Consider the following 65,382-nt stretch of genomic DNA (forward strand, 5'->3'; position numbering starts at 1 on the left):
CCATATGCTTGTTTGGAAGAAAGCAAGGACAAAAACAATGAGCATGTACAAAGTTAAAAATCACACAACACCAGGTTATAGTTCAACAGGCTTAATTGGAAGCACACTAGCTTTCAGAGCGTCGCTCCTTCATCAGGTGATAGTCACCTGATGAAGGAGCGACGCTCCGAAAGCTAGCGTGCTTCCAATTAAACCTGTTGGACTATAACCTGGAGTTGTGTGATTTTTAACTTTGTACACCCCAGTCCAACACCAGCATCTCCAAATAATGAGAATGTAGACTTGCTTGCCACTGCCAATGTTATCCTTCTGATTCAGTTTGTCCAGTTATTCTTGCAAACGTTAGTATAAGTTTGTAGTGCTGGGTGGTTATAGTCATCAGTATGACGCTGACTGCAACTAAAATAACCTGCTGTTCTCCATCATTTGTGTTATTTTATTGGGATTGAATACAATATATAGCACAAAAACAGGCCGTTTGGCCTAACTAGTCTGTAATGGTGGATTAGTGGTGCTGGAAGAGCACAGCAGTTCAGGCAGCATCCAAGGAGCAGCGAAATCGACGTTTCGGGCAAAAGCCCATCATCAGGAATGAAGGGCTTTTGCCCGAAACATCGATTTCGCTGCTCCTTGGATGCTGCCTGAACTGCTGTGCTCTTCTAGCACCACTAATCCAGTATTTGGTTTTCAGCATCTGCAGTTATTGTTTTTACCTAGTCTGTAATGGTATTTATTTATATCCTAGATTTTCCTCCTGTCCCATCCAGCTCATCTCAGTCTTTCTAGATAATGTTCCTTTTCACCTCATGTGGTTGTCTAGTTTCCTTCTGAAAGCATTTAAACTATTTGCGTCAGCCACTTCCAATGCCAGTGTCACAGAGTTACACAGCACGGAAATAGACCCTTCGGTCTAATGCGTCCATGCTGACCAATTTCCTGAACTGATCTAGTCCCATTTGCCAGCATCCCTCTAAACTCTTCCTATTCATGTACCCATCCAGATGCCTTTTAAATGTCGTAATTGTACCAGCCTCCACCACCTCATCTGGCAGCTCATCCCATTCACACACCACCACGTGTGAAAATGTTACCCCTCAGGTCCCTTTAATATCTTTCCCTTCTCACTTTAAATCTTATCTAGCTTTAGACTTCCTTACCCTGGGAAAAAGACCTTGATTATGCACCCTATCCATGTCCCTCATGATTTTATGAACAGCTATAGGGTCACCCCTTAGCCACCGATGCTCCAGAGAAAATGGTCTCAGACAATTTAATCTCTCTGTATAGCACAACCCTTCAAATCCCAGCAATATCCCTGTTAATCTCTTTTGAACCCTTTCAGGTTTAACATCTTTCCCATAGCGGAGGTTGCAATGTCCATATTATAATCACTAAATTCTTTGAGAAAAGGAATTTGTCATTGTACTCATTGGATTTATTAGAAATTATATTTATGGCCACTTTTGTTGGACTGTTCCATAAGTGAAAATATTCTTTTCATGTCTATCCTGTCACTAATAATTTCAAAAGGCCAGAATTTAATGCCGTTCACCCTGTTGAGTCTGTTGGATTGGGAAGCATCTACCCAGATAAGTAGATGGTAGAGAGACCCCACCAGCCTTCTGCCCCACCTTCATACGTTCCACGACGGTAAGGCTTTCCCAGCCCTCTGCCCCTAAATGGGAAATTAATGTTCAGTTAAGAAGTTTAACCCATCATCACAGGCATTAATCCAGCAGTGGAGGAAAGGCTTACCATGCAAGGGGACATGACAAGCAAACCTGTGCACAGCTGGTTGTTGCTTATGGGCTCTCAAGTTGGTCCTGATTGAGGAACCTGGCATTAAGGAGGAGGGGCCCAATAAGAGCTACTGTTCTTATTGCCCCTACCCCCTGTAGCATCCTGACCATGACAACCTTTTGCTATTAATATCTTATATGACCCAATGGTTAACCTAGGCCTCACTGGGGATTATACCACAGAGCTCCTGGCTTTCCAATGGTGATGTTTAATAGAGCTGTGATTGGCTGACAGCTCTTCATGAATGGGATTCTTGATCTGAGGAAGACTTGCTGCTGGCCAGTTAACTGTCTTACTAGAACTTGGTGCAGTAGGGCTTCCCCCCCACCCCTCCCCCCCCAAAAAAAAGCTTCTCTCAGGCTTTCCAGCTGAAAGCGGAGATGCCTGTCATAGTCATTAAATCTTCTCTTTATGACAAACAATCACCCAACCTGCTGAACCTTTTCAGACAGCTGCAATCTCGGAGTCCTGGTTCCAGTTTTGGAATTATTTTTGTACAGTTCCAATAATGGAGACCAAGAACAAAAAATGTGGCCTCACCAGGGGTCTGTACAAAATTAACATCACTTCACTACTTTTAATTCTATACCTCAAGACATAAATACCAGTGATTTATTAGCATGGCTGTTTACCTGCAGTGCTGCTTTTAATATATTTTTCACTTTTTAAATTTTTAATATATCCCTAAATCCGTTTGCTGTTTTACCCAGTTTCTTATTTGCTAGATGCAAATTATGTACGAAATATTCTCTTACATTTTCTAGCTTCGTCAGTTATTTGCTCACTTTCTATCCCAACTCTGATAATAGTTTTTAAGCCCATCCTTTAGAGGCTTGTCTGATGAATTAGTTACTCAATACTTCTGCCATTTCTCACTTGTGTCTGCTGATTTCATGTTATCTATCCTTTGGTGGTCCTATCCTATCCTAGTTTGTCTTCTGTTACCTATGTCTCAACATATTTATACACCTTGATAACAAGGAGTTTAATTTTTTTCCTTATCAAATTACTAAAAGTGTAATCGTACCATGTTAAAGTTTTCTATTACCTTAGTAAAAAGAAAGGTTTTTTTTTTTAAAAACAGCATTTTAATGACCACCAGAAAAGTCAAGGTGCTTTACAACCAGTGAAGTCCTATTTTGAAATGTAGTCACTTATGTGGGAAATAATGACATTTTAAAAGAACATGCATAAGATCAATCTTAATTGGATGTGAGAGAAGCGCAGATTGAACAACAGTTTCAGGTAAAGCTAAAAGTTGCCATAGTCCTTGCAGGCTGTACAGTTGCTCTCCCAGAGAGATGACTGGTGGTGGTTTCACCATGCCTCAAGCAGGGGAAAGGTTAAGGCAGCTGGTAACCTCAGCTAATGTGGGAGCTGGATACATGCTGTCAGTGTTACTCTGCAATGCAACCTTCTAGCCAACTGAGCTAACCAAGCCCAGTTACATTTGGTTTCATGACCGATACAGTGAGGGCATGGTTTTCCTTCAGGGGCTGAGAATTTGGTATTGGATTGGTTTCTGTATCCTGAGTGCACAATGGGTTGTCAGGGGGTGGATGGGGTGAATGGTCACAGCCTGCAATATTTGAGGAGAGCAGTCAATTCATTCACAGAAACATCCAACATTGTTATCAGTTATGGGATCAGTTGGCCCTGAATCTCATTATTCTGGCTTCAAATCTCACTCCAAAGGTTTAAGCACAACAGTGAAGGCTGACATTTTAGTACAGAATGCTGGACATGCCATCTATTGGATGAGACCTGAAACCAAAGCTGTCATCTGCCTGCTTGGGTAGATGTAAAACATTCCATGACAATATTTCAAAGAGCCCAAAAGTTATCCTGGCTATTACACCAAAAAAAAAACAGGCAAATTACCTGGTCATTGCCATTGTTGCTTATGGGAGCTTACAGAGTACAACAATGTGGCAACTAATTTGCAATGTGACTACACTCCAAAATAGGTCTTAATTACTTGCAAAGTATTACATAAAACCAAATCTTTAATTGATTGCATGTTTAAAATAAACGTGCTAGATGGAGAAGCACAGAATGAACATTAGTTTATAATGGAAAGACTTCAGAGTTCATCTTGTTTAAAAGTTTTTAGAAAGAGTTCACTTATTGTACAGCTTGCTCCTCTGCAATAATGGCAACAGTGATTCAGCTGCTACACTTTATATAAACATCCCCTTCAAGGCATGAGCCAAGAAACACAGGAAAAGTACATGGAAAGCTAACTGGGAAAAAACTTAAAAATTAAAACCATTAAACACTACCTAAAAGCATATTACAAAGCTTTACAGCCAACTAATTACTTCTGAAGTCACTTTTATAGCAAAACTTGCAGTCAATTCAAATACAGTGAGGTCCCACAAAACAATGGTGATATGAATGGTGGGTTTTTGGGATGATCCTCAAGACAAAAAACAAGACCAAGACAATTTAAAGCACCTAAAATAAATACAGCTGCAAAAACTCAGCAGCATCCATGAAGGGGAAGCAGCAGAATGAGGCTTTAGATTGTTAGTCTGATTCTGATGAAAGATCATTGAAATATTGATTCTCTTGGAATTTGTTTTTTCAATTTTCTACATCCACATTTACTTCAATATACCCTGCTTTAAAAGAGGCCATAATTATACAGTACCACATGTGGTCTCTGTACAATTACAGAGACATTCTTGCACTTGTAATGCCCTGCCTGCAAACATTAACAATTTATATTTGTAACTACCTGCTGCAGTTGAATGTTGACCGTTGTGTTGAAAGACATGCAAATCCACCTCAACAGCATTTAACAGTTCACCATTTCCCCCCCTCTATCAAAAGATAAATTACTTTTCCGGCCCACTTTCACCGTCTTATATCCTTTTGCAGACTTGCTGGTTCCTCAGCTGATTCTCACCCAGGCCCAAGCACTGATCCTTAGCATCCCATTTAGAAAAAAAATCATTTATTCTTCATTTTCTATCCTTTAACCAATCCTGTATCCATTACCCTCAACCCCTATGAGCTCTTATGTAGCAAAATTACATAATGCCTTTAAATGTCTAACATGCACTTCATATGTTGGGATGTGTGTCATGGTTACATTGAAATAATTTTAATTTCAAGTCTGTTTGCTCAGTACTGAATCAACCTGACATGTGAAGAGGCCAGGTGACTTGCTGCATGTCAATTATCTACTTTTGTATCTTTAATGTTAGCAGAAACAGCCAAATCTAGTAGTTGATCATTGACTTTTCAAAATTCCATTCATTTGGTGAGGGTGGTGTAGTTGTCAGGTCACTGGACTAGTAAATCCAGAACGAGAGATAAATTTGAATTAGAAATTTGGAATAGGTTGGCCCAATGGCAACTAGTCACTGTCAATTGTTGCAAAAATCCATCTGGTCCACTATCATTCAGAGAAGGAAATCTGCCATGCTTACCTGGTCTGGCCGACATGCAAGTCCAAACCCACAGCAATTAGAGATGGGTAATAAGATGTGTAACTGGCTAGGCCAGCATTTAAGTGAAGAAAATTCATACAAATGTGTACACAGGGCACTGATTGCCTAAATGTCAGCGTACAACTGCTGGCCCAGACATGTGCAGTCATTTTCAAATCTAGAAAACAGACTTCCCACAAACTAAGATGCACTGAAGGGTTTAACCTGGACAGAGGATGAAATACCTGCAAATCAACTTTCCAGTTCAGTGCCCATACCCACAACTAACAAAAGACTTCCCAAGAGCTAAGCATAAGGTTCTGCTTAGAACGCAGAAACAAAATGTTTATAACATCAATATGCACTAGGCAAGTCTACAGTAGTCTATGAAATTCATACCTTCCTTGGCCCCCAATGAGTGTTCAAATTTACAAATGACCAATAGCAAAACTTTGTCTTAAGTTCAGTGTTATCAAATAAGTGATTATCTACTTAAAGTAAAAGATGACAAGTTGCACAGTTAAAGTACTGCAAGTTTAAAAGGTCAAAACAGCATGGAAACAGATCTGTCAGTCCAACTAACCCACTGTTCCAAATAAACTAGTTCCATCTGCCTGTGTTTGGCCCATACCCCTGAAACTTTGCTATTCATGTACTTAACTAAATGCCTTTTAAACATTTAGAATATACCTGCATTCACCACTTCCTCTGGCAGTTCATTCCACTGACTAACCAATGGGAAAAAAGTTGCCCCTCAAGTCTTGTTAAATCTCTCCTCACCTTAAAATATGCACCCGAGTTTTGAATTGTCCACATTAGGAAGACCTTCGCTATTCACTTTACTATACCCCCGATTTTATAAACTTCAATAAAAGTAATCCCTTAACCCCCACTCCTGCAAACAAATACTCAAACCCTCCATTCTAGCAACATCCTGGTAAATATCTTCCAACCCTCTCCAATGTAACATCTTTCCTATAAGAGGATGCCCAGAACTGCAAATAGTACTCAATAGACCTTACCAGAATACAACCTCAACATAATAGCCAACTCCTCTACTCAAAAGGAGTGAGCAATGAAAGTTGAAAATGTGTTGCTGGAAAAGCACAGGTCAGGCAGCATCCAAGGAACAGGAGAATAGACGTTCCGGGCATCAGCCTTTTTTCAGGAATGAGGAAAGTGTCCTCATTCCTGAAGGGCTGATGCCCGAAATGTCGATTCTCCTGTTTCTTGGATGCTGCCTGACCTGCTGTGCTTTTCCAGCAACATTTTCAGCTCTGATCTCCAGCATCTGCAGTCCTCACTTTCTCCCTCAGCAATGAAAGTGTGCTAGACACTAACCAGTCTTCCTGAGATGCAAATTTTAAAGAATTATGTATCTGAACCCATAGGGGTCTGTTCTATAACACTGCCTAGGGCCCTACCATTAATTGTACAAGGCCTGTCCTTGTTTATAAAATTGCAATACCCTTACATTTATTTGAAGGTTGGTTTTTAATAAATGCAGTTTTGGAGAGAGAGAAGCTCCAAGCAAAAAAAGTTGCAAACTCCAAGTCAGAAGGCAGCAACATTCAGCTACAGAAACTAATGCAGCTGGCTGGAGCAGGTTTGCTGAGCAGAACGGGTTCTGGAGGCGACAGTGCCCTTATTTTGCTTTGACTGCAGGCATAGCCCTTGGCAAAGCTGGTTTAGAACAGTTATATTTTTACTGCATTTTGCAGCTGTTGAGAACTGTCTGAGTTCATCTATTGTTCAAACTGATGCCTGACTCTTATTTCTCAAATATCTAAAATGTTAGAGACTGCAGCTAGCATTCATTTTGCCAGCTTACCTACACATCTGAAGATGTGTCATACTGTTTCAACACAAATAAAGCAACCTATAGGATATAGGTATCTACATTGTTTTAGCAATTCCAAATCTTAGCCAGTTACACTCAATGACTACAGCTACGATAAATTCCAGCAACTTCTGAAACGGTTTAACAGCAGTTGTTTCCCTCATTAAGAGGGTTATATTTTACATCTTCCCATCAATTGGAAACAGTTCTAATGAAATTGAAAGATATGAAAACTGTCAGTTTTAGAACAATTATAGCAGATTAGTAGGTTTAATCTCATTAATTTTCCACTTCAGACAATCTGCTAAGTTTTGTTTGTGTACCTTCTGTGAAAAGAACATATTTGCATTTACTTTTGGTCACTTATGCAGAGTGATAAGTGCGAAGGAAACATGGAGTCACTGGTCAAAATCACATTTATTGCTGCCAATAATTGCCCTGTAATGAGCTGTCTTCCTGAACTGTTGCAGTCTATTTGCTGTATGTCAACCCACATTACCACAGGGAAGGAGTTTCAGGATTTTTACTGAGCTGATTTTACAAAATTCTTAGAAGACTCCACAGGTAGATGCAGAAAGATTGTTTCCCCAACAAGGAGAAACTAGGACCAGATAACAACGTTAGAATAAGAGGTCACATTTAAAGACATATGGGAAATTCCTAGAGTAGCGAATCTATGGGATTCTGCAGCAAAGGATGTTGTCAAGGCTGAGAGACAGATTTTTCATCAGCAAGGGAAATCAAGGGTTATGGAAAATGCAGGAAATGAAATGAAGTGGAGGATTATCAGATCAGCCATGATCTTATTGAGAGAATGAGAATGACATACTTCTGGTCATGTCTTTTAGACACATCAAGAGCAAAAAGTGAGTTTACAATCACAGAACTAAAAGAATTAATTTGTGGCTGCAATTAAAGGGGAACCCTGATTCACCCACACAAACTACAACTGCAATCACATTATGTTTTATTTGTAGAAGCTGGAGAGATGTCAGGTAGCCATTAGTGGGATTTGATTAACAAAGAATAGTTTGTTGCTTAAAATGAGGTTCAGCTGTTGCATTTTTCACTGCAGGTAGACAGAGGACCTCAAACATGCATTTGAAATAAAGGAAAATCAGTGATTGATTAAAACTAAATGGGAAAGACTAGAAGTCAATCAGCATCTATGAAAAAGGAGACTGCATCTGCAACATCAGAAGTTGAATGAACATTAGATTTTCTGCAATGATCTGAGCTTTGCACAGACATTGACTCAATGCTTTGACATGACTTTAGAATGCAAACCTAATCAAAAACTAATTTGGAATAGAAAATAGACTTCAAAAGCTTGAATAAACTATTCAAGTTTATTGAAAAATTAAGATTAGTGTATAAAATTTTAAGAGTTGTTTATATACAACTTAAAAAGTTTATGTACAGAAACAATACCAAAGTGATAAAAATCTCCCATTCAACATGCAAATAATTCTGAATTTGTAATCGATGGTTAAGGATTACAATAATGCAAATTTGCTAAACATTCTTCCTTCAGAAAGGATGGTTTAAACACATTTACAAAACAGTTTTCAAACTGAAAGGCTGGTTCCTTTGAGTGAAACTTCCCTTTTGCATACTTGTCCAAAGCAGCAAATGCTTTATCGAATGCCATGATGCAGCACACTGGATTGATTGGTCAGCTTTTTCTTTTTTGTTGGGTCCACAGCAAAGCACTTCCAGATTCTGATTGTTTCATCTGCAGCCACAGAACATACCGTAGTTCCATCTGGACTTAGAGCAAGATCCAGCACACGAGCTTGATGACCTGCATGAGAAATAAAAATCAACCAGCATTGCATTATTTGATCTGAAATAGAAAATACAAGTTACATTATGAAACCATACAAGAATTTTAGCTTTCAAGTGAAATGATAAGTGTGAAGATTGGTCTTCACTCAACATGTTCAATTGCTGAACACTCCATATTAATCAGATGCTATTTTGGTTGCCCAAGGGCAATAATCTAAACATTAGGCTTAAAAACAAACTTCAATAAAGTAATTTTATTAAAAACCCATAACTCAATGATAACTAGAGTACAGTCAATACCAGATAGCCACAAGACAGTTGTCCAGGTAGAAAAGTCTAGAAAGGCTGGCACAAATTGTCCAGAGAGATTTAAACTTCTCCTAGAGCTTACATAACATTTTTACAGCATTGAAATTTCACCTTTGAGCTCAGCTACTTTGGACAGGTTTGGGTACTTCCAGATTACCAGTTGATTTTGAGAGAATCCATGACCAGACACCAATTCTTTGTATTCTGTTGACCAGACTATGGAACAGACCTAAAACGAAAAATACCAAAATGAGGGGCAAGGTTAGATTTGAAAAAAAAAGTGTCAAAGGGGGAAAAAAAAAATCAATTGCCAAGTGGCCAGATCAACTTATTCAATAGAAGTACTACTAGGAACTTCAAGAAATCTCAATGTCCAGGATCGACCTCATGAATCTCCCCTGCATTGCCTCCAAAGACTGTACATTTTCTTTGCATAAGCAGACCAAAACTATTCTAGGTGAGGTTTAAATACAGTGACTTCAACTTGAGCAAGGTGTTCCTATTTTTCATTTTATTCTTATTACTATCATCACATTCCCTTCTCTTCCATAAAGAACCTTTTTCTACTTTATGCACAAGGTCTTGCCATAAAATTCAGTTGCCCTATTCTTCATAGAAAAGTGCATAACATCCTATTTTCCTTCTGCCCATTCAACTGTGTTCCTACCACTTATCTTTCCACCTTTGTCAACTACAAATTGGGAATAACTTAAGTTATATATTGTAAAATAATTATGACTCCATTTCACTACTTCCAGATTGGCTAATGGTTTTCAATCATCTATTCATGATAGTGTACACTTGATCATCAGCTCTATGCAGCCTCACTTTCAAACTTTCTGGAATACCAAGTTACACTATCGGATCCCCATTATCCATATAGCCAATCACCTCAAAACAAATCCTAAAGGTGGTAGACATTTCTTTATGAAATGATGTTGACTGTTTGATTATGTCACATTTCAAATTCTGCTATTCATCCTTTTAATTGACTAGCCTCTTCCCCCAATGACAGATTTTAAGCTAAAAAAGGCCGACACTTTGTCTAATGCCTATATTCAAAGGTATGCAGAGTTTTCCAGTCTAACCAACTTTCCTCTCAATTGAAATGAGATATTTAAACACCATTGACTGAAAATGTGGATCAGATACAATACTAAGTTCACCATTTTGTTCCAAGGGATTTTTCTGACATTACACAAGATTCAGAGTAGCTTGATCCTTGATTCGATCTAAAACAAATGGTTCAGAGAGTCACAAATACATTGAATTCTGACTACCTCTGCTAATTTGATTATCCCCACAATGTAAAAGATTGTGATCACCCATGATTAATATACTGCCTCATCTTGGTTTTTGTCCTGTTTTTGTTATAGCTACTGGTGGGGGCCTATACACTATTTCAACCAGATTTCTTAACTTCAACCATGTGATTTGAAAATTTTCAATCCAAAGTATGATAATGACAAATTACTTATTTCCTTGTACTAAAAACTGTACAGTTATCACCACCTTTTCCCTTCTATCCTTTCAAAGAAATAACAGAATATTTTAAGTCTCAGATTTGATTTCCTTGTAAGCATCTTACTTCAACCTAAATAATAAATCCATTCAATATTTTAAATCAAAAAAGGTACAATTCTTGGAGAGTGTGCATGAAGTTTCTCACTAATACTTTGCAACTGACCAATTCCTAATACTGGGAATTCCACTGCCCTGATCATTTAAAACAATATCCATTGTTTTATTTTTTGGATACTTTTACTGCTTGACTATTAAAACCAAATCACTTATTTTGCCAACTTCTTGATCACCCCAAGATATGACTACCATTACAGATATCAAAACTAAGTGTTAGAAATTACATTTGGAGCAGACATCACCCCACTAATTATAGCGGTTTTTAGTCATTCCATATTCCCATACCACAAATATCCCTGGAAAGTTTCTTTTGACACCTTAATCCTTTTAGTTCAATTAGCCTTGCATTTGTGCAAGTCTTTTCTTTTGAAGATTAGTTGCAAGCACTGGCAGCTCTTTATCAGCAACACTTCAGATGTATATGAAGGACATTCAACTTTGGATGTTAAACAGGGTTTATGTTCAATGTTCAAAAAAAATGATTGACTGGTGCAGTTACATTGTAACACTAGCTTCAACTCTGATCCAGCATTACATTTCATTATCTTGTAGTTACACAAACCTGTGATCGCGTATCTACAGAATTCAAACAAGATCCAGTGTTAGCATTCCAGAGACGAATGAATCGATCGCTGGTACCACCACCACTTGCAAGAATACTTGCTTGCCAAGGACACCAGGCAACTGCCTAAAAGAAACCAAATGAAACAATTATGGTCAACTGAGCACATTGCAAACTCTGTCTTAAACAGTGGAATAGTCAAAGTTTAAGAATTTGTCTATTGAAATCAGCACATTGCAATTGTATGAATACAAATAGGTCAGAATCTCCTTAAACTTAAAATGGAGGAACAAGCAAATTAAAGATTAATGAAATGAAAGATGACTAGACAATGCAAGAAATACTGGAATTAATCAATTTTAGCAGCTAAAATTCCTTTTCTAGCTCGAGGGTTAAAATGTTGCTTCAATACCAACCACATAGCAAAATTCCAACTCAACCAACAAAACTAAGGTTAACACTAAGAACCTATGGAAAGAAAAAAGGACAAAGAATCCAACAGTATCTCAGGAGGAAGGTTATGTATCCAGCTTATTCAGCTGATAGAGATCAGAATTCCCACTGCAACTGATCACTACAGCTAGCATTTTCTAAGTGTGTTTTATAAATTGAACCTTAAGATCAAACTGCAAGCTTAAAGCTTTCACCTAGTTGAGAAGATAGATTTACCTTAACAGCACCCTGGTGCTGTGTGAATGTGTGCAATGGTGAGCACTCTGCATCATTCCCAGGGACACTAGGCCAGATATTCAGAATGTTGTCATTCCCACCACTAGCAAGATACCTCCCATCTGGTGACCACTTTAAGCCACAGACCTCCTGAGTGTGTCCAGTCAGAGTAGATACATGATGTTCTGCCACACGAACATCATGATGGTGAATATGACCTGTTCTGGAGCCACTGAAAGTTGAGAAATGCAGAAAGTTAAGTTTGTATTTCTATATTGTAATTTTAGACAAAACCAAGCAATTAATAGAACTTAAACAGTTTTGCACAAGATTTTACTGAAATGTTTATTTTACCTGGATAGAATATAACTGCTCCAACTGAGTGCTCCTACTCGTACAGTGTGACTCACCATATTTCTTAGGCGTTTCTGGCGCTCAACATCCCAAACCTTAAATCAAAGGTGTTCACAGTAGAATTGGGATCAGAAATTGTACAACTTTGGGTCCAAAAAACAGACAACTACACCAGCAAACTAGTAACATACACAAAGTGATCCCTAAAATGAATGCCCACAGCGTTAGTGTAAAACCACGTGACAGCAGAAGTGTGGTTTAACATGTTAACTTTGCCTCAGTTAAAAATTGCAATTGTTTTTCATTAGTGGAATAAAATGGATTTGAAAAGTGTTTATTGCTGAAAATACACAAGATTTATCTTGCATTCATTAGAACAAAATCAAACACCAACTAAGGGAAAATTAGCATTTATACTGTAAGAGGACAATGTGGATTGGCTTCCAAGCAGATTGATTGGTAGAGGCATTATGAAAAACACCAAGACAGACAACATCCAAGCTTTTAAAATTTCAAGTCTGGTTGCTTCAAGACAATGCCCTGAGGCAGAGAATGTCACCTATTCTAAGTGGAGGCTTGCTTACAACATTTAGCGAATACCTGAGCATGTAGTTTAATCTTATTTGCTAAATAAAAAATTATGCTGACAATTTGCATTGACAGCATGACATTCCCTGCATACTGGTAACTACACATCAACGCACAGGGCTCCATTTTTCACAGATGAAGTGCTCTTAACTGAACACTGCCCTCCCCAAGCCAGCTGTGGTAATTTTACAATCACCTGTAAATCACTAGTTTTCCAATTGATTAACTTACATGCAAAGCCCATTAAGATAGGTCCTATTCAAGTTCTTTTTAAACTTTTAAAGTGATCACTATTTACTGAAATTAGATATCTCTGGAGGTGAGACTAACACCTTCCTACCCAGGGTAGGGACGCTATCACTGCTGCAAGACAGCCCAAAGGCACACCTTAGTTGTACACACTTGTTAGGGAATTAAATGCCCCAGGTTACAGGTAATGATACTAATGACTGTACTAACAAGGAACTACTGCTTTTAACTACATGCACTGCAGCTGTTTCAACTTAAAAACAGGAGTACCATATCTGATTCATTACCCTGGGCCTGCAGCACTGCCCTCAGTTTAAGTATCTTCACTGAATTGATGCTGCTATTGCAAGAGAAAAATCAAAACCTCATCAGCAAAATTCAATATCAATTCTACCAAATGACAAATAGAGTTTCTTAAATAGCAAATAATAGCAGTCTGTGCAACCTTGACAAGCTATAATAGAAGGGAACCATATGCTTGTAGGGAGATTTGCTTACACCACTGAGTTTAAAGTATGACAGGGAGGAGAAACCAGAGTAGGTCAGATTAGATTCCATACAGTAATGGAAACAGGCTCCTTGGCCCAACAAGTCTACACTAACCCTCCAAAGAGCAACCCACCTAGACCCATTCCTCTAACCTATATTTACCCCTGACTAATGCACCTAACACTATGGACAATTTAGCATGGCCAATCCATCTGATCTGCACATCTTTGTATTGTGGGAGGAAACCTGAACCCCAGGAGGAAACCCACAGACACTGAGAATGTCTGAGGAGTCTGCAGTCACCAGAGGCAGGAATTGAACCTGGGTGTCTGGAGCTCTGAGGCAGTGCTAACCACTGTGCTGCCCATAGATTGTGCAATGATTGACAAGTCCAATAGAAATACAGGCAGGACCAGGTTAGCAAACAGTGGAGTTAGCAGTCTTAAGTGTATTATTTTAATGCAAGGTGTATAACAGGCAAGGCAGAGGAGTTTAGAGCCGGGATTAGAACATGGGACTATGATGTGGTAGCCTTTTCTGGTTGAGAGAAGGACAGGACTGGCAGCTCAATGTTCCAGGGTTTAGATGATTCAGGAGAGATGTAAAAATGCAGAGGAATTGCACTACTAAGCAAGGATAATATCACAGCTGTACCAAAGACATCTTGAAGGTTCACCTAGATTCTACCCATACAGCCTTCCCGGAAATTGCATTTTCTTACTCCAAGGATGGAGTTTATACTAAAGGCCTCCCACATGCAGGAGACAGGAATAAATATGTAAGGACATGGAAATGTAAAAAAGGTGGTTGTAGTGGGTGACAACTTCAACTATTGAGTGGTATATCCTTAGCACCAGGTGTTTAGATGGGAAAGAATTTTAGGTGCATGCAAGCATGGTATGTGGTTTTCATTGTCTTTTTAAAAAAGGTACACAAGACCCCAGGGCCTGATGGAATCTCTGGATACTGGAGACAAGGGAAGAAATTGCTGGGGCTTTGACAGATCTTGTATCATCTTCAGCCACAGGAAAATCCCAGAGGACTTCAGAACAGTTGATGTTGTTCCCTTAAAAGGCCATTGAGCCTCATGTTAGGGAAATTACTGGACATTATTCTTAGACAAGATTTGTTTTGTACTAGAAGAATGGACTTTGTCAGTGTGGCTTTATGCTGGGAGTCTTCTCAAATTTGATCCCCTTCCCCAAAACAACTGATTAATTAGGGTAAGGCAGTGAATGTTGTCTAAATAGCCATTAAGCATTTGAAGGTCCCTCATGTTAGCCTGGTCCAAATAAAGAGTGTTTGGAATCCACGGAGAGTTGGCAATTAGATACAAAATTGGCTTGGTTAGAGAAGACAGTTAGTAGAGGAGTACTTTTACCCCAACAGGGAGACTGATCAATAGTGTTGTGCAAGAATCAGTTGGGACCTCTGGATATAGGATATCAAGAAGTTGCAAAGTTGAATAGAGAAATGGCAGATGGTATTTAATCCAGACAAGTGCAAGGAAGCCAAATGCAAAAGGAAGTATACAGTAAATGGCAGAAACTTTAGGGACATTGATATACAAAGTGACCTTGGGGTCCAGGTCCCAAGCTCCCCGAAAGGGCAACACAAATGGATATGGTTATAAGGCAGTATACTACATGCTTTCCTGCATGAAAGTTGGCAAGTCATGTTGCAACTGTACAAGACCACATTTGGACTATTGTGCTGTTTTAGCCACGACACTATACAATGTTGTGGCTTTGGAGGGGATACAAAGGAGCTTACTAGATTGTTGCCTGGACTGGTGTATAATAGCTACAAGGGGCAGCTAGATAAACTTGGATGGATGATTGCTACAAGTGTATAAAATTATGAAAGACAGCTATTGGAGTCTTTTTCCCCCCTGAGATGGAAGTGTCAAATTTAAGTAGAGAAGGCATGTTTAAAAGAGGTGACAGCATTTAAGGGTAGTAAATGCCCCGAGGTGTGGTGGAGGGTGCTTGTTAAAGCAGATGTTAGCAAGTTTAAGGTGCATTGAGATGGACACAAACAAGCAGGGGCAGGGAAAGAAACCATTTACAGGCAGTTGGGATTAGTTTTTAATAGAAGCATGGTCAGCACAGACATGGTGGGAAAAGGGTTTGTTCTTGTGCTGTACTTTTATATAACAGTAATTTAATTTTGGCTGGCAGACAAAAATGTTAAACAAGGCAAGAGGGTGAAGACAAATCAGTAGAGTCAACAGGAAATAAAGAGGGACATTTCTTGCACGTACAAGACACTTTCTCTGTTCAGACAGAGATGCTGCTTGTTAAAGAGATATAAATTCTGGAAATCTGGAATCCAGCTCGCACTGCTACTTACCAGATGTGCCCAACCTGAGGTTTTCCAGCATATGCTATTAAAATCTGAAAAGCTGAGAGCATAGCTTAGAAATTGATGGGTAGTTTTCTAGCAGTGGCTCAACTAAACAGGGCAATTGGTTGAGTTGAAAAGGAACTCTGGAAAACTACAAGAGGACAGTCATACCATAAGTGAGGATAGTTGGCTGATACATGCTGGTGTGAAATTTACATGTGAAAGCTGTTACTGATCAGATTTCTGATGTAGCCTGCATGAGTAAAAAGCAACATATTGTGGAATTGTGTAGTTTTGCAAGCTGGTGCTGGTGAGTTGTTAAAGTATATTTTAAGTGTAAGCCTCAAGGTGCACTTTAATTTGCTTTAGTTATAATTTTAATTAAAATAAAAGCTACAAAAGCAAATTGTCAGCATTTCCTTGTGGGAGTTCATTCAGTAAATCTGACTGTGTTGGTTTACATATCTCCATAAGCACCAGAACAGTGTTATCAGCTGTTTGTGCTGGCTAGAAACCAAATGCATCTCCTACGAAGCAGATTGTAGAAAGCATGCCATCTCATGCTTTAATTATAATTGATGTTAAAATTGGTGATCCATTAATTTTTCTGGCTAGAATGAAACAAATCTAACTTCAGGGCAAGATGTGTTGAGAAAGGTATATACAAACTTGATTAAAACTTAAACAATTCAGATGCATTTTTACAAATTTCACCATCAGCTTAGTCTACCAAGTAGAACCAATCTGCCTACCTGAACCTCTCCATTCCTCGTTCCAACTGCCAGATAGTTGCCTTCTTTTATCCATGATACAGAAGCAACGTAATCCTCCTGACCTTCCAGCTGCACAAGCAGTAGGATTTGACCAGTTTCAGCATGCCAGAGATACACGTTATTCCCAAGGCCCACAGCCAAGTAGTTCAGTGAGCTCCAGTCAATTAGATTTAAGTCTGAAATTTGGAGTAGGGGACAAGTGTTAGAAAAAAGGGAAAAAAAAAAAAGAGGGAAAGCAAAGAAAACCAACCTAATGAAGGAAAAGAATTGCAAGTCTTTGCAGGTTTATCATATCAATTAAAAAGAAATTAGGCATTATTGAAGCCAGGAATTGTCACCACTGTCAGAATAAATTTATACTTAACTTACAGTAATCATTTCTGATCTCTGGAGCATCCAAGATTCTCTCTGGCATTGAGGGAATGTACCGAGTGGTCTTCTTGGTGGAACTTGGTGTCATTGACTGACTGTACAGAACTTTCAGATTATTCTGGTAACCTAGAAAACAAGGAGAGACTAAAACCACAGGACATGAGTGGAGGGCCTCCCTACCCAGTGGATGGGACTCCAGCTGAAAACCACAGAACAGAAGGATTCTCGGAATAGCTAATCAGCAGTACCTTTAGTAAAAACATCCAATTACAAAACAGAACTATTTAATCCTCTGCACTGTTATTTTGCAGTATTGGGCAAGTTCAGCCCTAACATGTACCCTCACCCACCCACCCCATTTTACATTATCTACATATGCAAAACACTGCAATTAAACTCCTAACTATGTTGAAATTACCCAAGGACATTGAGCACAACCAGAGATGAATTTGTCTCCCCACCAAATTAAGCGTGACCCAGAGTACACCATAATTAAATGCAATTATTTTGCGTAAATCAGAAAGAGCATTGAGAAATTCTGAAGACTAGTTGGGAAGGTCCTTACAAGAACAGCTTCCAGTATATTTAACCTTGAACTAATTCAATTCAAACTTGTTATGTTTATTACCTGCAGCATTCTTGCTTCATTATCAAAATACCAATTACTCACTCAGTATTTATATTGTCTATTTTAAACAGTTTCACAAATGTCCCATCAGAAACTTGATACAAGGGTTAAAATGTTAGAACTACCATAACAAAGTTATTAACAATTTTTTGGTATAGAGAAAGAAACATTACAGACTTGGATCTGGAGGAATACCCAAAACAAGCAAGTGTTTGATGAGAGAAGTGGTTTATGACAACAAAACAGTATCAGCCATTTGTGTTAAAAAGCACTCAGGACAAGAATGGATTTAAAATATCCAGAACAGTAGGCACTCAGACTGACATCTACTTTAAACCAGTGTTCTAGGAAAAACACTGGTTCAAGACACTATTCATCATCCCACTCAAAGTCCCACTTATGGACTAAGCCCTGCTCTTCCCTCATCCTTTCCCAATTAGAAATGTTTCAGGCTCAAGTCATTTTCAATTCCAGTATTAACAATGTCAATTCTACACAAATACTTCATTTGGCCAATTGCATACATTCCTAGTGCCCAGCTAGTTTTTAAAGGTGTTTCACTCCAGTCTTACCACTGAAATACAAAGGTAGCCTGATACCTGGTAAGGCCAACGATCTGCAAATTGAAAGCTTGGAAAGTGTAGCCAGCTATGGACATGGAATGCACGTAGCCAGTATTTTAAGTCACAGCAATCTGGCATTTGGAAAGATAGGTATTGGTTCAATTTCATTGAGATTTAAAATCCTTGCTCTTAATTGACTAACAGCACCCACTTCAAATACTAACAAGACCAAGAATGTATTACTCCAGATGAAAATTCCAGCTGTGAAATGTAGACATTACGAGGTGACAATTACCTGGATACAAGATTGAGTCCTTAACCCATGTACACCACTATCCCACATCAAATCTGCCTAAAGAGGTCACCCCTCATTTCCTAATATGCTAAGCTCAAACCTCCCTCAATCCAATTTCTATTCCACGACATTTAATTGCAAATGGAATCATGACAAAAGATTCATCACCACATCAACAGTCTTTGCCACCTGACAACATTTGCTTTTACAATGCTCTGTTCAGCTGGGGATGAACTGCACTTGCCAGATTCTTCACATGAATTTCAATTTTTATCTACTGCATCCTTCCCAGACTGACTCCAGGGCCACATCATTAAGAATGGCTTTGCTCATAATGACACCCAATCCAATTTTACATCTTGGAATTGTTAGGCTGACACTCACCACTGGATGACCAGATATTATGACCCGAGTCAGGAGCTTCAATTTCAATCTCAAACTATTGTGGCCAACTAGATCATCCTCACCCACACTGCTCAGAAGTCCCACGTCACCAGCAAGAATTCCATTTGCAACTCTACAGCAACAGGTGCCTGAAGCCAGAAAATGCTAGGACCATCCATGGCCAAGATCTAGAAATCTCAAGCCCCTCTTTCCTCCTTCAATAAATTCTTATTAAAGCTTAAAAACTTTGTTTTAGTGCTCTTGTGAATGCATTCAGATTTATTTTGCATTAGAGGTGCTACAAAATTGTAAGCTATTAAAGTTCAGCACTAAAGTTGCATTGTGAAAACAATTGATAATTGAACACCAGAGTGACTAGTTTAGCAACAAAAGGAAACATTCTACAATTTTAAATCTTCTAGCAGTGTAATTTTCTTCAGCCACATGAACATAACTTTAGATACCATTCTAATACTTTAAAATCCTGTAAGAGGGTGTTTTACTATTGTATTCTATTTTTGGAAGAATGTCTGATATATACTTGGGCACTATACTGGCACTTCTGTTTGTTATTCTCAACTGAAGAATCCTTATTCTCAACATCATGTTTCTAAGAATTCAATTGTGCCCACTATCATGCATTTCTATTCCCATACATTGTCTGCACAACCAGAATCACTAATGTTTCACTTTTCTTGTCCTTCTATACCACAAGCTCCATTCAAAATTTAATCCATCTTTTGCTCGTTAACCTCTGGAGATAGCACTCAACATTTTTCCCTTCTCATGGCTGCACCTTCAGCAGTGGTGTGCTATCACCCACCACCAGTCCCCTATCATGCCAATATTCCACACAAGTACAGATCTTACTTCATTCTCCTTCCTCAAAAGCTTTAAATCTCAGATGAAATCACAACACTTTTACATAATTCAGCAACCTGTATTCTTCGAGATTATACAACTTTTGTAGAGCCCTGTCAATTTATATGATGGAACTTTGCTACCTAATCATTACATCCATTACTAGATAACTTCATTCAGTTCTGATAAGGCCAGACCTTAATTCTCTCTAGAAGAGCCAGATCCCTGAATTGCTAAGAGATGATGGTTCTGAAGGGGCAAAGAAATTGATAAGGATGGACTGGAGAACTTCTGTTTAGAGAAGTAGTCAGAAGTTACTCACTGGCTTGTATATGAACTCTCAACCTGTGGCAACCTAATGATTATACTTCACAATCCAAATTCAAGTTATATACTCATCTGAAATGCTCATTTCAATCCTCAGACAGCTCATTTTCACATCATCTTGCTAGATTGATTTGCTAATAATTTCTGATCTAAAGCAATAATCCTAAATATTATAAAGTAAAAACAAAACTAAAATACCTTCTGGTGCAGCAAGAGGTTTCCCACTCATACGTAGAACTTTTGCCTGCTGAACATCATAACCATTCAAGTTCAAGGACCAGGTCTTCTGCTGTTCCTGAAGAAGAGATACTTAATATTTCAAGAACCAATGTGGGGACAAACAGATCCAAAATTGGCTGAGCGTCAGGAAACAGAGGATGAAGTTTGAAGATTGTTCAAAGAGAGTGTTCAGGTTTGGTGCTGGTACCATTTGTGGTACAAGTTAATAATCTATGAGTGTCAGTTACAAGTCAGCAAGACTGCAGACAGTGGTGCGACAAGTAGCAAGGAAACTCTTAGGCTACAGGACAATTGATGGGCTGGGGAATTGTTAAATGAAATGCAACATTGAAAGGAGAGGGGAATGCACTTTGGGATGATCAAAGCATAGATTACCCATCAACTAGTAGGACCCTAGGAAAGAGGATCAGAGGGACCATTGATTCTTGAAGGCAACCGATACATAGAGACCATGGTATTTGCTTTTAGTCAATGAGTTCAATGCAAGAGCAAGATAATGGGGCTGTATTGGACTTGGTATACCTAGAGTACTATTTGCAGTTCTCGTCACCATAATGCAAGAAACAGTGACTGTACTGAACTGCAGAAGAGATTGACTAGGAGATTGTTGCTAGTTGAATTGCTCAAGCCCAGGCAGACAATATGCAGGAAGGGATTTTTAGAGCAGAGAAAGCTGGTGGATTGGGAAAGGGGGACTAAGGAAGAGGAGGAAGGATCTAAAATGTGTGAAGTTCTAGGGGCCATAGACCAAGATAGAGTGAACCTCTTCTCCTTACTAGAGGGTAGAGTTTTGGGGTAAAGAACAAGTGGTTTTGACAGGATTTGAGGAAAATTTCAGACGGCAATAGATATCTGGAACTCACTGCCCAAGTAACCCTCAAGACAAGTAGTAAACAGCATAGCAAAGAGCTACAGGACAAGTGTTAAAATGTGGGAATAGAATAGAAAAGATATTTTATGGCCAGTATGGTCACAATGGGCCAAAGGTTTTGCAGGATGTAAACAGGGTCCATGACTAAGTTAGATGAAACTTAGTTGAAGATTTTTACATTGCTCTATACAGTCTGCTGCTATTCTTCATACCAGAGAGGCCTAGCAAAAAATGCCTACATCCAATCTGCCTTCACTTAGCATCAAAGCACAGAATAACAGGATACAATTACAATGAGCATTCAGTTTTGTTTTCATTCAACCATAGATGAAACAATTGGTTTTGAATTAACCTTTGAATCAAATTAAATTAAATTTATCTTTGTACTCACTTTCTTGGTTGGAGATTCATTTTCTTGCTCATTTTCTTTAGAGATTAAGAAATGTGCCACCTCCATTTGTGCTGCATTACGGACTGGAATATAACGATCACCACCTGCTTTTGATGGTGTCCCTTGAACTCGGGAACTTTTTGAAGATTTGGGAGTTTTTGTTTTTCCTGTAAAGCAGGAAAGTGTGATAAGTGACCATTGTTAAAGCTTTCAGTGCTATTCTGAACTATATATAAAATCACCAACATGGATCCAGGCAGTTGTGGGTATGTTTGCCAAAGTGGGAAGTTGGTTTGCAGTAATTTGTGGGATGCTCCACTGCATTAAGGATGTCAGTTAGAAAGGGAATGAAATAGCTGTAAAAACAATTTCCCAACTCAGCAAACACACCCACAACTGCAACCAGCATCTGAGCTGCAAATCCTTACAAATGTTAAATGGCTGAAGGCATTAGCATAGAAAGATTACGAGGAACCACGATTACCTGAATATCATTATCTGAATTTCAGATTATCTGAAGATCTCAAGGTCCAATAGAAACATTACATCAAAAAGGTGTTTCAACACAGATCCAGTCTTTTGTTTACAATAATTAAAAATTAGCTCCACTAAATGAAATCCTGCAGAGAACAGTTCTGAACATCAATGGGAGCCCATCCATTGTCTCCAAATGACTGACTGCCCACCCTCTCTCCAGGGTTTTACACAGAGGTGCACCCTAAACTGAGCTTCCCCAGATAATCTCTCAAATTGTCCTGTACAGGGCAAAGATTGAACTTGTCAAAAAGTTGCAGAAGAAAGTTATTTGTGCTAATTTGTGACATATCCCCAAAGGCAGCAGCAGTTTGCTGTTGGTGTCCAGTCTGGCTATCCAGGGGTGGGATTGGATGGCTTTGGGGGGGGGGGGGGGGGGGCCATGCAGTGTGCTGCTACCTTGTCTCCTGAACAGGAGTGTACTTAGCAAGTACTCACCGTCAATCCCATTGAACTGATGATTGGGGGTGGGGAGTGGTTTTACTGCATGTCTCTGACAGTGAGTTTGTTCAGAAACAAACCCTGAGTCAGAGGGAAAAAGGCAGACAGTGAGAAAAGAAACTTAAGACCCTGACCAGAGTAACGGCATTGAATCAATTAACCGAATAATCAATCACCCAAACAAAATAGTGCCACTCATCAATCGGATAACAGGCTGCAACAGTCTGGGAGGAGTGCCAAAAATTGAAACTGGGCAAGATAAACAGCTGATTGAGCATGGTATTTACCTCATCTTTAATTGCACAGTTAGTCTTTATGTTGGGTTTCGTATGCAAGGGCAATAGTGCAATGGTCCAGGGAAGGACCCTATAGCAATTAATTTGATTTTAGGGTAATAAGGTTTTAAAGGAGGTAGTTATGGAAGGAGTGTTCAGGCCATTGTGCTTCTCCTGTTCTACATACCACTGCTCCTCGATAGAGTTTCAAGAGTCAGAGTATCATGAATAGCACAAATGGCCACTACACAAACTAAGTGTCAGACAGTGGAAATGGATGACCACCAGCCAAGAGACAATTAGACAAGCAATAAAGTATCAATGTTGGGTATCCCCTGCAATGGATATACCACCTATGAAATGGAGGAAAACAATAGTATTGGTTTTACTGTACAAGGAAGAAATAAGTGTAGGAAGACCATAGCAATAGGAGATTCAATCAGAAGGAGAATAGGTAGACATTTGTGACCACAAACTCCAGGTTGGTACAGTGCCCCAGTTGCTAAAGTCAGGGTCAAACATGCTTTGGAGCAGCAAAGGACATTCTGAGTAGGAAGGTGAACAGCCAGTGGAGAGCATGGGCAGCAACGACTGGGGGAGATTATGTCGCAAAATTAGAGTATAAGAAACTGGGAAGTAAGCTTAAATGGTAGGCTTTCAAAAGGTACATAATATCAGCATTGCTAATAGATACCTTGTCCTCAAAGTAGACGAGCAGGATGTTTTAGTTGATTGTGTGGCTAGAACAGTGCAAGGCCCTCCACTCCCTCTGCCCCAATCCCAACTTCACCATCAAACCAGCAGATAAAGGGTGCAGTGGTAGTTTGGCAAACTGATCTGTACACCACTGAAGTAAGGCACCAACTCTAAGACACCCCCTCCTACCACCCCTCAACCATGCCCACCTCCAAACCATCTCCCAGACCATACACAACCTCTACCTCGGGGATCTCCCAACCACAGCTTCAAACCTCCGTTCAGGAACCCCACAGCACCCGATTCTACCTCCTTCTCCACAAGCCTTACCACCCTAGCAGACCCATTGTCTCAGCCTTTCTCAGCATCACTGAACTCATCTCCACCTACCCTGATATTGTCCTATCCCTCCTAGTCTAGGGACTCCCCACAAACATTCAACTCACCTCCCACATTCTCCACCTCCACAGACTGCAGCTTTCCCAACCATCAGTGCCTCAACTTCATGGACATCCAATCCCTCTACACTGCCATCCACCAAGACCAGGGCTTCTAGATCCATTTCTTCCTCTTCTGACGTCCCCTTCCACTGACATTCATTTGGCTGAATGGGCCCTCACCCTTAATTTCTCCTTCAAATCCTCCCAAAAAGGGGGAGCCATGGGCACCTGTATGGGCCCCAGCTATGCCTGCCTTTGTTGGCTGTGTAGAACAGTCCATCTTCCATAGTTACACCAGTACCATTCCACACCTCTTCCTCTGCTACATTGATGACTGCATCAGCACCACCTTGTGCTCCCACAAGGGGGTTGAGCAGTTCAACTTCACATTTCACCCCAACTTTAAATTCACCTGGACCATCTCAGACACCTCACTCTCCTTCCTGGACCTCACCATCTCCAATGACAACCAATTAACAGACATTCTCTTTACAAACCCACTGACTCCCACAGCTACCTGGATTACACTTCTGCTATCACAGATTCCCAATTCCTCCGCCTCTGCTGTATCTGCTCCCAGGAGCACCAGTTCCACCACAGGACACCCCAGATGACCTTTCAAGACTAATTTCCCTTCCCACATGGTTGAAGATGCCCTCCAACACATCTCATCCAGATAAGACTAGGAGCGGAAGTAAGGCCATTCAGCCCATCAAGTCTACTCCACTATTCAATCATGGCTGATAGACATTTCAATTCCACTTATCCATGCTCTCCCCATAGCCCTTAATTCCTTGTGACATCAAGAATTTATCAATGTCTGCCTTGAAGACATTTAGCGTTCCAGACTCCACTGCAATCCGTGGCAATGAATTCCACAGGCCCACCACACTCTGGCTGAAGAAATGTCTCTATTTCTGTTCTGAATTTACCCCCTCTAATTCTAAGGCTGTGTCCACAGGTCCTAGTCTCCTTGCCTAATGGAAACAATTTCCTAGTGTCCACCCTCTCCAAACCATGTATTATCTTGTAAGTTTCTATTAGATCTCCCCTTAATCTTCTAAGATTAAATGAATACAATCCCAGGATCCTCAGCTGTTCCTCGTATGTTAGACCTACCATTCCAGGGATCATCCATGTGAATCTTTGCTGGACACGCTCCAGTGCCAGTATGTCCTTCCTGAGGTGTGGGGACCAAAACTAGACAGTACTCCAAATGGGGCCTAACCAGAGCTTTATAAAGTCTCAGTAGCACAATGGTGTCCTAGAGATAATTGACACATTGCATTTGCTTTCTTAAATCACAGACAACCTGCATGTTTACCTTTAGAGAATCCTCAACTAGCACTCCCAGATCCCTTTGTACTTTGGCTTTACGAATTTTCTCACTGTTTAGAAAGTAGTCCATGCTTGTATTTTTTTCCAAAGTGCAAGACCTCACATTTGCTCACATTGAATTCCATCAGCTATTTCCTGGACCACTCTCCCAAACTGTCTAGATCCTTCTGCAGCCTCCCCACTTCCTCAGTACTACCTGCCTGTCCACCTAACTATCATTGGCAAACTTTGCTAGAATGTCCCCAGTCCTTTCATCCAGATCATTAATATATAACATGAACAGCAACACCCCAACACTGAACACTGCAGGACCCCACTTGTCACCGGCTGCCATTCCGAAAAAGAACCTTTTATCCCAACTCTGCCTTCTGTCAGACAGCCAATCCTCAATCCATCCCAGTAGCTCACCTTGAACACTATGGGCCCTCACCTTGCTCAGCAGCCTCCCGTGTGGCACCTTATCAAATGCCTTTTGGAAGTCTAGGTAGACCACATGCACTGGGTTTTCCTGGTCGAACTTACTTGTTACCTCTTCAAAGAATTCCAACAGATTTGTCAGGCACAACCTCCCCTTACTAAATCCAGGTTGACTTGTTCTAATCCAACCCTGCTCTTCCAAGAATTTAGAAACCTCATCCTTAATGATGGATTCTAGAATTTTACCAACAACCGTGTTTAGGCTAATTGGCCTATAATTTTCCAAGTTTTGTCTTGATCCTTTCTTGAACAAGGGGGTTACAACAGCAATCTTCCAGGACTTTCCCTGACTCCAATAACTTTTGAAAGATCACAACCAACATCTGCTTTTTCCTCAGCCACCTCCCTCAGAACTCTAGGATGTAGCCTATCGGGGCCAGGAGATTTATCAATTTTAAGTCCTTTTAGCTTTTCTAGCACTCTTTTGTAAAGGCAACCATACTCAACTCAACCCCCTGACTCCCTTTAATTGTTGGGATATTACTCATGTCTTCCACTGTGAAGACTGACGCAAAGTACTTGTTAAGTTCTCCTACTATTTCCTTATCACCCATTAGGCTTCCAGCATCAGTTTGAAGGGGCCCAATGTCTACTTTTAAGTGTTTGTTTCTTACATCTTGAAAGAAACTTTTACTATCATTTCTATTACTGGCTAGCCTACCTTCATATTTGATTCTGTCCTTCCTTATTTCTCTTTGTTATCCTGTTTTTGTAGCCTTCCCAATCTTCTGATTTCCCCATTCCCTTGGCCACTTTATAGGATCTCTCTTTTCCTTTGATAGATTTCCTGACTTGTTTCGTCAGCCACAGCTGTCTAATCCCTCCCCAGATAATCTTTCTCTTCTTGGGGATGAACCTCTGTACAGTGTCCTCAATTTTACCCACAAACTCCTGCCATTTTTGCACTGTCTTTCCTGCTAGGCTCTGCTTCCAGTCCAAGTACCTCTGCCCTAAAATCCCACCCCTCCAACTGCAACAAGGACAGAACCCCTGGTCCTCACCATCCACCCTACCAACCTCCGCATAAACCATATCATCCACTGACATGTCTGCCACCTACAAACTGACTCACCACCAGGGATATATTCCCCCCCACCTCTATCCACTTTCTGCAGAGACCGTTCTCTCCATGACTACCTGGTCAGGTCACATCACATCATGTCAACCACCTACCCTCCCCTGCCACTGGAATTAAAACCACACTCCTCTCCCCCCTCACCACCATCCAAGGCCCCAAAGAAGCCTTCCAAAGTTTCACCTACACATCCAATGTCATTTTTGTATCAGTTGCTCCCAATGCAGCCTCATTTACATTGGGGGAGATTGAACGCCTTTACCAGAGCGCTTCAGAGAACATCTCTGGGACACCCACACCAATCAACCCCACTGCCCCGTGGCCAAACATTTCAACTCCCCTCCCACTATGCCAAGGTCATGCAGTCCTTGGCAGTCTCCTCCACCATCATTTCCTCACCACCTGGAGGAACACATCTTCCACTTCAGATCATCAATGTGGACTTCACCAGTTTCCTCATTTCCCCTCCACCCACCTTACCCCAGTTCCAACTTGCCATCCTCATGAGATGTCCTACCTGCCAATCTTCCTTCCACCAACCACTCCATCCTCCTCTCCGACCTATCAACTTCATCCCCACCTCCCATCTGCCTATTATACTCAGCAACATCTTCCCAGCCCCACCATGCCCCCCCATTTATCTCTCCATTCTGGAGGCTCCCTAATTCATTTGAGATGAGGGCCTTTGCCCCAAGATGTCAATTCTCCTGCTGCTCTGATGCTGCCGGACCTGCTGCACTCTAATCTTGGACTGATCTCCAGCCCTCACTTTCACCAATCGTTAATTCTTGTCTGGCACAAGAAATATGAACGGTGGCCCAACAGTGGCTAACAAAGGAAATTAGAGGTGGTAAAGATCAAAGGAAGGGACACAAATTGAAAAACAAGAGAAGACCAAAGGACTGGAAGTGTTTTCGATTTCAGCAGAGGACAAAAGATTAAAATAGGCAACATTGAGTACTGACAGTAAGTTTGCAGGGGGCAAACTTTGTCCAGAGGGAAAAAAGATTAGTGAAGATTAATGTTCACTGCTTCTGACTGTCAATAACATGACTAATGAGGAGAGCAGTAGATGTGATCTATATAGACTTCAGTAAGGCGTTCGACAAGGTTCTCCATGGGAGACTGATTAGCAACGTTAGATCATGAAATACAGGGAGAACTAGCCATTTGGATACAGCACTGGCTCAAAGGTAGAAGACAGGGGGTGGTGGTGGTGGAGGGTTTTTTTTAGACTGGAGGCCTGTGACCAGAGGAGTGCCATAAGCATTGGTGCAGGGTCCTCAGTCATTTACGTAAATGATTTGGATGTGAGTATAAGAGGTACAGTTACTAAGTTTGCAGATGTCACAAAAATTGGAGGTGTAATGGACAGCAAAGAGGGTTAGCTCAGATTACAACAGGATCTGGACCAGATAAGCCAATGGGCTAAGTGGCAGATGGAGTTTAATTCAGATAAATGAGGTGCTGCATTTTGGGAAAGCAAAACCTTAGCAGGACTTATATAGTTAATGACAAGTACTAGGAGTGTTGCTTAACAAAGACCTTGGAGTGCAGGTTCATAGCTCCTTGAAAGTGGAGTTACAGGTAGATAGGATAGTGAAGGAGGAGTTTGGTATGCTTTCCTTTATTGGTCAGAGTAAAGAGTACGGAGTGGGGAGGTCATGTTGCAGCTGTGTAGGACATTGGTTCAGCCACTATTTGAATATTGCATCCAATTCTGGTCTCCTTCCTATCAGAAAGATGTGAAACTTGAAAGGGTTCAGAAGAGACTTAAGGATATTGCCAGGGTTGGAGGATTTGAGCTATAGGGAGAGGCTGAATAGGCTGGGGCTATTTTCCCTGGAGCAGAGGCTGAGGGGGACCTTTATAGAGGTTTACAAAATTATGAGGGGCATGGGTAGGATAAATAGACAGTCTTTTTCCTGGGGTCAGGGAGTCCAGAAATAGACAGCATAGATTTAGGTTGATGGGGAAAGACAAAAGAGACCCAAGGGGCAACCTTTTCATGCAGAGGGTGGTATGTATATGGAATGAGCTGCTGGAGGATTAGTGGAGGCTGGTACAATTGCAACATTTAAGGGGCATTTGGATGGGTATATGAATAGGGAGGGTTTAGAGGGATATGGGCTGGGTGCTGGCAGGTGGGACTAGATAGGGCTGGGATATCTGGTCGTCATGGATGGGTTAGACTGAAGGGTCTGTTTCCATGCTGTACATCTATGACTAAAGATGGCAGACCAATTAAATACACACTTTCATCCTGTCTTCACAAAGGAGAAAAAATGCCACAAAAACACTGGGTAACAGTGTAACGAAAGGAGGAACAGAAGGAACTCTGCACTAGTAGAGAAATGACATTGGAGGAGTGAGTGGGATTAAGGTAAATAAATCCCTAGGGCTTGATACTCAATTTAAGAAAATGGCCCTCGAAATAGTGGATGCATTGGTGGTCATCTTACAAAGATTCTGTAGACTCTGGGACAGTAACTACCCATCAGTCCATAGGAAATTTAACCCAACTATTAAAGTAGGAGTAAACAGGGAATTATAAACTCGTGATAGTGGTGGAGAAAATGCTCCAGTCCATTACAAAAAACAGATAGTACCTGGAAAACAGATTGGATGGACTCAACATGGAATACAGTATACTAATTGAAGTACTGCTGCAACAGTCAGGGCCTTAATGAAACTAATAGTGTATAACTTTGGTCTCAAGTAATTGCATTACAAGCAGTCCAGGAAAGATTCATTTGACCTAGAATCATTGGGTTTGCTTTTGGGGAAGGTTGTTCAGATTGGAGTTTAGAAGACAGATGACCTTCTAAAGATCCTGAAGAACCTAATAAAGTGGATGCTAGGAACTAGTAGAAAGATTAATACAAAACAAAAGTATGTTGCATAGGGTAATTGGCCTGTACAACTTTTTTCCCCTGGGAAGCAGTGGAAGCCAGTCGTTTATATCCTTTAAGGAATCAAGGGTTATGGAGTCAGGTCATTTGCTTCTCAATTCTTATGGGGGAAGCTCTGGGCCAGGAGGTTCCGACTATACCAACAATATGGCCAGCATACAGATGAATGTGACAGAGGGAGTGTATGGTGATAATATTGCCTTGTCACATGTGCATGTCCAGGAGCAGGGAAGTCCTCCTGTCACCATGGTGTTTACCTCATTGTAACTCCCCATTGTTAACTTCTGGTAGTACTTTTTCCTCCCATAAGATTGGGTCATGACGGACATGTGTACTGTGCCACTGGTACAGCATTCACAAACATGATCTTGCTGTCCACCCAATTACTCTTGAATTGAGTGACTTTCTGAACAATTTTAAATGTCAGTTACAAATCAGGTACAGTATGATGTAGGATAGACAAGCAGGAGGAAGTTAAAATGCCAAAAGGAGCCAGTTCCATGCTTTGCTTCTTTTCAGGACACTGGGGACTCAAGAGTTAAACATTCCACTACCAACATGGTTACTGCAGTGTCAGCTGAAAGCCTGCTCTCAGCAGAGAACACATCTCAGTAGTGGGTACCTCAGAGCCTAGTGGAGCCACATGTGGATTCACCTGGTGGCCCCAGACAGGTATTTGCCCTTTCCAGACAAGACGGAGCTGTGGCCACATCTTAAACCAGCTCCCACTCCCATTATCTTAATATGGAGGGGAAGACAGACAAGTATATGAATCCCCATTTACAGCAGGCAAAATCCTTCCACCTTAATCTCTTCCCTTCAAGAGATTGATAAGGAATACGATAATGAGTTTCTGTAATCCATTCACATGTTATTACAGATCAACATACATCAGGCTTTGTAAATTCATAATTATCCACTTTAAACTATGTGATGACATTTGCCCATGTGACTGACAAACCTTTTGTTTAATTCCCATAAAATGTACTGTGTAGGAGAGATTCATGGAGAAATGTCACCACAAGTAGTCACTGCTACTTTGGGGATATTTTAGAACCTTGTGTCTAGAGAAACTGGTCATCTGGATTTGTGGAACAATATACATCAACAAGCAAATATGGAAATTTCTTTCCCATAAAAAAAAGTGAACTAGACTAGATGCTAAAACTCATCTTAGTAAGACAAGAATGGGAATTTAACCAACCATTATCTATAACATTGGGTTGAGAAGGTGATTAACAAGCCAGCATAGGGAGCAGGGCAGAAGTATTCAATCAACATCTGCAGAGGGAAATTCCTATCCTGCTAGTCTTTGATTTAGCTTTAGTTACACATCATAGACGATAAGAGCAACTTTTTAGGAAAACTGTGATGAGTTTACTTTGTTTCAGATTTCACTAAGTATGGGTCAAGAATGGAATAAAACAAAGTTCTATATAAATGAGCATCTGCTGCACTTCAGAATACTGCACAAGTAACATACAGGCTGCGCACAGAAAAACATGACATGAGCTTAAATTGGCTGAAGTCAAAGATTACCAAGCATTACTAACTGCAGGAGTGGGCTAAGTTCCAGAAGTCCATGCTATGGAGGACCTGTTGGCCAATTTCTCTACCCTGTATACCCTGAATTTGGTGTGCAAATAAGTTAAAAACAGTCCAAAATCAAATCAACAAAGATGACTGAGATGAACAGTAGAAACAGCAATACTGACGTAGCCGATAGAAAGTTTTAAAACATTACCTGGCGTCTTGCAGGGTGTCACTACCTTTGATGCATTAAGTGATCGATTGGTAGTTTTCATTGGTGATAGACCACTGGTATTAGCCGAAGTTGACATTGACCCAGATACACTATTGTTTTCCTTTGCTTTCCGCTGCCACCTAGCTAACGGCCCATTTGTAATGGGAGCATCCAACTTCAGAAGGTTGTTGATGTCACTCTCAAAAACAAATTGAGACATATTAACACCTGTAGTGAGGAGACATTTAAAAAAGGTCAGGAGGAAAACCTAACCTCAAATTTCATTCAATACATATTTAGATAATTATTTTGCAGCAAAACAGGAACCCAAAGTTAATACACTTGGTCATAGTCATATAGCATAGAAACAGACACTGACCAGTCATATCTATTGCACCAACAGACATTACACTATACTAACCCAATTTACCTACACTTGGAAAATAGCTAATGTGCTGGCATTTTAAGTATTACCCAATGCTTCTAAATGCTTTAAGGTTAATTGCCTCCACCACCCTCTCAGGCAGCATGTCACATTTCCACCAGCATAGGTGAAAGAAATTCAGGTCTCCTCTAAATCATTTCCTCCTCACCTCATACCCTTTAGTGATTTAACAACCCTCAAAAGATTCAGTGACAAAACCAGGATGGAGAATGCAACTACCAACAGGAAGGTTCCACAAATATCTTCATCATCAAAGGGAAGGAAGCACAGCACATTTACCCCAAAGATGAGGATGCTGAATTGCCAACCATCATCAGCAAGGTCTCCAAGGCTCTAAAGTACAGATAGCGTTTAATCAATTCTAAGCACTCCACAATATACCAAGTTGTGGAGGTGCCAGCATTGGACTGAGGTGGACAAAATTAAATAGCACAACACCAGGTTCAGTCTAATAGGTTTATTTGGAAGTAAAAGCTTCCAGAGCACAGCTCCTTCATCAGGTAGCTGTGCTCCAAAAGCTTGTACTTCTAAATAAACCTGTTGGGACTATAACCTGGTTTTGTTTAAATTTATCAAGCAGTACTGGATTAAACCAGCCCTCACTCAAAGCAAAATTATTCCAAACTACTGCAAAGTGATGAGAGTTGTTAGCAACAGGGCTACCAAGCTGCCAGCTTTTGCTCAATAATAGTTTATGTGCTGATGCTGTTTGGGTTCTGCCAGGGTCACTCAGCTCCTGACCTCATTACAGCCTTGACTCAAACAAAAGAAAAGAATTGACCTCCAGAGAAGTGGTAATAGTCTTAAAGGCAATAATTAATACAAGTGGGACCAAGAACCCTCAAAACTAGAGTTAATGGGTACCAGGAGGAAAACTGTTCAATGGGTGAAATAGTTACCAACACAAAACATGAGGGCTACTTAAAGTTTGTGTTGGCTGCATCTGCTGGAAGTATCAGATTAGCAGGCCTCCTGCCAGTTACTACTCACCACAAGCACTGCAACACAACAGCAATATCTTGCAAGCCCAAAGTCAGAGGCTTTACAACACAGAAGAAAAGACCCTCCAGCCCAGCAGCCGGCTGGTCATCGATTCTATTCTAACCCAATTTGCCAAGCCTGCAGCCATGTAGATTCGTTTATGAACTTGGACTCAGCCCCTCAGCCAGAGGTAAGGACATTACCACAACGCTGCAACAGTCCCCTCTTATAGCCTTTTAAGACATGACGGTTCAAGTGCTCGGGATGAAATACTTCTCAAACATCCTGGGGACACACATCCCTGTGACTCCTTCATGTAGTGAGCTCCTGATCCCCACAGGCCACTGTGTGAAAATAAATGCAACTCAACCCAAACCCAGCCTCAAATTCAGGCAGAGCAAAAAAAAATAAGTCAAGGAAAGAAAAGGGTCTCGCTGTTTTCTCAGGCCAGACTCAGTCGCGGAAACGTACTTTCAATCTCACTGCAATAAAAGCTTTTTCACCGTCGGCTCCGCACAAAATGGCTACGCAGGGCTGCCTCTGGATTTAAATCCGAGTCATCAACCGCCCCACCAGACCGGGCGTTCCCATTCGTCCGCTCAAACCAAAGCACCCATTCCCATTGGGCAAACCGAGCGTAGGCTGTGATTGGATGGACCGGTACCAACGGCCGCCAATCGCTACGGCAACTACGTTCGCCCGCGTCGCAGCTGAGGTCGCGCGTAGTGCGGATGCTCATGCGCATTTCTCCACGTGTCGAGTTGAGTGCCGTGGACGCCATATTTGATGCAGGCGCTAACAACCCGCCCAGTTCCCGTCAATGTCTGTTATAGGTCAAACTGTGATCTGCACTATCTCTCCAGTTTAAAATGTTGCTCCTGGTGGGAAATGTTAAGCAGGGAAACGAAAAGCGTTAGAGAAATAACATGGAAAATGGGTATTAGGCATTATTTACAGAAAATAGAATCTAATCCTGAAATGTGGGACAATGGGCGGACAGAAGGATGCTGGAGACACTGAGCAATAACCTTCTTCACTGTCCACTGTGCCACCAATAAACCTACTAACCACGCCTCTTAACCAAATTATTTATATAAATGACAAACAAAAGTGGTCACAGGACCGATCCCTGTGGAACACCGCTGGTCACAGATCTCCAGTCTGAAACACCTCCAACCTGTCCCATATCAAAGCCAATTTTGTATCTAATTGGCAAGCTCACCCTGTCATTTTGAGCAAAAATCTGAATCATTTTGAGAAGATTCACTACCATCTAAAATTACTGGACCTCTACCAGAATCTTGGAGTTTTTAAAAAAATTAAACTGAACAAAGAAAGCCCCAGCAGCTGAGTTATGCTGAAATATACAGTCCTGGGGAGAGTTGTCTGGAAGCTGGGGAAACCAATTACACCAGCCCGACAAGAACAATGAACTAACTTTAGGCACAGATAAAGAATGGTGCAGAGGGCAGGGATTCAGACTTTTACATCATTGGGATATTTTCTGGGTCAGAGGTGACCTGTTCAAGAGGGATGGGTTGCACTTGAACTGGAGAGCAACCAATATATTAGTGGTGAGGTTTGCTAGTGCTGCAAGGGAGTGTTTAAACTAAATTGGCGGGGGTGGGGTGGGATCCTCAACAGCAGGGACACAAGTGCAATGTTTGAAGGACTTATCAGAAATAATAGGTTGAAGATTCAGGTCAGGCTGGAACATGACAGGAAGCAAGGCTTGCTTGTTAGATTAAATTGCATTTATTTCAATGCAAGAGGGCTGACAGGTAAGGCTGATGAACTCAAGGTGTTGATGGGTACAAAGGACTGGGATGTTATAGCCATTACAGAAACGTGGCTAAGGGAGAGATAGGACTGAAAAATGTGTTGCTGGAAAAGTGCAGCAGGTCAGGCAGCATCCAAGGAGCAGGAGAATCAACGTTTCGGGCATAAGCCCTTCTTCAGGAAGCTGTCATTCCTGAAGAAGGGCTTATGCCCGAAACGCCCATTCTCCTGCTCCTTGGATGCTGCCTGACCTGCTGCGCTTTTCCAGCAACACATTTTTCAGCTCTGATCTCCAGCATCTGCAGTCCTCACTTTCTCCTCCGGAGAGATAGGACTGGCAACTTAATGTGCCAGGGTGCAGGTGCTTTAGGTGTGATAGAGATGGTGGAAGTAGGGGAGGGGGAGTTGCATTTTTGATTAAGGTGAGTATCACAGCAGTAGTCAGAGACGAAATAACTGAAGGATCGTCCAGTGAGGCTTTGTGGATGGAGCTAAGAGATAAGAAAGGGATGGTGATGTTATTGGGGTTGTCCTCTAGGCCCCCAAATAATCAATGGGATTTAGAAAAACAAGTACTGTAATTAGGGAGATTGGAAGACTTGCAGGGACAATAGGGTTATCATAGAAGGAGATTTTACTTTTCCTAACATAGAATGGGACTGCCAGAGTGTTAAGGGCTTAGATGGGGTGGAATTTGCTAAATGTGTTCAGGAAAGTTTCCTCAAGCAATATATAGAGGTTCCTACCAGGGAAGGGGCAAAACTCAACTTACTATTGGGAAATAGGGCAGGACAGGTGACTGAGGTGATAGTGGAAGAGCACTTTGGGACCAGTGACAATAGCTCTATTAATTTTAAAATAGTTATGGAGAGGGACAAAGCTGGTCCACAGGTTCAAGTTCTAAATTGGGGCAAGGCAAATTTTGATGAAATTAGACAGGAGCTTGCAGGGGCTGATTGGAATAGTTTGTCTGCAGGCAAAGGGACCTCTGGCAAGTGGGAGGTCTTTAAAAGTGCAATAGATGGAGTTCAAGGTCAATATGTTCCTATAAGGATGATGAACAATGTTGGCGGGAATAGGGAACCCTGGATGACAAGAAATATTGAGGCTTTGAGCAGAAAAAAGAAAGAGGCGTGGCTCTGGTACAGGCAGCTGGGATCAAGGGAATCCCTGGAATGTGTACAGGGAATACAGGGGTAGAAGGAAATCAGCAGGACGAAAAGGGGGCACAAAATACCCTTGGCTGAAAAGGTTAGAGTGAGTCCAAAGAGGTTCTTCAAGTATATTAAAGGAAAAAGATTGACCAGAGAGAGAATAGGGCCCCTCCAGGACCAAAGTGGGCATGTAGGTGTAGAACCGCAGGAGATGGGTGAGGTTCTCAATGAATATTTCTCCTCTGTGTTTATTGTGGAGAAAGACATGAAGACTTGTGAATTTGGGAAAGTTAGTGGTGCTTTCTTGGGGATTGTCCATATTACCGTAGAGGAGGTGCTGAATGTATTTGAATGTGTGAAGGTGGATAAATCTACTGGTCCTGACCAGATATATCCAAGGACAATCACAAGGCTAGAGGAGAAATTACAGGGGCCCTGGCTGATATTTCTGCATCATCATTAGCCACGGGTGAGGTCCTGGAAGACTGGAGGGTAGTGAATGTCGTACAAATATTTAAGAATGTCTGCAAAGAAAAATGTGGGAACAATATACCAGAAAGCTTAATATTTGTGGTGGGTAGGTTACTTGAGAAGGTTCTGAGGGATAAGATATACATACATTGGGAAAGACAGGGTTTGATTAGGAGTAGTCAGCATGGCTTTATGAGTGGGAGATCAGGCCTCACAAATTTGTTAGAATTCTTTGATGAAGTGACCAGGAAGGTTGACAAGAGCAGGGCAGTAGACATAGTCTATAGAGGAACCTTGATTATCTGAACGAGATGGGCGGGCATTATTTCATTTGGATAATTGATTATTTGGTGAATTGATTTCCTCCGGGGCTCAGAGTTTTCTATGAAGTCTGCTCCCCATTCAGGATGAGAAAGTGAGGACTGCAGATGCTGGAGATCAGAGCTGAAAATGTGTTGCTGGAAAAGCGCAGCAGGTCAGGCAGCATCCAAGGAATAGGAGAATTGACATTTCAGGCATCAGCCCTTCTTCAGGAATGTATCCAGCAGGCTAAGATAAAAGGTAGGGAGGAGGGACTTGGGGGAGGGGTGTTGGGAATGCGATAGGTGGAGGGAGTTCAAGGTGAGGGTGTTAGGCCGGAGTGGGGTGGGGGCGGAGAGGTCAGGAAGAAGATTGCAGGTTAGGAAGGCGGTGCTGAGTTCGAGGGATTTGACTGAGACAAGGTGGGGAGAGGGGAAATGAGGAAACTGGAGAAATCTGAGTTCATCCCTTGTGGTTGGAGGGTTCCCAGGTGGAAGATGAGGCGCTCTTCCTCCAACCGTCGTGTTGCCATGGTCTGGCGATGGAGGAGTCCAAGGACCTGCATGTCCTTGGTGGAGTGGGAGGAGGAGTTGAAGTGTTGGGCTATGGGGTGGTTGGGTTGGTTGGTCCCCATTCAGGAGACTAGGCATCAGCACACCACGTGCGAGCCCCTGCCCCCGCCCCCAACTCCTGCCTGCCCCCAACACCGTCCGCCCTGCCCCGCTCCCCCGCCCACCCCCAGCTCCACCCCCCAACCCCGCACTCCTGTCCACCTGCACACCTCTGTCTCCCCCACTTCCCGGGGCAGTGGACTGGGCACCAACACTAAGACTGCTGCTTTGTGGAGTAATTCCTCAAATAGCACACACACACACACACACACACCCTTTTGCTGCAACGTTTTGACAGGTTCCACCTCTGCCCTGTACAGGACAATGTTGGAGAGATTATCTGGGGAAGAGGGGGTTTAGGGTTCACCCCTATGTAGAACTCCAAGGAAAGTGTGGGGGGAGAGAGAAAAGGTGGGAGGTCAGTCATTTGGAGATGGTGCATGGACTGTCCAGGACTGTTCTCGGCAGCATTTCAGTGAAACAAGTATGTATTTTATCATTATACCTGTAATCAAAAGACGTGATCAGGGTTGAAACAGCTCTTTGACGTAATGTTTCTATTGGGACTTTGAGATTCCCTTCAGACAATCCAATATTCGGATAATCGAGGTTCCTCTGTATTATGGATTTCATTCAGGCCTTTGATAAGATTCCACATGGTAGGCTGCTCTGGAAGGTTAGATCACATGGAATCCAGGGTGAGCTGGCAAATTGAATACAAAATCAGCTTGATGGTAGGAAGCAGACGGTGACAGTGGAAGGATGCTTGTCAGACTAGAGGCCTATGACAAGTGGAGTGCCTTAGGTGTCGGTGTTGAGCCAATTACTCTTTGTTATCTATATCAATAATTTGGATGAGAATGTACAAGGCATGATGAGTAAGTTTGCTGATGACACTGAAATAGGTAGTATTGTGTTCAGTGAGGAAGGTTATCAGAAATTGCAACAGGGCCTTGATCAGCTTGGGAAGTGGGCTGAGAAATAGCAAATGGAACTTCATATAGGTAAGTGTGAGGTCTTGCATTTTGGAACATCAAGTCAAAGTAGGAGTTTCAAGGTGAATGGTATGACCTTAAGGAGTGTCGTGAAAGAGAGGGATCTTGGAGTTCAGGTTCACAGTTCCCTGAAAGTGGAGTCACAGGTAGACAGGACAGTGAAGAAGGCTTTTGACATACTGGCCTTTTTCAGTTGAGGCATTGAGTATAGAAGTTGGGAAGTTATGTTGCAGTTATGCAGGATATTGGTGAGGCCGCACTTGGAGTATTATATTAAGTTTTGGTCATCTTTTTATATGAAGGATGTTATTAAAGAGGAAAGAGTGCCTCGAATCAATGGTCTGAGTTATAGAGAGAGGTTGGACAAGCTAGGACATTTTCTTTAGAGTGTAGGAGACTGAGGAAGAACCTTATAGAGATGTGTAAGACCATGGGAGGCATGGATAGGGTGAATGCACTCAGTCTTTTTTTTCCACGGTTGGTGAATCGGGGACTAGAGGGCATCAGTTTAAGGTTAGAGAGGAAAACATTAAAGTTAAAAATCACACATCAGGTTATTGTCCAATAGGTTTATTTGGAAGCACTAGTTTTCAGAGAAATTCTTCTTCATCAGGTAGCTTTGAAGAGTATCATAAGACACTGAATTTAAAGCAAAAGATTACAGTGTCAAGCAACTGAAATGATATATTGAACAAATCTAGATTGCTGTTAAGTCTTTCATCTTTTAGAATGGGTTGCAGGTTTTGGTTCGTTAATATGGAAATGCTAGAACTTATTTTAGGTCACATTCTTGACATGACTTAAAGTTTAATAAAAAAAGGTGACAACCCAGCTCAGACAATGTATTAAAGGTATGAGGTTAGAATCTGTCTGTATTCCAATCTTGAGTCAGTCTGATTCACAAACTTGTCAACAAGTCTCACAAACTTGTTTGAGTTTTTTTGAAGAGGTAATGAAGATTGATTGATGAGGGCTCAGCGGTCGATGTGATCAACATGGGCTTCAGTAAGACGTTTGACAAGGTTCCCCACGGGAGATTGGTTAACAAGGTTAGATCTCACAGAACACAGGGAGAACTAGCCACTTGGATATAGAACTGACTCAAAGGTAGAAGACAGAGGGTAGTGGTGGAGGGTTGTTTTTCAGATTGGAGGCCTGTGACCCATGGAATGCCACAAGGCTCGGTGCTTGGAGCACTACTTTTCAGCATTTATATAAATGATTTGGATGTGAGCATAAGAGGCATAGTTAGCAAGTTTGCAGATGACACCAACATTGGAGGTGTAATGGGCATCAAAGAAGGTTACCTTGGATTACAACGGGATCTTGATCAAATGGGCCAGTGGGTTGAGAAGTGGTAGATGGAGTTCAATTCAGATAATGCGAGGTGCTGCATTTTGGGAAAGCAAATCAGAGCAGGAATTATACACTTAATGGTAAGGTCTTAGGGAGTGCTGCTGAACAAAGAGACCTTGGAGTGCAGGTTCATAGCTCCTTGAAAGTGGAGTCGCAGGTGGTTAGGATAGTGAAGAAGGCGTTTGGTATGCTTTCCTTTATTGGTCAAAGTATTGAGTACAGGAGTTGGGAGGTCATGTTGTGGCTGTACCCGATATTGGTTAGGCCAATGTTGTGAAACTTGAAAAGGTACAGAAAAGACTTACAAGGATGTTGCCAGGGTTGGAGGACTTGAGCTATAGGAAGAGGCTGAACAGGCTGGGGCTGTTTTCCCTGGAGCATCAGAGGTTGAGGGATGACCTTATCGAGGTTTACAAAATAATGAGGATCATGGATAGGATAAATAAACAAGGTCTTTTCCCTGTGTTGGGAGAGTCCAGAACTAGAGGGCATAGGTTTAGGGTGAGAGGGGAAAGATATAAAAGAGATCGAAAGGGCAACGTTTTCACACAGAGGGTGGTATGCGTATGGAATGAGCTGCCAGAGGAAGTGGTGGAGGCTAGTACAATTGCAACATTTAGAAGGCATTTGGATGGGTATATGAATAGGAAGGGTTTGGAGGGATATGGGCTGGGTGCTGGTAGGAGGGATTAGGGTTGGGATATCTGGTTGGCATGATTGAATTGGACCAAACGGTCTGTTTCCGTGGTGTACATTTTTATGACTCTATGACCTCTTTCATTTTTTTCAATTTCGGGATTTTATTCAAAAAAAGACAACACTTTTGACTGATCCCTACAAATCCGACATAGAGAGGGGGGTACTAAGTGCTAAGAGTACACTTTCTGTCAGGACTTTATATCATAAACCGGGGGTGACCCTCAGATGAGTTTACTCAACTCTGCAATGTGTGGGAGAGAGAGCTGGGTGTTGAAGTTTCATCAGAGGCATAGGAGGATATTTGGGAGAATGCAAGGAAGATATCAATTTGCAATAGGACCCATGCTTTACAGTTGAAGATTCTCCACAGGGTCCACTTGGCTCGGGACCGTTTGCCAAAATTTAAACCAGGGGTATCTTCAGCATGTCCCACTCTTACCCATTGTCTCTGGTCTTGCAATAGGCTTCAAACATAATGGAGTGCTGTGGCGGGTGCAGTGGAGAGGAGTTTAGGTGTAATGGTAGAGAAGGACCCTATCTCTCGCCTTCTGGGCCTACCCTCTGTATTCCCTGCAGACGGGCATAAGAAAAATCTTTTCAATATTCTCACGTTCTATGCAAGAAAGAATATCTTGCTAGGTTGGATATCCGAGAAACCCCCTGGGCCTGTCGGGTTGGTGGAAGATTAGTATGGATTTTCTCACAAATATGGTACACCACAAAACTGAGAATTTTTATAAAACATGGCAGCCCTTTTTGGAATATCTGGATGCAGATCTATCTGACATACTAACAAGTCCTTTTATATGGCCATAACAATTGTGTTTTACGAGTCCAATATCCAGGGAGGAGGAACTCTGAACATATGAGCGTTTTGTTTGGCAGGACTGAGTTATTACTATTTATTAGTTTGTTGTTGGTTATTACTTATTTATTTAGTTAACAAGCCAGTTTGGGTTTTTTTATTCTATACTATTCTATATATGTTTATACATTTGTACATGAGGATGGGTTGTGTTGTGTTTTTATTGTATTGTTTTGTACTTGTAATATTAAAAAAGTCAAATTTTCAAATTAAAATTTGTTTTAAATAAAGGGAACCTGAGGGGCAACTCTTTTATATAGAGGGTGATACATATATGGAATGAGCTGCCAGCAGAGTGGTTGAGGTGGCTACGTTAATATCATGTAAAAGGCATTTGGACAAGTACATGGATAGGAAAGGATTAGAAGGATATGGATTAGTGGTGCTGGAAGAGCACAGCAGTTCAGGCAGCATCCGAGGAGCAGTAAAATTGACGTTTCGGGCAAAAGCCCTTCATCCTGATTTTACTGCTCCTCAGATGCTGCCTGAACTGCTGTGCTCTTCCAGCACCACTAATCCAGAATCTGGTTTCCAGCATCTGCAGTCATTGTTTTTACTTAGAAGGATATGGGCCAAGTGCAGGGAAATAGGGTTAGCTTTAATGGACATTTTTAGTTGGCAAGGACCAATTTGGGCCAATGGGCCTGTCTCCGTGCTGTGGATTCTATGGCTCTATGAAAAACTGGATTCAGCCAACATGGATTCTGCACAAATTCCAAGATCTCCAACTTCGATGGATATTCAATCACATAAACACAGAACATTTGCACCTATCCGAATAAGCAAGAAGACCAGTTCATCTTGAAAGGAACAACAAAGAGACTATTGTAGGAAATCAAATTTGGTGGAGCGATGAGAGGCCTGCAATTTTACATAATTGAAGGCCCCAATCCCTGATGAAAAGGAAGTCAGAAGGGGTTGAAACAGAAGAGGGAAGGATCCCCCACAACTATTGCCAGAAGAAGGATCACTGCACCAAGAAGGATCCTCACAGTTATCTCTCTCCTCCATTGACCAGCCACAAACTACAGACCTGACAAACAAAGGCACCCAAGAGCACCAACACCAATGTGATCAGTACTCCTGACTTCAGGCACCTTCTAAGGTGAAGACCCGCTTGCAAGAACCATAAGAAATAGGATAAATCAGGGTACTCACCCGACAGATCCAAACATGTCTTACCACATCAGCAGACACAGCCCAGAGTGAAGGCCTACAATGTCTAAAGTCTTCAACAGAGCACCAGCTATGGTGAGCAGGAACAGCTACCTGCACTTCAAAATCATGTTGTTCCTAGTTAGCTGGAGGAGGGCAGGTGGATTGGCAATGGTGTAGGGCATCCCAAGGTCAGGAAGGTCTCTATATTCAGGTTCTTGAGATCATATTACTGTTCTGTGCGTAGCAGTATTGTGTTAGACTAATAGTATATATTAGTCCTAGCCTCTGTACTTGACAGAGTCAATTCCACTGTTTGTAATTTGCCTTTTTTTCTTTTGTTTTCTTGTGATATATTCACCTTTCTATTATTTTCATAATTTTCAATTTCATGTTTCAATAAATGCAGAGATTCTTTGCCCTTGAAATGCCTGCCTCCTGTTTTATCACATCACATTCATTAAATAAGTCCAGTGGCACAACCAGGGATCTGGGGGTGATTCAAACCACCTAAAAATCAGCAAATAACTGATTGCAAACCAGAACCCCAACATCCTGAAGAGTGTGATCTACCTTTACTAATTAATCTACCATGTGGAACCTTATCAAAGGCTTTACTAAAGTTCATGTAAACAATGCCTACTACTCTGCCCTCACCAATCTTTTTGGTTACTTCCTTAAAAACTCCATAAAGTTTGTGAGACATGATTTTCCTTGCACAAAGCCGTGCTTACTACCCCTCATGAGTTATTGCGTTTCCTTGGGATGCCCTACATCATTACCAACCCACCTCCCCTCTTCCTGCTAACTAGGAGCAACACAATTTTGAAGTGCAGGTGGCTGTTCCTGCTGACCGTAGCTGGTGTTCTGTTGAGGACTTCAGACATTGAAGGCCTTCACTCTGGGCTGTGTCCGCTGATGTGGTCACATATAAATCTGAACTTTTAGAATCACCTCCAACAAATTACTCACCAATGATATCAGTCTCAGGTCTGTAGTACCCAGGCTTCTTCTTCCAGCCTTTCTTAAATAAAAGCACAACATTAGCCACCGTCCAATACCCTGGCACCTCACCTATGGTTATAGATATCATAGAATCCCTACAGTATGGAAACAAGCCATTCAGCTCAACAAGTCCACACCAACCCTCCAAAGAGAATCCTACTCAGACCCTCATATTTCCCCTGACTAATGTACCTACCCTATACATCCCTTAACACTACGGGCAATTTATTATGGCCATTTCACCTTGACCTACACATCTTTGGACTGTGGGAGGAAACTGGAGCACCTGGAGGAATCCCACAGGGACATGGAGAGAACATGCAAACTCCACACAGACAGTTGGCCAAGGCTGGAATCAAATCCAGATCTCTAGTGTTGTGAAGAAATAGTGCTAACCACTGAGCCACTGTGCCGATGATGCAAATGTTTCTGCTAGTGGCACCACAATTTCTTCCCTAACTTTCCACAACATCCTGGGATACACTTGATCTGTTCCTGGAGATTTATCCACCTTTATGTTTTCAAAGACCTCCAGAATTCCTCTTCTGTAATGTGAACTGTTTTCAAAATGTCAATATTTATGTCCCCAAGTTCTCTAAGCTCCATTTCTTTCTTCACAGTAAAGACTGATGTGAAATATTTATTTCCCATCTCCTGAGTTTAACACATAATATGTCGTTGATCTTTAAGGGACCCTATTCCTTCTATAGTTGCTTATGCTCTTAATGCCTTTGTAGAATCTCTTTGGATATACCCTAGCCTTATATGCCAAAGATATCTCATATTCTGTCTTTGCCTTCCTGACTTCCCACTCAAGAATGCCCCTACACCCTTTGTGCATTTCAAGAGATTCATTTGATCCTCGTTATCAACATCTAAACTATGATTCTTTCTTATTCTTGACTAGAACCTCCAAATCTTTATTCATCCACTGTTCCCTAATCTTACCAGCCTTGTCCTTCACTCTAACAGGAACATAATGCCTCTGACCTCTTGTTATCACACTTTTGAAAGCCTCTCACTTGTCATTCATCCCTTTATTTGCAAACACAGTCTATTCCAATCAACTTTTGAAAGTTTTTGTCTGATATCATTAAAATTACTCCAGATAAGAACTTTCATGGAAGCCTTATCTTCTTCCATAACTATCATGAAACTAATAATGTTATGACCACTAGTCCCAAAGTGTTCCCCTACACACACTTAAGTCACTTGTCCTGCTGAATTTCCCAAGAGAAGGTCAAGTTTTATTCCTTCTCTCCTAGGTATATTTTACATATTGACAAAGAAAATTTTCTTGAGCACATTTAACAAATGCCTCACAATCCAAACCTACCTATCCCCCCAGTCTAGGAACTCCCCACATACATTCGAGACACCACCCACACCCTCCACCTCCTCCAAGACTTCTGTTTCCCCCGCCACCAACGCCTCATCTTCACCATGGATATCCAATCCGTGGGCGGCACAGTGGCACAGTGGTTAGCACTACTGCCTCACAGCGCCAGAGATCCGGGTTCAATTCCCGCCTCAGGTGACTAACTGTGTGGAGTTTGCATGTTCTCCCCGTGTCTGCGTGGGTTTCCTCCGGGTGCTCCGGTTTCCTCCCACAGTCCAAAGATGTGCAGGTCAGGTGAATTGGCCATGCTAAATTGCCCGTAGTGTTAGGTAAGGAGTAAATGTAGGGGTATGGGTGGGTTGCGCTTCGGCGGGGCGCTGTGGACTTGTTGGGCCGAAGGGCCTGTTTCCACACTGTAAGTAATCTAATCTAATCTCCATCCACCATGACCAGAGCCTTGAAGCCCTCTGTTTCTTCCTCTCCCAACGTCACCCAACAGTACCCTTCTACTGACATTCTCATTTGTTTGGCTGAACTTGTCCTCACCCTTAACAATTTCTCCTTCAAATCCTCCCATTTCCTCCAGACCAAAGGGGTAGCCATGGGCACCCGTATGGGCCCCAGCTATGCCTGTCTATTTATCGGCTACGTAGAACAGTCTAGCTTCCGTAGTTACATCAGTACCACTCCCCACCTCTTCCTCTGCTACATTGATGACTGCATTTGCATCACCTCGTGCTCCCGCGAGGAGGTTGAGCAGTTCATCAACTTCACCAACACATTCCACCCTGACCTTAAATTCACCTGGACCATCTCTGACACCCCCCTCCCCTTCCTGAATCTCTCCATTTCCATCATTGATGACCGACTCAACACTGACATTTTTTACAAACCCACCGACTCCCCCAGCTACCTAGATTTCACCTCTTTCCATCCTACCTCCTGCAAAAATGCTATCCCGTATTCCCAATTCCTCTGCCTCCGTCATATCTGCTCCCAGGAGGACCAGTTCCACCACAGAACACCCCAGATGGCCTCTTTCTTTAAAGACCATAATTTCCCCTCCCACGTAGTTGAAGATACACTCCAACACATCTCATTCACGTCTCGCATCTCCGCCCTCAAACCCACACCTTGATCCGCAACAAGGTCAGAACTCTCCTGGTCCTCACCTTCCACACCACCAACCTCCTCATAAACCACATCATCCGCTGACATTTCTGCCACCGACAAACGGACCCCACCACCAGGGATATATTTCCCTCCCCATTCCTATCCACATTCCGCAAAGACCATTCCCTCTGTGACTACCTGGTCAGATCCACACTCCCCAAACAACTCGCCCTCCCCTCCTGGTACATTTCCCTGCCACTGCAGGAATTGCAAAATCTGTGCCCACACCTCCTCCCTCACCTCCATCCAAGGCCTCAAAGGAACCATCCACATCCACCAAAGTTTCACTTGCACTTCCACAAATGTCATTATTGTACTTGTTGCTCCTGATGTGGTCTCCTTTACAGTGGGGAGACTGGATGCCTTCTCACAGAGCGCTTCAGGGAACATCTCCGAGACACCTGCATCAATCAAGCCTGTCACCCCGTGGCCGAACATTTCAACTCCCCCTTCCATTCTGCCGAGGTCATGCAGGTCCTGGGCCCCCTCCACCGCTCGTCCCTCACCACCCGACGCCTGGAGGAAGAACGTCTCATCTTCCACCTCGGAACACTTCAACCCCAGCGCATCAGTGTGGACTTCACCAGTTTCCTCATTTCCCTCTCCCCACCTTACCCCAGTTCCAAACTGCCAGCTCAGCACTACCTGCCAATGTTCTTTCCCGCATATCTGCTCCACTCTCCTCTCCGACCTATCACCTTTAACCCCACCTCCATCCACCTATTGCACTCTCAGCTACCGTCCCTCCCAGCTCCACCCCCCCCCCCCCCCCCCCCCCCCCATTTATCACTCCACTCCTGTGGCTCCGAGCTTCATTCCTGCCCGAAACATTGATTTTCCTGCTCCTCAGATGCTGCCTGACCTGCTGTGCTTTTCCAGCACCACTCTAATTGAGACTCTTGATCTCCAGCATCTTTGGTTCTCACTTTCGCTTAACATTATGGCAGTCCAGTCAACTTTTGGAAAATTAAAATTCCCCACTATTACATCCCCATTATTCTTACATACATCAAAATCTCTCTACATATTTACTCCTCAATTTCCCTCTGAGTATTGGGGGTCCTATAGTATGGTCCCAACAAGGTGATCATCCCTTTCTTATTTCTAATTTCTGCCGACATAGTGTCGCTGGACAATCCCTCAGAAGTATCCTGTCTAATTCCAGTAGTAATGTTTTCCTTAATGAAAAACACCATTTCCCCTCCTCTTTCCTCCTTTTCTGTCCTTCCTATAGCATCTAAAACCCAGACACTAAGCTGCCATTCCTGTCCTTCCCTCAGCCAAATTTCTATAATAGCTATGATATCACTCTTGTTGTACCATGAAGGGGAAGTTTCAGCCCTGAGTTGACGTTTAAGGTTGAATGACATTTCAGCAGACCTGAAGAAAGATAGAAATGTAAGTCTCTTTAGGGCAATGGAAGAAAGGAGGTAGCAGGAAATACAAAGGAATCTGTGATAAGAGTGTCGGGCAGTGGAGATGAAACAATTAAATTTTCCATAATGTGCAAAAAAGAAAGACAAAGCACATCACAGAACACGTTTGTGACTGTAACATGATCTAAAGTTGTTGCATTCAATGTTGAGTCCAGAAGTTTGTCAAGTGCAGTCTTGTAAGATAAGGTGCTATTTCCCAAACTTGCTTCCCTAGAACACTAGCAGGTTTTGGAGACAGGAGGGTTTAGTATGCTCTTCTCATTTTTATTTTGTTGGGTTAGGCCTCATCTTTTCTTTTTCTTTGTCTTTGCTTACACAAATCATTTTTTACACGAACATCTGTGTCTCATTGCTGTGCCCATTTTGTTCGGCTTATCCACACTCTCCATCTACGGGCTTAAAATCTTGCAATTTTGTCTTTCTTGGGTTCTGATGTAAGGTCACTCAATCTGAAGAGTTACTTCTCTCTCCAAACTGAGATGGCATTCAATCCAACTGTTCCACACCAGCCTTCTTCCACCTTATTCACTGAATCCTTTCAACATATCACTCTGTTGCTTTCTCCTTCACCTACCTATCTCACTTCCCCTTACATACACCTATGCTATTTGCCATATTAACGCCCGATAAAAGCATGCCCTACATTCTAATCACAAAAACTATTTTCTTCCGAGTTCCCTATTACATTTGTATCTATAGCCTTGTACCTTATATCTGTAGCCCCTGGTCTGTCAATGTTTCCTTTACTTATGAGAAACAGCTTTTGAGCAGAATCCATGGCAATTTTAAACACTTGGCTATGTAGCTAAGTTCCAAAGCAAAAACAAGTTTGTCATTTCAACAAATAACAGTTTTTATCGAGGGAGGAGTCGATTTTGAAGATTAACCATTTTGTTGAGTGTCCCAGTCAGAATTAAGATTAATTGTCATGGGACATAACAGCAAAATGTGATCATTTCTTTTCACCATATCATCAATCATGGTATTCATCTAAGCCCAAGAGTCCAAATGATTAAATGATGAAGGATGCTCATTTCAGTTCCATGTCTATGTACGTATATGGCTTTCTGTAATGGTAGCAGTTTATATTGTTGGGATGGAACACTATCAGTGGCATTATTATGTCAGTGAGATCACCTTGTAGTATTACAGACCTGATTTTTCCTCAGTCTTGATGTCTTCAGCAAGTCTTTATTTACAAAAAAATGGTTTTATCTTTGATCTTTAGACATTTGCAGTTCCTGTGGTAGGAGACTGACACCCGGTTTGCTGTGTCTATATTGCAAAGCCTGCAAATGTATCCTAGAATAGAATCTCAGGCCAACAAAAATCTGAATCTACAAATTAACGGCAGGATAAAGGTCTGAGCAATATTAACTTAGGGATGTCAGTACACAGAATTTGCTATCTGATGACTGAAACTGCAGAAATAACAAATTAAAAAGCACTGGCAACTAGTTCCTTCATTTCTTTTAATTGGCTATAGTTTGATCTAAAGTTAGAGACAAAAATAATGCAAGGTAGACAAGCAGAATGCTGGAAGATCACAGTAAGCCAGGCAGCATCAGGAGGTGGAGAAGTCAACATTTCGGATGTAACCCTTCTGCCCAGTATTGCTGCCCAGGAAACCATGATGTTAGTCTTGAATTTGAGATCCCAGGCCTCAAATACTCTCTTCCAGAACACACATTCACCAATTAGTTAAGACCAATGAGAAGTTTCTGGAAAATGTGGAACAATTTCCATACTTTGGGAACATCCTCTTGATGAAGGCAGACATTGACACCATACCGTATCAATGCCTTATGACCAAAAGCAGGAAGAAAACTAAATAGGGAGAATTTGGAATGGAGATCGAAGATATCTGAGCACCATAGTTTAACTCTGTTTTTATAGCTGTAGGTAAAGTCTGGAACTTCATTTGATCTGAATTAATTGAGCTACAAATGAGGTGACAAACCACTGTCAATCCTTTTGTTATATGTTTTAAAACAAAACAGGTCATGATTTTTATTTCGGAATGCCTGATTTCTATAATATTTTGTCTCTGCTTTATATAGAGATGACATTACAGGGATGACATTGAATACTTGGTTGATGGTAAACAGTACAAGGTAAAGAAATAACAGTCATCTCTTTGTTCAATACACTTATGTTTTAAAGGCAACATTAACTTCCACTTATATACCAACCTTAATATAGAAAGTTATCCGAAAATGCTTCATGGAATTGGACACAAAACATTGATGCTGAACCAAATAAGATAATATTAAGAGGGATGAGTAAAGTTTGGTTCATGAGGTCATGTTTTAAAGAGGGTCTGAAGTGAAGCACGTTACAGAAGGAAACTTGAATACCTGAGACTGAAGTGGATATAGACATGATAGTGCATTTATACTGTGTCTCCAGGATTTCCACAATTCTTTTGCTGAAGTTACAGTGGTCACTTGGGAGAACTCTTGTGGAAGTTCAAATCCTGAGTGTGAACTTGACCACAAAGTCGATGATCAAGAGACAAAAGCACCACCAACTGTACTAGTCTGACATTATTCTGAATGAAGAGTCATATTGGACTCAAGACATTAACTCTGTTTCTCTTTCCACAGATGCTGCTGGACCTCCTGAGTTTCTCCAACATTTTCTTTGGTTCTTTGACATTGTAATTGCTGTATTGCCTGCCACTGTTAAGTTCCAAGAAGTGTAATTGGTTTGGGAGTCTGGTATCAGGAATACAGATAACATCACCTACTGACTGAAGGTGGATTTGAATGATTAGCACCTCAACACTGAACATGTAGATTTGGAAGAAGACATTGCTGTTGGACTGTCCCACAAATCCAATGGATGACATCAAAGATGAGTGCACCGAGAACCCTTTTGCATTGCTTAGAGATCATGCGAGATCAAATCTAGTCTACAAAAAGAGCCATATTTTACTGAGAAAAATATTAAGCTGATTTTTATGTTTTGCGTGCAACAATGTAGGCCCTATTTCAGAAAAAAAAATCCATGTATAACTATCAATCTAGCTGCACTGCTAGAGATAGAATAGTTTTACATGGTTAATATTTTAAGGAATTCAGGATATTAGATTATGAATAACCCTGCAAATAACAGATTGTTAAAAATCTGTTTTTCTATTTCAAGTGTTGAATTATCATAGTGTTCACAATGCATATCAGGGAAACACAATGTACAATGATTTTTAAGTATACAATGGATCATCTGTTTTGTCTATAATTGCGCACCCTACATACAATGCAGCACCACCATAATGACGCCAGTTACAGGGATAATCAGTTACACAGTAGAGTCCGCTTATTGGTACAGCTTGAGACACCTGTCAAAAATTGCAACATAAAGGAAATTTCTATTACAGAGGAAACAAGGAAAAAAAGTTCTAATGTATAAAAAATTCCATTTTCCTAAATTCAATGTAACATCTGTACACAGGATGAATAATATCATTGGTGTAAGTTGTATACTTTATATGTGTTACAATTTATTTTAGATTCTGGCTTGTGTTCAGAAGGAGTTTAATGATTGTTAGAATTTTGGAGTCAGAACTTTTAAAAAAATCAGAATAAAAAAAGGAACCCTGAGATGATAATGGAGATTTGTTTGCATTGGTAAAGTTTTATGAGTGGACAGAGTAAACATTGAGAGGCATTACCTTGTTTTCTGTTCAGAAGGATCAGGGTTTTACTTTGCTTAGCAGAAAAATAAACAGCTTGGAAGGTTTTGTTGGTCGATTTGCAGAGGTCGTGGTTAAAGCTAGACGAATGAAACAGTTTACCCTTGGTAAAGGAGTTAATTCAGAAAAATTAGGTTAAGTGTATTGGTTTTAGTTTAGAAGTTCCAGACTAGAAGTGTTTGGTTAGATGGTCAAAAAGGTTATTTGAAACTGAAACCATCTAAACTTAATTGTACACTGGGGAGACAGGCCGCCTACTTGTGGAACGTTTCAGAGAACACCTCTGGGACACCCGCACTAACCAACCCAACTGCCCTGTGGCTGAACACTTTAACTCCCCCTCCCACTCCGCCAAGGACATGCAGGTCCTTGGCCTCCTCCATCGCCAGGCCATGGCAACACAACGCCAGGAGGAACAGCGCCTCATCTTCCGCCTAGGAACACTCCAGCCACAGGGGATGAATGCGGATTTCTCCAACTTCCTCATTTCCCCTCCCCCCACCTTTTCTCAGTCCCAGCCCTCAGACTCAACACCGCCTTCTTAACCTGCAATCTTCTTCCCGACCTCTCCGCCCCCATCCGCTCTCCAGCCTATCATCCTCACCTTAACCTCCTTTCACCTATCGCATTCCCAACGCCCCTCTCCCAAGTCCCTCCTCCCTACCTTTTATCTTAGCCTGCTTGGCACACCTTCCTCATTCCTGAAGAAGGGCTTATGCCCGAAACGTCGATTCTCTTTCTCCTTTGATGCTGCCTGACCTGCTGCGCTTTTCCAGCAACACATTTTTAAGCTATTTGCAAATAACATGATTAATTCTAATGTATCTTCTTTTTGTTTGAGTCTCTTTTTATTGCTAAAGCCAATTTTGCTGTATTGTGTGTTTGTGTGTCAATGAAAGACCACCTTGTTAAATAAGGAAAAGTGACTTGTCCAACTAGATTTACATCTGGGATCTGACCTGTCCAGGAGTAACATCAACTGGGGTCATAACACATCTTACAACTATAATAGCTTACAAATTGAATATTGTATGACTTCTTTACAAATAAAATAAAATGCTTGTCTCCTACTTCAGTTTTCCTGAGAAGAAGTTATTCTGGTAATAGTCACTTCTTTGTAGGTATAAAGGTTGGAACCAGAAAGATTGAACCCTGAATTGCTCAAACTGCTGAGACAAAGGTGACACGGTGGCTCAGTGGTTAGCACTGCAGCCTCACAGTGACAGGGACCCATGTACAATTCTAGCCTTGGGTGTCTGTCTGTGTGGAGTTTGCACATTCTCCCCTTGTCTGTGTGGGTTTCCTCCCATAGTCCAAAGATGTGCAGGTCAGATGAATTGACCATGCTAAATTGCCCATAGTATTAGGTACATCAGTCAGAGGGAAACGTGTCTAGGTGGGTTATTCTTTGGAGGGTTGGTGTGGACCTGTTGGGCCGAAAGGCCTGTTTCCACACTGTAGGGAATCTAATCTAATCAACTTGATCCATCAGGATCATGCCTCAAAGGTCGGTCTAAATGCTATTGTAAATCTAATGTGTACTTCACGAAACAATACCTCTTCTGTGCCTCAGCAGCAGGCCTGTTATTTTGTGCTTTTTTAAACACTTAGAGTTTTGTAAACATCACACTTTCCTGCAGCATTGAAAGCTACAAAGTTTGCCACACACTGACTTATTTGGCAAGTGCATCAGCTTTCCTTTTCGATAGGCTAATGTCAATTAGAAGTTTCTGAGCTTTTTTTTTGAATTCTGGAATTCAAATATTTAAAAAGACTCTGTGTAATTATGTTCTTGAATGTTCAATTCCTGTTCAAAACGTGTATTATTTTATATCAAAAAAAAATAATTATGGCACTTTTAGAGGCTTCTTCTGCTGCAGTTGTAGTGACTTTACCTCAGAGCTAGGAAGGCACAGGTTCAAGACTCACCTGGATGAGCAAACTGACAATAGCTCCATGGTACAGGGAGTTATACAAGAAGGGGAAGAGAAGAGAAATGTAGCTGTAATTGGGGATAGCATGGTCAGGGGAATAGTCACTGCCCACCAGCAACCCATCCTCCACACCCAGCATCTTCTCTTGCCACCGCTCGAGGTGTAAAACCTGCACCCACAATCCCACCCCCTCACCTCTGTCCAAGGCCCCAAAGGATCATTTCACATCTGGCAGAGATTTTCCCACACATCATCCAGCGACACATTTTTAAGCTATTTGTAAATAGCATGATTAATTCTAATGTATCTTCTTTTTGTTTGAGTCTCTTTTTATTGCTTAAGCTAATTTTGCTGTATTATGTGTTTGTGTGTCAATGAAAGACCACCTTGTTAAATAAGGAAAAGTGACCTCATCTACTGCACTCAGTTGCTCTCGATGTGGTCTCCTCTACATTGGGGAGACAGGATGCCAACTCGCGGAGTGGTTCAGGCAACATCTCCGGGACACATGCAGCAAACATCCCCACCGTCCTGTGGCCAATCACTTAAACTCCCCCTCCCACTCCCTCAAGGACATAGAAGTGCTGGATCTCCTCCACTGCCAAATCAAAGTCACCCACCAACTGGAGGAAGAATGCCCCCAGTTCATCCTTGAAACACAGATCTTCTTCCACCTCTGGACCTTATAACCACACAGCATCAATATCGACTTCACTAGTTTCCAAATCTCCCCTCCCCCAATCTCATCTCAGATCCAACTCTCTGACTCAGCACCACCCTCTTGACCTGTCCTCCTTATCCATCTTTCTTCCGACCTATCTGCTTCACCCTCCCCACTGACCTATCATAATTACCACCAGCTGCATCCACCCATCGTTTTCCTACCTACCATCGCCCAGCCCCGACCCTCGATATGTCTCTCAGCACCCTTCCCCCCACATTCCCGATGAAGGCCTTTGCCCGAAACATCATCTCTCATGCTCTTCAGATGCTGCCTGGCTTACTGTGCTTTTCCAGCGCCACACTTTTTGACTCTAACTCTCCAGCATCTGCAGTCCTCACTTTCTCCTCGGTAAAGATTAGTGGGTAGGCAGACGATTTGGAAGTCTTTAAAGCCAGTGAAGGACAACCAAGGAAAGCAATAAGGGTGGGAAGTGGGGATTGGTGGGAGGTGAAGTATGAAGCTAATTTTACTTAAATAAAATGTAAGAAAGGGGCAAGAGTAGACATTGAACTGCCAGAATATGAGGATGGAGAAGTAGTAATAGGGAACAAAAAAATGGTGGAGGAACTGAATAGGAAATTTGCATCAGTGTTCCCAGTGGAAGGCACCAGTAACATACCAAAACTTAAGAGAGTGGGACAGAGGTAAGTGTCCCTAAGGAGAAGGTGCTGGGAAGGTCTGAAGGTGCATAAATCATGGATGGAAATGTGTGATTATGGACTTTGGTCAGAAGAATAGTGCTGTAGACTATTTTCTAAGTGGGGAAAGGCTTTGGAAATCTGAAGCTCAAAGGGACTTGGGAGTCCTTGTGCAGGGTTTGCTTAAAGTTAACATGCTGGTTCAGTTGGCAATTAGGAAGACAAATGTAATGTTGGCAATCATTTCAAGAGGGTGAGAATACAAGAGCAGAGATGTACTGCTGACGCTCTATAAGGCTTTAGCCACACTGTATTTGGAATATTGTGAGCAGTTTTGGGCCCCGTATCTAAGGAAGGATGTGCTGGCAATGGAGGGAGTCCAGAGTAAGTTTTCAAGAATGATTTTGGGGATGGAGAGCTTGTCATATCAGGAGTGGTTTAGGACTCTGGGTCTGTAGTCAATGAAGGGAGGCATCTGATTGAAACTTACAGAAACTTACTTTCCTGCTCATTTATCTTATAGTCTCATGGTCTTTTGCTCCTGAGGTGTGTAATGACATCTCTGAACAGGTTGATTAGCAATATCCAGAATTGATAAACACAGTGATTCATTTTTAAAAATCCTTAGTCTCTATTACATGTATTTGCTGCTCTCAAGTCACATGTTATAATACATTCACATGATACTTTGCCTGTCTGGATTTTTTTTTCACACCAATTATCCTTACAATTCAATTTGCTAGGTTAAGCAGTAATTCCACAGACTGAAGATAGAGTCTTAGAGTCCTACAGATGTACAACACGGAAGCAGACCCTTCGGGCCAACTCATCCATACTGACCAGATATCCCAACCTAATCTAGTCCTATTTGCCAGCATTTGGCCCATATCCCTCTAAAGCCTTCCTATTCATATGCCCACCCAGCTGCCTTTTAAATGTTCTAACTGTACCAGCATCCACCACTTCCTCTGGCAACTCATTCCTTATACACATTACCCCCGCGTGAAAAAGTTGTCCCTTAGGTCCCCTCTTACCCTAAATTTGTGCCTTTTAATTCGGTAATTCCCCACCCCAGGGAAAAGACCTTGTTTATTTATCCTATCAGTGCCCCTCATGATTTTATAAACCTCTATAAGGTCACCCCTCAGCCTCCAACGTTCCAGAGAAAACAGTCCCAGCCTATTCAGTTTCTCCCTGTTGCTCAATTCCTCCAACCCTGGCAATATCCTTTTAAATCTTTTCTCAACCCTTTCAAGATTCACAACATCTTACCGATAGGAATGAGACCAGAATTGGATGCAATATTCCAAAAGAGGCCTAACCAATGCCATGTACAGCTGCAACATGACCTCCCAACTCCTATACTAAATGCTCTGACCAATAAAGGAAAGCATACCAAACGCCTACTTCACTATCCTATCTACCTGCAACTTCACTTTTAAGGTACTATGAACCTGCACTCCAAGGTCTCTTTAGTTCAGCAACACTCCCCAGGACCTTACCATTAAGTGTATAAGTCCTGCTCTGATTTGCTTTTCCAAAATGCAGCACTTCACATTTATTTAAGTTAAAGTCCATCTGCCACTCCTCAGCCCATTGGCCCATTTGATTAAGATCCCATTGTACTCTGAGTTAACCTTCTTCACTGTCAACTGCACCTCCAATTTTGGTGTCATGTGCAAACTTGCTAACTATACTGTAGGGAACTCCACACTGTAGAGAATCTAAACTAATCTAATCTAATACTTCCTATGTTCATACCCAAATCATTTATTTAAATGACAAAATGCCGTGGACCCAGCACCGATCCTTTTGGCACTCCACTGATCACAGGCATCCACTCTGAAAAGCAACCCTCCACCACCACCCTCTGTCTTCTACCTTCAAGCCAGTTCTGCATCCAAATGGCTAGTTCTCCCTGTATTCCATGAAATCTAAGCTTGCTAACCAGTCTACCATGAGGAACCTTGTCAGACGCCTTGCTAAAGTGTATATATGGGGTGGTTATATTGGGAATACATCTTTAGCATCATTTGATGCTAAATTGAACAAGCTGACAACAACTGATAACAGGATTCAGCCTTAAGCCAATTTCTCTCACAATATTTTCATTTAAAATACAGGACTTTTAACTAATGGGTTTGTGCCAGATTCCAATTCAGGTTTTGACTATGAAAAGTCAGTGGGTTGCCCATCCCTCATATAACATACATCTTCAAACTGCGCATAGGATAGGGACACTTTTTTCCTCTAAAGAATGCAGTCTTTGCATCTACAAAGCCAGGAGACATTCCATTGGCATCAACAAGATGGCAAGTCAGTGAATGCCTCCAAAGGATGCCAAGACAGGTGCCCAACAGAAAATTCGTCAACATTCAAAACTATACTGTTTTCTCTCTTGTTACATAGATGCCACACACTTGTCAGCATATTTGCATTGACTAAATCCAGAGTTAAGGTTTAACTTGATTCTCGATGTTGACCACCAAATTACTGTAGTTGAAGTATTTTGCAAAGAGTAATCCCTTTTAATCTATACTGTCTTTGAGCAATAAAGATAGCCAAATTTCTCCATAGTAGCATGTAGAGTTGTCACATTGATCTTGGAAATATAATTTTGTTAAATAATAATAGGAGAAATTTATTAAACCAATTCTTTCAAGATTATGCCTCGCTAACTTAATTTGCATAAAAATGCATTTTTACAATAATCCAAAAATCCAAAGCAATAATTGAAAAAAATAAACTCACCAGAATTTTCAATATACGTTTCCACTTCTCAAATGATGTCAAAGTTGTCCCAACACTGAGTGTAATTGACATGCAAATGTGCTGGTGGTTTCTTGGTCAACAGCAATGCCACTATGCTATAGCTGGAATATTTCCCTATATGTTAGTTCACATAATATTTACCACAAAGATTGCCATTTGTTGGCATTAATATCTTGAAATTTATTAGTAATACTAACTATTTACATTGCTCTACTATCACAGCTTCATGTATAATCTTGATTATATAACTGAATATTACATGTGCATAACTGATTTACTGAACGCTCTACATTGACTCCATTGCACTGACAGAGTGACTGAAGGTGAGGTGGGTAGCTTCATGCTAAAACATCAAATTGTCATGTGTTATGTAACTTTCTTAAGGAACACTGACTATCTCGTCTGGAGTCAATGTAATAACATACAACACCCATCTCCCCGATTTTCCCTTTAAAAAACGGGACTCCTTTCCAATAAACATTACACATTTTTTTCCACAATTCGATAATGTTTCAGTGAATATATGAAATTACCAGATCTATGCATTTATCATGACTTATCTCTGCACCTTTACTCTGTGGGGTGCTGTCTGTCATCTCAGATTAATGTGTATTCCTGATGTAGGGCTATTGCCCGAAATGTCGATTTTCCTGCTCCTCGGATGTTGCCTGACCTGCTATGCTTTTCCAGCAGCACTCTAATCCTGATTCAGATTAATGTTCACTATTTGTTAGAGATGTATGCTTATTTTCTAGCATGACGTCTGTGGATCTGAATTATCATTTTGCTTTGACTATGTGCAATTTGATTATGTCACCTATTTCATTGTAGGACTCAACCATTGCACATTACAACATTGTATGACCTAGGGTGGACTCAATGACATAATATCTTTCCATGAACCCATGTCTGTATGAAAATCTCAAGCTCTCCTGTGTTATAATTTAGGTTCGGACAGCAATTTGTGTTTAGATTAGATTAGATTAGATTACTTACAGTGTGGAAACAGGCCCTTCGGCCCAACAAGTCCACACTGACCTGCCGAAGCGCACCCACCCAGACCCATTCCCTTACATATAACCCTGCACCTAACACTACATGGCCAATTCACCCAACCTGCACATCTTTGGACTGTGGGAGGAAACCGGAGCACCCGGAGGAAACCCACGCAGACACGGGGAGAATGTGCAAACTCCACACAGTCAGTCACCTGAGGTGGGAATTGAACCCAGGCTTCTGGCGCTGTGAGGCAGCAGTGCTAACCACTGTGCCACCGTGTTCTTGTTGATCATACTCTTGCACCATTTGGAACTGTCTGACAAACATAAGCACTTCCGTTGATGGTAAATCTTTACCTTGAGGATTTAGCATAGTTACCCCTAAATCATGGAAAATTGCTTTACATTTGACTTGCATGGGTTTTACTGCATGAACAGTGCATTCTGTGAGGCTATTGGATTATTGAACAGACCATTTCCGGCACATCTTAAAGGCCATCGCCAGATGCAATTTGTTGTGGAACATTAAAGTTCTTGAAGGTGGTATGGAAAATAAAGAACATGAAAGCCTGGGAAGGTTTAAAGCATGAAGACCATGGCAATCTGTGGTCTGTGGAAGGCAAGATGATGGGATAAGAATAGGGGAATGTTCTTACACCAATTAACAGAGTAAAGTTAAGGCTGAAAGGTCACCAAAGCGAGATGAGATAACACAAGTAATAAAGCAAGTTTCTCTGTTAAGTGTTATTATTGACAGGATTGGGACACTAAATATTTGGGACATGACATTAAAATATCTAATTAATAGTTAGTAGAGTCAGCTTGAGACAGGAGATTATTGTAATAGATGGAATAGCTAATTGAAGATCACTGTAGCAATAAACATCTTACCATGACATTAGAATGACATTAAGTAGAGATAAAGAGACATTAAAGAGATAAAGGGAACTAACATCACTGGTTTATTGTGTAGCTAGAGTGAGGTACTTTGATTAATATAGTTGGACATGCTGATAAGCTAACAGAAACATGATAAAAAAAAATCCACAGACCCTGAGGTTCATGGGTATTTGAGAATCTGCTTTCTCAGTGTCACGGTTTTTTGTCTCCTGATGATTCTCTATATTTCCTTCACAACAGTGGCAGTCAATCTGTCAAAGACTGTTGCACAATGTTATATTTGCTTTGTTGCGTAAAAGGAAATTTGGTGAAGTAGTCAGCTACCAGAACGTAATCATGCCCTTAGGCATGTAAAATATCAGTGTGATCTCTGACTGGCACTACAACTCAAAAGAATCTCCTGTGGAGAGAGAAATGCTCTCACTTTTTGTGTTTGATGGTGTTGACATCTTTCACACAACTGGTTGATCAATGTCTTTATTTATTCTGGGTCAATATATATTTCTTTACATGTGTCAATTTCTTGGGTTTTTATCTATTCCTATGTGATCAGTGTTTATACGGTCCTGTTAGATGGGACTTGATCGATGTTTTCAGGTCACCATCGATGATTATTGTTTTGATCTGTTTATTCACTAGTAGGTCTGAAGAAATATCTTTGTTTCCTGAGGGATTTGGAAATTTCCTAACAGCATCAGAAATAAACATTTGGGAATTTGGCTAGTTTTGTTCTTCTGAAGCATACCCTTGGATCTTCACAAATAATCAATGAAGTCAGTGGATTCTAAATTCAAATCAATTCTAATGGTTTATCATCAACATGAACAATGAAGTCCTTGGAAAATTAATATGTATGAAACCATTTCCCCCAAAAGCAAGAGCAAAAGTATCCCTTTCAATGTTGGAGTAAGGACCTTAGAACTGAACACACTCCTGGAATAGGCATGCTCCAAGGCCTTTCCAATGTAGTCAATTGCAAATATGGCCAAATAATCAACATTTTGGAGAGACTGAAAAACTTGCTGGTGATCTTCCTACTATCGTGTGTATGATATGTTTTTGCAGGGAAGATATCAAAGACAAAATACTTTGGTCACAACGTTCAAAATATAGAGACATAATAAGTTGAAGAACTCAGTATGCCTTTGTCATCATTTTTGCCTTATGGTGCACCTTCTATTTTGATAGGATCCAGTCTATTACCAGTTGAGGAGTAGTTTAAACAATAAATATTGTTTCCGCTCATGTTGACTTGATGCTCTTACTGTTGTAAGTAAGACCATGTTTCAAGATTCAAGCTTGAGATGACCTGGGGTGGGAAGGGTGTGCAGTGAGAGAGAGACTCACTGAGATCCTTGTAGAGGGAGGAGGAGAACTTCTTCTAGGTCATCTCCTCTGCCATGAAGCTCTTCAGCCACGTCCTGAAGCAGACCCGCGACTACAGCCAGATCTCCTTCCTCAACGCTTGCCTCCTACTTGTCCATCTTCATTCCCACCCATCCGCTCCACACTCCTCTCTGACCTATTACCTTCATGCCCATCTTCATCTATCTATCGCATTCCCAGCTAACATCCCCCCAGCTCCACCCTCCTTCCCATTTATCTCTCAACCCCCTTGGGCCACAAGCCTCATTCCTGATGAAGGGCTTATGCTTGAAACATTATTTCTCCTGCTCCTCAGATGCTGCCTTGACCGACTGTGGTTTTCCAGCACCTCATTTTTTGACTCTGATCTCCAGCATCTGCAGTCCTCACTTTCTCCTTATGGAGGTTTGTGATCTGCTCATTGGTTATCTTTTGTTATAAAGAGAAAATCTGATGATACAATCCATGTTATTGGAAAATATTCCTGGTTGATGGATAATACAAATGGTAATCTGGGGAAACAATATCTGCCAAAAGACGCTCTCAAAATTGTCAATTCATGTGGCTCCAAAGGAAGACAAATAGACAAATATCCATTCGTGGCAACAAGCTTGGAAAAATGATTGGCATCTGAGAACTTGGAATTGAATTTTTGTAGGATAGGAATCTTGTATCAGAATCCCTTTAGTACAATATTTTGTAGAGTTGTATCTAACCACACATGTAGAATGCTAGCTTTCTTCAACACAGAAGTAATGGATTCGCAATAAATAATACGGTGCTCAAATTTCTGGATGATATCAATTCCAGTTTGAGCTTCTCTCGAACATGAATGTTGTACTTCCAAGAAAGGCCTGTTATGGGTTAGGCATCATCTTTCAGAAGTAACACTATTGCTTTCAAAGTTGCCAATAACATCAAACCTACCTGGGAGGGTAAAGGATAATCAGATCATGAATACACTTGGTATTACAGTCTGGATTCTTTAGTGTTGCAACCGACACGTATGTTACCTCATGGACTGTGATAATCTGTCAATCCACACAACAAAAGCAGAAATTGCTGAAGAAACTCACCAGGACAAGGAGCATCTGTGGGAAGAAAGCAGAGTTAATATTTCAAGTTCAGTCACTCTTCATCAAAACTGAATCCATGTATACTGGTAAATCCATGATAGATGGGCGTGCTGTACCAATGATGCAACAGGTTTCAGGTATGCATGCTAGGAGTTTGAAGACAGATAATGTCAATGCACGGGATGTCAGACCCATTGTAAGCAATTTGTTTATTATATGTGGACTTACACCATGTTGTACCAGTTTCCTGAGTACCTCTTATGTAAGATGAATAACGGGATGATATTTGCACTTTCAGCAGTATCAATGTGGGCACACAGTGCAAGTTGCCATTCCTTTTGGGGTTCATTACCTGGATAGGAGATAAGGTTTAGCTTTTCTCACAGGGCATGCATGTGGTGTGTCAAGATAACTATGTGTACTATTTTTCTGCAGTCTGTAAGCATGACTGAGCAGATTCATTTTGGAATGCATTGACATGCTTACTTAGAATGGATGGAATTTGGAAAAGTCCTTGGGATTGATTTTTGGTTGGCTGTTCTTCATGTGCTCCTCCTGTGAAGAATTGCATTATATTTTGGGTTTTCCCAGATAATTGGATTTCTTACACATTTTATGCCAATGCCATCTTGTAAGACATAATTTGCAATTGTAACTCAATGCTGGAGACTGTCTGACTAGCAACATCTCACCCAAGATTTGAATGTTTTACTGAACCTGATGACTGCTGTAATAGTTGTCATAGAGTCAAGTACCTGAGGCTGTTGCTCAGCAGCTACAAATGCTTCAAAGTTGATTCCTTCTCCTAGAAGTATGTCAATGCATATTAAATTAGATTAGATTCCCTACAGTGTGGAAACAGGCCCTTCAGCCCAACAAGTCCACACCGACCCTCCGAAGAGTAACCCACCCAGACCCATTTCCCTCTGACTAATGTACCTAACACTATGGGCAATTTAGCATGGCCAATTCACCTGACCTGCACAGCTCTGGACTGTGGGAGGAAACCAGAGCACCCAGAGGAAACCCACGCAGACACGGGGAGAACATGCAAGCTCCACTCTGACCGAGGTTGGAAATGAACCTGGGACCCTGGTGCTGTGAGGCAACAGTGCTAACCACTGAGCCACCGTGCTGCGGGTTTGTCTAGAAATGCCTTTCTGAAGAATTTAATAGGTATAGAAGTAATGACGAGTTACTCAAGTCTTTCAACTAAGTTAGCTTTAACAAATTCACATCTGTACCTTTATGTCAATATTTGCCTTTTAATTGGCCAATTATTTTACGTAGCAATTGTTGGCATGGCATGAATTGAATCCTGTGTATCCTTGACTTGACTTGAACTTTGAATTGATCTTCAAATCTAGAGTATTTGGTCAGGACTTTCGTTGTCATCATTAGAGATACTAGAGGATTTAACTCATCTTAATCATTCATTTCCCAACATGTTCACAAAAGATTTTGACTGCTTGTCCTTATGTATCAGCTAATTCTTGACCAATGAAGTAAAGATTGATTCTTCCTTTAATAACTGAAGTTCTTACAGAATGTCAATGGATTGCCTTTTCATATTTATGTGTTTGCTGTCCATCTTAACTGTGCTCTTTGTAGTCTTTAAAAATATCGGAGTAAAAACTATATCACGGTGTAGTCTTTTTAAAAGTTTGCTGTTGCACTTCACTTTTTCTGTTGTAACAGCTTTAAACCTTGCAGGTTTTTGCTTGTGGGTAGTATTTGTGCCAAAATAAGAAAAAATGATGACATCACATGTGCATTTTAAGTTTTTTAGCATCTTTGAAGCAAAATAGCAGAACCAAATTATGTCCAGACAAAGAGAATGTCTTCTTCATGTTGAAGTTGTTTCTCGTCAGTGTTTTTATCTGTATTTTAGTACATTGTATCCGTCCTTCAGCATCTTTTAAAACTCCCTTACTCTCATAAGATTAAGTAAGATTAACTGAGACTGCTTTATTAAATATAGAGCATGGTCTCAAACGTTTCTTCTTAATTGTTAACTTCATCGTTGAACTCAGGCAGATGATGGGAACTCTGCTGCTATTATCTTTTCAGTATTTAGTACCAAGTAGTTGTCTCTAACGAGTGGTTACCATCAATGTCTAGTGACCATTTGCTACTATCATGATATGACACTATGCTTTAGTTTCTTGTGTCAAGCACTACTACAAATATGCTATAGTCTGAGCGTTGTCTGATATGCTAGTTCACAATAAATATATCAAAAAGATTGTTCTTGTTGATACAGATATATTGATGTTTATTAGAACACTAACCATTTACGACGGTATAATATCACACCCTTATGCATAGCCTGGGTCCTGAGCTTACTGATATTACTGTACATTATGTATATGTAACTGACTGAACGAACATTCATCACTGACTGTATTGCACTGAAAGAATGACTGAAGGCGAGGCAGGAGCATTATATGTTATGATGTCTTGTAGCTATCTTCAAAAATGCATTGCTGAGTCTGAAATCCAAACAATAATGCAACAGTAGTGCCATGATTTATATCATATTAGGTATACACAGAGAAATTAGTGTATACTGTATATACCCATGTATAAGTCGATCTCGTGTATAAGTCGACCCCTTATTTTGGGCCAAAAAATCTTGTACTTTCCATATATCTTGTGTATAAGTCGACCCTACTCTATCACATTAAATCGCATTCATTCATTCATACTGAACTCTATTTATCACTCTTTGTTTACTATATTGCATCCCTATTCATTCATTCATAACTCTACTTGTTGCACTTAGTTACTACAGCAGGTTTTGATTCATTCCTTCATTCAGACCGGTGCTAAGTCTGTTGGTACTTATCGCACTTTTTTCACCATACATCCAAAAGTTAATATCGTTAAAAAGTGTCACATGAATTTCAGCCCCTCAAATCTTGTGCCCGTGTATTAGTCGACCCCTAATTTCAGCTTTAAAAAATGTCTTCAAAATTCAACCAATGCACGAGTATATACAGCAAGTGACTGGTTCCAACTCGTTTTTAGAAATTTACTGCACCATGTACAAGTGAGGTGGAAAAATGGTTCTTTAATTAATAATGAAAAAGCTGAGTTAAGTCTTTGCACATTATTGATAAACTGAGATAAGGATTCAAAGAAATTATTCGGATTTGCAACTGTAGTTAAAGCAACAGAAGACCACAAAGATCGGCAGCAGTAATCTATTTAGTAATATACTTTTTCACTGAACACTACTGTACACTTGACTGGATAGTTTTATTAGGTAAAAACAATGACTGCAGATGCTGGAAACCGGATTTTGGATTAGTGGTGCTGGAAGAGCACAGCAGTTCAGGCAGCATCGGAGGAGCAGCAAAATCGACATTTCGGGCAAAAGCCCTTCATCAGGAATAAAGGCAGAGAACCTGAAGCATGGAGAGATAAGCTAGAGGAGGGTGGGGGTGGGGAGAAAGTAGCATGGAATACAATAAGTGAGTGGGGGGGGGGGGATGAAGGTGATAGATCAGGGAGGAGGGTGGAGTGGATAGGTGGAAAAGAAGATAGGCAGGTAGGACAAGTCATGGGGACAGTGCTGAGCTGGAAGTTTGGAACTGGGGTGAGGTGGGGGAAGGGGAAATGAGGAAACTGTTGAAGTCCACATCGATGCCCTGGGGTTGAAATGTTCGGGGCAGAAGATGAGGCGTTCTTCCTCCAGGCGTCTGGTGGTGAGGGAGCGGCGGTGAAGGAGACCCAGGACCTCCATGTCCTCGGCAGAGTGGGAGGGGGACATCCCGGAGATGTTCCCTAAAGCGCTTTGCTAGGA

At 41.3% G+C, this 65,382-nt stretch overlaps 1 protein-coding gene across 2 annotated transcripts; it reads right to left on the reverse strand.

The window, feature by feature from the left end:
- Positions 1–8,407: 8,407 nt before the first annotated feature.
- Positions 8,408–33,687, reverse strand: cdc20 (cell division cycle 20 homolog). 2 transcript variants are annotated; one of them, XM_072574557.1, is made up of 11 exons: positions 33,607–33,687; positions 31,710–31,937; positions 21,778–21,944; positions 20,474–20,570; positions 17,215–17,343; positions 16,825–17,021; positions 12,401–12,495; positions 12,047–12,278; positions 11,378–11,503; positions 9,286–9,403; positions 8,408–8,881 (listed from the first exon to the last, which is right to left on the reverse strand). In XM_072574557.1, exons 2-11 carry the CDS (start codon positions 31,927–31,929, stop codon positions 8,715–8,717), a joined length of 1,548 nt encoding a protein of 515 aa, XP_072430658.1. In that variant the 5' UTR covers positions 31,930–31,937; positions 33,607–33,687; the 3' UTR covers positions 8,408–8,714. The 2 variants fall into 2 exon arrangements, with proteins under 2 accessions (XP_072430658.1, XP_072430659.1); XM_072574558.1 differs by lacking the exon at positions 33,607–33,687 and adding an exon at positions 33,145–33,163.
- Positions 33,688–65,382: the final 31,695 nt, after the last annotated feature.

This window comes from Chiloscyllium punctatum, chromosome 7 (assembly GCF_047496795.1).
Source record: "Chiloscyllium punctatum isolate Juve2018m chromosome 7, sChiPun1.3, whole genome shotgun sequence".
Taxonomy (NCBI): domain Eukaryota; kingdom Metazoa; phylum Chordata; class Chondrichthyes; order Orectolobiformes; family Hemiscylliidae; genus Chiloscyllium; species Chiloscyllium punctatum.

Bases quoted from the DNA above. Each gene is read 5' to 3' on its own strand.
- cdc20 (XM_072574557.1), bottom strand. From the start codon at position 31,929: ATGTCTCAATTTGTTTTTGAGAGTGACATCAACAACCTTCTGAAGTTG. The intron at 12,496-16,824 runs GTAGGCAGATTG...CTTTGATTTAAG, and splicing joins CGAGGAATGGAGAGGTTCAG to GTTTGGGATGTTGAGCGCCA. The intron at 12,279-12,400 runs GTAAAATAAACA...CTCAACTTTCAG, and splicing joins AGCAGTTATATTCTATCCAG to TGGCTCCAGAACAGGTCATA.